This window comes from Diadema setosum, chromosome 2, assembly GCF_964275005.1.
Source record: "Diadema setosum chromosome 2, eeDiaSeto1, whole genome shotgun sequence".
NCBI classification, from domain to species: domain Eukaryota; kingdom Metazoa; phylum Echinodermata; class Echinoidea; order Diadematoida; family Diadematidae; genus Diadema; species Diadema setosum.
Genome location: NC_092686.1, coordinates 22,074,006 through 22,146,094, shown reverse-complemented (window position 1 = coordinate 22,146,094; position 72,089 = coordinate 22,074,006). Strand labels below are relative to the sequence as shown.

Below are 72,089 nucleotides of genomic sequence, written 5' to 3'. Positions count from 1 at the left end.
AAAAATAGATCAAGGGTTCCTTGTTGCCACATTTCAAGGAATATGATTCCATCCCCCCCCCCCCCGATGAAAGTTCAAAATTCCAGAATCATCATTTTGACCTTTTCAGTCAAATTGTTTTTGACTTATGCATATCCAAACCATTACCTGTTTAAATGTGAAAATGAAAAGAGAAAGTCTGACCGCTGTAAAAGAATAGTAGAAAATATAAAAATAAGAGGAAAAAAATCCTGATTTTCTCGAATTTAAGGCACTTCCCTCATTTCCCATTTAAAAAAAAAAGGAAAGTAATTTTCCAGGTTTTCCCTTACTATTAGGTTGGCTGGGAAGCCTATTGATATGGTATGAGGGACCATGATGGTATGTTGTCACGTGATCCATTTGATTAAAAAAAAAAGGTTAAATGATAGCTTGTCATTAAAATAAAATCTTACGTGGTTAAGTAGTATGCACGTATTTGAAGAGTGAATCTAAACTTCTTATTAAACGTTCCTTTTTTTCTTTGGAGAGGGGAGGAGAGAGTTTCAGTTGGGGAGGGATTGATTCCAAACTTCAGTCCACATTAAAGGGGATGGCTAGTACCTGATCAGCGGGAATCAGTAGGAGGAATGTTGGGGGATGATTGTTCCAATCCTTGTGGGATTCATTTAACAGTACATTATGTATCTATTGTTCTGTGAAAATTATTTGCGTCAGAACGGTCTCATATTCAAGTAATGTGCAGTTTAATGCCCCGTCACTGTACAGGCAAGCTAACCCGGAAACACTAAACTGCACATTACTTGAATATATAGCCATCCCCATTTAATGTGTGCATTCCTTTTGGTTTAAGGTACAATTTGTTTGCTATTTGGGGATACCGTATAAAATTAGGAACACAATAAGAGAATAGCAGCAATTATTTCAAACGTGACAATAAAATTTGTCTTTCATAAACAATGTTCACTTCCAAATTCAATTGAAACCCATTATGCAGAACAATTAAACTGACAAGCAGTTAAAAACAAATTTGACTTTCATTATCATATTAAAGGGAATGTATAGTTTTGGTTGGACCTAATTTCAGGTTTCGAACATTTTTTGGTGAGATAATGAGAAACCTCTTATGAAATATGAAAGAGCATGTAATTCCATGAGGAATTCAACATTCATTTGGTGAAAATTGGTTTTGAAATGGCTGAGATATCCAAAACAGAGCGATTCTAAGAAGTGTGGGACCCACACTTCATTACGATTGCTTTGTTTTACTTTGTTTCTGGATCTTCCTCTTAAAATGGTATGCTCTGTACTATTTCACAAGTGTTTTCTTGATACCTCGCAAAAAGTCAAAAGCCCAATTCTCATCTCCACAAATACTGTATCATTCCTTTAATGTTGTAACAAACATTTCTTTAATAGAAATAGCAAGAAAAATGACATGAAAAAAAAAATGTTTTAAAGAAATTTATATCAGACACTTCATGTCTATGAAAAAATGATGCCGTGCATAGAGCTCAAACAGATTCATGGAAATACTTTCATTTTTTATATCAATTTAATTTCTGCACACTAGTTAGGTAAATCTCTATCATTTCTACCATTCAACACGAATTGTATTCGTATTGAAAAAAAAAATAATATCACTTCCTTTTTCAATTTCAGCGACTAAAATTTAGGCCTGTGCAGTTCAACATGTAGGCCCTACAGATTTGATGTCACATTTTTTTTCTTCTTGAACAGCTGAAATCGAAATTTCGGAAAATCAGTTTGCCAATGCAATTAACACACATTTTAAAACTAAAAATTCTACATATATTATCTTCAATTTCAATGGAGTATATAGTAACTTTTGAAAATCGTGCATCACAGTCATGATTAGCATGAATATTGTAAACAATATGACTGAATAGGCAGAGATTATTTTTTTCTACCCTAATTAGAGGATACAGTTGAGGTTCAATAGCATAGTACTTCATACCTAGTGTTTTTAGTTGGTTTGGGGTTAAGCGAAAGAAACACTGAATGTAATTGATTAAAATTCTGAAATGGTGAAGTGAAATAGGTTGCCTGTCATGGCCATGCAGAATTATCTCTTGAATTGCAATGGAGGACAAATGTCTTTACGCGTAACGGCGTAACGACTTCATTTCAAAAAAAAAAAAAAAAAAAATCTGCCACTGACATGATGCAATTTACTCCATATTGCCCAGCAATGAAGATGATGATGAAAATGAATTGAAACCTGCTTTACACAAAAACCACACAAGAAACTAAAATTTTAGAGAACAAATGATATTATAATGTAAAGGCGTGACATATTACGGTGAAACTTTCTATTAGACATAATATTTCAAGAATATGGGATTTATAGTATTTCATAACATATATGATATTATTCCAATGCAATTAAAATGATAGAAGTCCCAATGTTTATATTTTCAAGCATATTTTTATATATATTTTGTGATTTAAAGCATATCACACACCTATGACTTTGAAATTTTCACCTGATGTCCCATTTGGTGTGGAATTGCCCATATACCTACATCAAACTGGCAACAAAGTGAATTCTTTACAAAATTAATATATCGAATTAATTCTCTTTACACCAATAACAATTAAATCTTAAATGTCAGAAACTAAAAAAAAGTATATATTTCCTTAATATAATGGACACGACAATCACTGTTTCAAACAGTCTCTATACCTGTCTATGTTTTTCGCAGTGAAAACCATGCAACTGGTATGCCAATATAAGACATCTGAATTTAAAAGCACCATGACATTATTGCTGTTCTACTTCAGCTTCATATATGTACATATATTAAGGTTTCAAACAATACGAAATTTGCGGTTTTAATGGAAAACTTTTTGCAATTAAAAACGTAGATATATAATCAGCTACTTTCTTGCCTTTTGTGATGTCATCAACCTTCACGTGAAATAAGTATGGCAATTGCTAATCTTATGCATCTTACCTTGATTTATGCAAAAACGTAGTTGAAACACGATAAGTTTGATACAAACTATGTAGAACTGCATTGTAACAAATCTGTCTTAATCAATTTGGTAAGATAGAGGAACCTTTATAGTTATGGTAACTCAAATTTTAATCACACAGTTCCTCAGCTTATGAAAATTCTATTCACTTCTAAGAAACAGTTCAGTCATCGTAGATTATATATTATAGCGATTTTTCATGAACGAATAGGGATGTATTCTTATGTCGTCAGTGTTTCATGTTTCTTTGGAACACAAAAAAATTGCATCACTGGAATCATATGATATATGTATATATGTATATATATATATATATATATATATATATATATATGTATATATATATATATATATATATATATACATATATACACACATACATATATTATTATTTTTATTATTATTAGTATTAATGCATGATGCCTGAATAATGATGACACAAGAACCATAATTGCTCACGACCTATAGAGGACTGAAGACGACGATGAGAAATTAGTACTGCCTTGCGAATTAAACAAAATCTAAGCAGAGAATCACTGACAAGGAGAATGAGAAGAGAAAGGAATACAAAGTAGGAGACACATAACCAAGGCCCCATTTCATGAAAGATGTTAGGATAGCAATTCTTGCTGTTATGGAATGGCAACTTCCAATAGCAACAGCCAATCAGGAAACTGGATTCTTGTCGTTACCATGACAATTGCTATTCCAGCAAGAGTTGCTATCATATCAACTTTTTATGATATGGGGCCCAGAAAAGGCATAGCACATCGCGATGCAGAGCAAAGGGGTAAAGGAATGCAGATGGTTTGTGGTCAAGGGATATTTCCATACCGTTGTCTGCCCGGGGAATTATTTCATAGTACTATATAGCTGTGAAATACTTTAAAGCCGCTTATTTATTTGCTTTATTGATTACATTATCAAGAGATTTATAAAGTTACATGGGAATAACAAGAGTGGGGAAATACAGTTGCTGGTATTGTACAAATTCATCTGCTAAGGAGAGGCCGTATATGAAATAACTTTAACCCGCTGAGGACAGACTGATTTTGCTACAACACGCATTTCCCATAGACACCTGCTCGAGTGATCTCGGGACTCGTCTTCACCGGGTTAAGTTATACAGTGCATGTGGAGAGATGCGTCGGCAAAATACAATTTGATACATAATGCTGCATATAATTTGATATAATATTCTGTATTGGGGACTAAACCGGAGCACATACTTTAAGTGCAAATAACTCGTCAAAATACCTTGGTTCATTATTATCAACATTGGTTGTTACAGCTGTAGAATTAAGAACATTAAAATAACTTACACACCAATAATCATTATCAAACGGAGCTCGCTCTTTCAAAAAGAACTGTAAACTCAGGTATATCGGGTGTTATTGGCGGTGTGCATTTTTGGCTGCTGCCCATGTGCTTAAAACTTGTGTGGAGCGTAAACTTTAATTCAATTCTTTGAGAGAAACCAAATGAAGCTTCGCTAATATTTCACAAAACAGTTCTTTTACGGTCAATATGAATCTGCAAATGAGTGAGTTGGTGATGTCATGGCCACGCAAGTTGCATATAGTTTGTACACAAAAGAAATTTCCAGGTTTTTGTTTAAATGCAGTGATGTCCCGGTCTGACTGATCATTCTTTTGTAATTCAACCTGGAATAACATAATAATAACAGAAACAAAAGCAAGGCAAGCATTATGTTGCACACATTTTATTTAGAAAAAAACCGAAACAGAGACATTTTTTTTCATCAGTTCACTCTTTACAAATTCATATCAATTGTTCGAGGACTGTTTTTGCCAAAAATTAGCACAAATCCATAATTCCACAGCTTGACTATATATATGTCTTATCCGATTTTGATCACATTTTCACTGTTGTGTTTTATTCTTTAGTCTTTCTTCTGAGACTATAACTTTTAACTAGCCCGGAATTTCCCTTTTAATTACCGACGTACCCTGCACACAGGTAGGAATCGTTTGATGGTCATACGACGTACACATGCTCCGACAATACCTTTGTCAGCCACAACCCTGTTGTAATTCACTAATGCTGTGATCCCAAGATAACACTGAATGCACTTATGAATGGGTGATGTTTGTTATATATTTTGAAGGTTCGTTATTCCGAAACACACAAATTCTTTAATTCCTAAATGTTCGTTACTTCCAACAAGGCAAGTGCCATAGTGTGTCTCGCCCATTCGCGTGCAAGAAATTGTACGTGAATGGGATGTAACAGATTAAAAAAAAGATATAACAGATAAAAAGAGATATCAAAGGGTAAAAATTTATGGCAAAAAAGAAACGTGCCATAAAAACTTAACATTGGACCCTTAAGGTTCGTTGATCTCTGCCTGTCACATTTGACCTTGTGGTGACCATCCACTCCCCAAGAGACATCTACCATCCAAGTTTGGTCACAATCGGACCTATGGATCAAAAGTTATGACCCATAATAGAAACACGCCATAAAAACTCGACGTTGGGCTCTAAAAGTTCGTTGACCCATGTTTGTGACCATTGACCTTGTGGTGACCATCCACTCCCCCAAGGGACATCTACCATCCAAGTTTAGTCACAATCGGACCTATGGATCAAAAGTTATGACCCATAATAGAAGCACACCATAAAAACTCGACATTGGGCTCTAAAAGTTTGTTGACCCATTTTTGTGACCATTGACCTTGTGGTGACCATCCACTCCCCAAGGGACATCTACCATCCAAGTTTGGTCACAAATGGAGTTATGGATCAAAAGTTATGACCCATGATAGAAACGCGCCATAAAAACTTAACATTGGGCAATAAAAGTTCGTTGACCCCTGCTTGTGACCTTTGAGCTTGTAGTGATCATCCACTCTCCAAGGGAAATCTGCAATCCAAGTTTGGTCACAAACGGACCTATGGATCAAAAGTTATGACCCATAATAGAAACGCACCATAAAAACTAAACATTGGGCTCTAAAAGTTCGATGACCCCTGCTTGTGACCTTTGACCTTGTAGTGATAATCCACTCCCCAAGGGACATCTACCATCCAAGTTTGGTCACAAACGGACCTATGGATCAAAAGTTATGTCCCATCATAGAAACACGCCATAAAAAACTTAACATTGGGCTCTAAAAGTTCGTTGACCCCTGCTTGTGACCTTTGACCTTGTGGTGATCATCCACTCCCCAAGGGGCATCTACCATCCAAGTTTGGTCACAAACGGACCTATGGATCAAAAGTTATGACCCATAATAGAAACACGCCATAAAAACTTAACATTGGGCCCTAAAAGTTCGTTGACCCATTCTTATGACCATTGACCTTGTGGTCACCAACCACTCCCTATGGGAAATCTACCATCCAAGTTTAGTCACAAATGGAGTTATGGATCAAAAGTTATGCCCATAATAGAAACGTGCCATAAAAACTTAATATTTGGCTCTAAAAGTTTGTTGACTCATGCTTGTGACCATTGACCTTATGGTGACCATCCACTCCCCAACGGACATCTACCATCCAAGTTTAGTCACAAACGGACCTATGGATCAAAAGTTATGCCCATAATAGAAACGTGCCATTAATATTGGGCTCTAAAAGTTTGTTGACCAATGCTTGTGACCACTGACCTTGTGGTGACCATCCACTCCCCCAAGGGATATCTACCGTCCAAGCTTGGTCACAAATGGAGTTATGGATCAAAAGTTATGACCCATAATAGAAACGCGCAATAAAAACTTAACATTGGGCTCTAAAAGTTCGTTGACCCCTGCCTGTGAGCTTTGACCTTGAGGTGACCTTCATATATGGTAAAAATGTGAAACTATGTATGACCCCTCTTCCCTCGAAGTTTGATTGCAATTGAAGCCCAGAGTAAAGAGTAATTGACGTTTTTGTAGCGGTACGGACAGACGACGGACGACGGACGGACAGACGCCGCAGGCGATTCCTTAGTCTCTCCCCTCACATCCGGTCGGCTCGACAAAAATGAAAAAGGTTTCGTTAATCCGAACGCTAGTGGCGCCGAGTTATTCTGAAAAATCCTTATTCCTGAGGTTCGTTATTCTTAAGGTTCCTTAATCCGAAAATGAAAAAAGGGCCCATTATTACGAAGGTTCGTTAGTCCAAGAATAAAATAAGGTTCGTTAATTCGAAAAGGAAAAAAAAAAGATGTATACTAAAACGAGCCTTTATTACATACCTTCGTTATTCCGAAACACACAAATTCCCGATACCTAGGTTCGAAAATGAAATATGGTTCGCTAATCACACAAAAATAACTAAATACCTAATTATGCGTACATGAAGGCTGCAGTGTACATGGCTACATGTGTAGAGCTCTTTGGTCTCCGCACAAGTCATGGAACCCTTTCATGATTAAAGATGCCTATCCAGACTGCACCACAGTGGCACAGTTGAGTGCATAAACACAGTGCATACATGAAAGCTGCAGTACGGCTGCTAATTAGCAATTAGAAAATGTACAAACCTTTGAATCCAAATAACTGATTTTCGTCCAAATTTCTGATTTACTAAACACACACACACACACACACACACACACACATGGGCCAGGAGAATTACAAAGCACAGACAATAAAGGTGACACAGATATACAAGAATGATAACCCAGAACAATACCAAAATATGACAAAACGGCACAAAATGGAAGGCCGCCACGCTCAGTCCAGTCAAAATAGTGTCTTCACCTACAACTAATTGCATCAGTAGGAAATCTACTGCAGTGCAATTTCTTACGGTTTCCCTAAAATACCATACTAAAAGGGTAAAAAAAAATCTAGTTGAGCAAAATGGATACATTTGCATGTAATTTAGTACGTTCCAACTATACATGTAGATAGAAATATTGTTTCCATCAAAATTGATCATCTAAAGGTTTCAGATTAGAGCACTGAAAGTGTCTAAGCCTGTTTTTACAAGGTCGGTGAGTACAATCCATGTAGATAACCCTATTCTTATTTGCAAAATATCCTCCTTTTCTTCTGTTGAAAGATAAATGAATAAATACATGTTTAATCGCTTCCAAATACCTGTTATAAACATGGCAAGTGCTCAAATTAGGATTTGAGTTTTACTTTACATGTTAGAAACTTTTCAAAATTGCTGTCATGAATTCATTATGCATAAAATGCAAATGAACTTTTGTTATCAGGTAGAAAATAACAGCTTGACCTTCACTTAGAGTCAATAAGACAAGCTTCATAAGAATACGAAAGGAGTTTCAACAATTTTTTTTTTGTACCAACAGGTTACACAATATTCACTCCAACAGAGCACACTTTAAGTTACACTATCCGGAAACAGAGTAGGCCCTATGTACCTTCACATCTTAGTGAGAACCACAAGACTGTCAGCCATTCGGGGAATTGTCCTGGCGGGATCATCACTACCTTAACCCCTCTCCAAGAAAGCAGACCAAAACTGCAAACAGTAGTCATCTGTCCGACAAAACCCGAACTTTCGGGACCGTTTACGATGAATAGGCCATGGTATTGTTCATGCTTCCTTTCCACTCGCACAACAATCAACACGTCATGAAACAATTTAAACATTATTCAGTGACAGAAATAAACGACAAAGCATTCATTTTGGTCACCTTTAATTACGCGAAAGAAGCAGGGGAGCTTCAGGTATAAAGAATGATAAAGAAACAATTGAAAAGTTCGACTAGGTTTCCTTTAAAAATTTTGCCATATAGGGTAGATTATCTGAATCTCAAGATGTATAGTCAACGCTTTAATCAATAGTAGACAATCAAATCAAGTAGAGCCTATCTCCACATGAGTTTTGATCAAAATAGAAGGATTATTATGCATTTTATGCGTTGCTGTTGTATGAAACGAACCGGTTTGGTAATCATGATGTTAATAATGAAAAAGTGTATATTAGAGCGAATTAAGACCAAGTTGCCAATAAGTTATTGTTTGGCACGCCTGAAGAACAAACGTTCTTAAAAACTAGGGAACAGAAAGAGATGTTTGCTGTAGGAATGTAATTTGCTCACTTATAGCAGTAAAGTATTACACATTCATGATTATAGCCACGATAATATTTCACAAATTTTTCAATTCCATGGAAAGTCAGTTTAAAAGGGGAAAAAATTAACAAATTGGGGGGAAAAATGTGTCACGGCAATATCACGACTGTTTCAAGAGGGTGTGCCGCTAATTTTTGCTCTCGACATGACCTGTTTGATAGGAGCGCCGTTTCAGTGGCGGTATATTACATGGTATAGGAGCTTACAATGGTTCCATCTTAATTCTGCTCAACATAATTCAATAAGGACAGACTTCAAGAGCGAAATAGAGCTTATTACCTATTCCTTACACTTAGGCAAAACAAAACAAAAATAACAGGCATCGACTTTTGCAACTTGAGTGTATCATTGTATAAATGTGTGTCTCATCAGACACTAGATCTTACCTGTCAGTGTATATGCAGGTGGGGAAAAAAAATCGATACTATGAACCAGAAATGATGAATTTCGAGACGGTCACCGCCACAAGTTGTCCTATTTTTCGCCTCTGAGTGGAATTGACCCTCGCTTCACAGTCTGCAGATGACGCAAAACACAGCTCAGATAGGGGTAATAAAGAATCCCTTGCTTGAAAGAGATATCATGAATGGAGAACCACTTGTACCGATAGCTCAGACAAGATGGCGCACAACAGTCGGATGCCAGTTCGGAGGAGGGCGTTTTAATATCGTGTGACACGCATGTACCGCAGTTATTAAGAGGGATGTAAAAACAAAGAAAACAAAACAAAACAAATCACACCGATGCAAGATAAGGCTTGCAATGTCAAGGCTTTTGTCTGAGCGCCGAATAATCGCATAAAGATATCAATGTATAGCCTAAATGATATCTTGTCTACAAGGGGTTCTTTGATCAAAGACTTTCCCCCAAAAGCCGTTACACTTTTCTTTTCTTCTTTTTTTTCTGGTTGTTATAATGTAGACCTATCGTTTATGACTTCGAGATAAGGTCTAACACACGAATGCCTTTACTTGAGTGTGATTTATTCACATATTGTTGCTGACGAAACATAATGTACACGCTAAAGGTCTATACGCATTAGATGAACAGTTTCCCTTTAGTCGCACTCGTCGTGATCCTCGACGTCGTCGCGACCGAAGACAACAATATCGTCAGAGATACCGGAACTCCTTCCGGAACAGTCCTGTAAAGACCATATGACGCGCGCAGTGGTTATGTCAATGGTGCATGGTGAAGAGACCAAATAAGATATCCATGATGCGATCGAACCACATGACGCCCTCTGTGCATGCTGTGTGACAAACGTTTTGATCTGTCGACATCTTTTAACTTCGTCCAGCTCCACCTGGTGATAATCCCGTTTGAGCGCAGAGAATTAATCGCTGCTCCTGGCAGCGATTAATGAAATAATACAATAGGTCATGCAGCTTTAGAGATGTTCCTAAATTGATCGATTGTGCTCATATACAAGAACCATGTCCAAATTCATGAAATTCTTCCGTCGAGATGTTTTCATTGCAACTGATTGGCAAATTGGTAGGTTCGAATCCTGCTCGAGTATGTACACCCACGATTTTTTTATCATGGCTACTACTAAAACACTGATCAATTCAGTGCTTATTTACGTCGATGTATCTATAGGGTAATTTGTCAATCAGTTGCAATGAAAACATCTCGACGGAAGAATTTCATGAATTTGAATAATCACGCAGTACCCGCTGCATGCTTAAAAGGATTAGAACCAACACTTGCTGTCGGGCGAAAGCTCGATGGCCTAGTGGAGATGACGCCTGTCCGGTGATCAGGGGGTCGTAGGTTCGAATCCTGCTCGAGTATGTACGCCCATGATTTTTTATCATGGCTACTACTGAAACACTGATCAATTCAGTGCTTATTTACGTCGATGTAGGGCAATTTGTCAATCAGTTGCAAAGAACCATGTCTCTGTGTTTTCAAAAGATTACGAGGTTTCAGGAGTTGCAGTCGACAATACACACGGTCAACTTGCACATTTGGAAGTAGGCTAAAGAACGGTTACACTAATAGCATACAAAGTTACTGTAAAATACAATCCTTCACTGTCAAGAACACTTACGTATGATTTGTCGAGTTGGTTTCCTACTGCAGAATTGCTTTTTTTTTTTTTGTCAATACTTCTGAGGTCTTCTCTTCCGGCGTTGAACGTTTGAATAATAAGCTTCCACTAACGATTTTCAGATTCAATACTCCATTCTTCTATGGTCCAACTGAGTTGATCCAACAGTTAATGAGTGACTTATTTCGTCCAAATGATAATACTTTTACACCTTTTAAACCGTTTTTTTCCCCTGTGTATATACCTATTAAGCACGGTCCTTTGACGGCAACATCGGCTTCCACACATTGCAAATTACAGGACGTATTGATTATCCAACTGTCGTTGCTATGTTTAACATTCACTATACAACATTCACATTGACCGGAGAGAGGATAAATTATTGAAGGTTCACAATGTCCACTATTACGTGAAAATCATTGATAGCAGAGACTCTGCGCTATGCCAGTACTTGACTCTTTGTGAGTATGAACATGCAGTTACTTCCCCTTCAAAAGGTTGACTGCACTATGCATCTGACACGTCCGCATAGCCTTATGTCACCTCAAGAAACTACCCCCCCTTTTTTTTAAGTCAGGCATGTAGATCAACCTGATATAGGGATGCATTCACCTATAGTAATCATTAATTCATACATGCGTCGGTTGAGTAGCTGTGATACCTCAATGATAGCAGGAAGCATAAAAACCATCATAAATGGGAGAGCAAGCATCGGTGACTCCCCGCCTGCGTTTTTTGTTTTGTTTTGTTTTTTTAACGCAGGATTTACGCCACCGACAAGGGAGGGCAATGTGTGTCCGCCCTCTCTCAATCGTAAATGATTCAAAAGTCTCGATCGGCGGTGCATCTCTTAAAGGGATGGTATAGTATTGGTTGAGGTGAGAATTGGGCTTTTAACTTTTTGTGAGATATCAAGAAACTACTTATGATTTAGTACAGAGCATACCAGTCTAAGAGGAATTCAAAGTGTAGTTGATGAAAATCAGTTTTGGGATGGCTGATACATCCATAAACAAAGTAAAACAAAACCATCATAATAAAATGTGGGTTCCACCTTTTATTCGGATCGCTCTGTTTTTGGTATCTCAGCCATTGTCAGAACCAGTTATCATTAAACAAACCTTGAATTCCTCTTGGAATTACAGGCTCTTTCATATTTCATGAGAGGTTTCTCATTATCTCACCCAAATTGTCAGAAAACTGAGGTAAGGTCTCAACCAAAACTATACGATCCCTTTAACGTCCATGCCTGACATTAGTGCAGGACGTAGCCAGGGAGATGGAAGGTGGTTATTGTGTGAAGGAAATGAACCTGAACGTGAAGTTCTGCTCTGTATATAGAGTGCTGTTGAGACTAGCAAAATGAATTTAAGTCACCATCCCTTTGCAAGTAATTTGAAAATTATCCAAGAGTTTATATATATATATATATATATATATATATATATATATATATATATATATATATATAAAACTTGTTCAGGAAGTAACTGAAAGCTCGTGTGACTGCAATACTCAGAATCCCTTTATTTCAAGAAACACAGCTATACTCCTGACACTATAAAACCTAATTTTCTGTTAATTGCTGTTATCATATTCATATTCATATATCTTTGTCATTTACTGTTATCGTTACTTAAAACCGTAGAACTCTATTTATAGTACCTGATTATGTGACAATGAATTTCAGCACATGATTCATTGTTCGATTATCGAATGCATTGTACCACCACAAAAGGGAGACGAGTCTTGGTTATCATCATCGTTTTCTCATACTAGACAACGCATAATTTATGTCTCACATGAACGATCAAAGAGATGGGCAAACATTAATAAAATATGCGTTACACCTCATTAATGAACAAGACTGGACCAAGGCTAAGTTTCAACGTACCACCAGTGGCACGAGGGTGCTAGAAATTAAGCGATCTATACTTATGAGATATTCATGAAGGGTTACGGCAAAATATTGCCCTCTCTCGCCGATAATGCAAGTTCAGAGAGTGTGTAGGGGGACTGTGAGAGAGAGAGGGCAAATAAAATCGCTCCAACGCCTCACTTTCACTTCGTCATTTTGCATGGCAGCTGCATGGTCCATGGTGCGGAAGGAAAACATTCACTAAGATCCCGTTTACAGTGCGGGGCCGGGCTCGGCCGCGGCTCGGCCGCGGCCGAGCCTGGCCTCAATTGCGCGGCCCAGCCTCGCAATTTTGTCCGTTTACACTGCTGGGCTCGGCCGCGCTTTTAATTCAAACCTTTCAATATTTTGTCGTAGTGGCGCTCTGCTTGTAAACAAACGCAATTTGGTATAGCCTGGTTTTCAGACCCTTTGCCAACTGGATTCCGTTGCGACGAATTCGCCGTTCGGGCAAAGGCCTTTGCCGAAGGAAAAATCCTTTGCAGGACAAAACCACCTTAAACTATACTAGTTTCCCATGGTCAGGGGGTTAATATCGTGAATAGCGAAATAGTACGGGCAGAGGGTCTGGAAGGCAGACTAAAATTGGCCGCGCATTTGGCCCAGTTTGCGTTTACACCAAGAAGAGGCCGGGCTCGGCCGCGGCCGAGCCGCGGCCGAGCCCACCTCCAGAGCGAGGCCAAATGGGAGGCCAATTTTGGCCTCGCATTTGGCCTTTTGCGCGTTTACACTGAAGCGGGGCTGGGCTCGGCCGAGCCGCGGCCGAGCCTCGCACTGTAAATGGGGTCTTGGTGTAAACGCAAACTGGTGAAGCTCAACAGTACTGAAGAGCGAGTAATCAATTCAGCTGAAAACTGAGCATTGTGTGCTGAAAGTCGCCCGATTTCCTAATATAGAAGCCTTTGTTACGTCATAAACCCTCAGCTGCACGGCGCGCCTCGCCCTGGCTATTGACAGTAATGACAGTAATGACAGTAATTTTATTCTCATGTCACCCCATTAGGGTATTGGAGAACGCAATTTCAACATAATTATTAACATGAAACATATTTACATTTTGATGCAGATTTTCTTAAACACTTTTACACTTTTACACTATTACACTATTACACATATATACACTTAATCCAGTTTGAAACTAATTTACACAGTATGATGAAACATATTTAAACTGAAGTATAAAACATATTTACACATAGAGGAAAAAATTATGTACAGTGTATATCGAAAATCAATTTGTATAACCTTAGATAAGAAATAATGTGAAATTATTTGGCATATTAATACATCTAAGATGAACTTTAAAAGTAAAACAATGATGCGTAACAGGGCACCAGCAGCAGCAGAAAACAAAAAATAACAATAATTGTAAAATTTTGTACATTATATACACGACAAAGTATTACAAAAAACAATTGCTTGATGATTAGTCAAACTATTTTGATTAATTACATGACTAAAGAAGATTAAAAACGAAGCATTATGGTATTGCAATATTTAGCCAGATTTAAAAGTGTGCCTAAGTTGGTTGTATTAAATAATTTTTCCATTTTGAAAGTATTTGACCTTTTTGTGAAGTTACTGTCTAGATACAATTTTCTCTCCGTGGAAAGAGCCGGACAAACAAATAAATAATGGAATTCATCTCCAATTAGTTGTGATTGACAAAGATTGCATACTCTTTTACTTCTCTTAACATTCTCATATCTCCCTGTAACTATAGGAAGACGATGATTTTGGCAGCGGAATCTACAAAAACGTATTCGATATTTTTTAGGAAGATCAGTAATAAATTTTTCTAATTGAAGAGACTTTTTAAAGATTCTGTAGTTAATGCATTGAGGATTATTATACATAGCAGAGTACCAGTTTTGAGACAAACAATCTTTCAAACGTTGATCAATTGAACATTTTATCCAAGTACTATTTGTCGTTTCGCATTTAAACCACAAATCTGACATTCCCAACTATATCAATGTTAGTTTTTATTTTTTTCAGCCACAAACACTGATATACATTTTCATTATACAAAACTTTCAAAACTCTGATCATTCCCGAAAGTTTGTTTTCTCCAGAGTGTTCTAAATTATTCCAAAAATTGATCATTCTATTGATAATATATTTGTCAAGACTGTATCTACCTAGTTCGCCTAACACCATACAATTTGCCGTTGACTTATGTAATTTCAAAATCTGTTTACAAAACTTGACATGAAATATTTCGAAGTCACGTATAACTTCAAAACCCCAGATTTCGCTGCCATAGAGAACTGGAATGACAAGTTGGTCAAATAATTCTAACAGTATATCAATAGGTAGATCCAATGATTGTGATTTTAATAACAAACTGTACATAGCTCTTTTGGCTTGATTCAACTGTTTCATCTGCGCTTTTTTAAATGTATTATTATAATTGAATGTTGTGCCTAAATATACGTAATCATCTACTACAGATAATTCGCTGTTGTTGAAATGAAAGGAAGGTAGTTTCCTAACTTTACCTCTAGAGAAGATAACAATTTTTGTCTTGTCTGAATTAACATGTAATGACCAGTTGTAACAATATTCAGATAGTGCATTTAACGCATTCTGCAAGTCACCCGGTGATTTAGCTAGAATCAAGGTGTCGTCTGCATAGAGTAACGTGAAAAGTTTAATGTACACTTGGATTTCATTTTGTCTTGCATGTGTGTTGAGCTTTTTTGGCATTAAATCCAAGCCATGACATTTGCATGTTAGAAAGTTACTGAAATCATTGAGAAAGAGGGCAAACAGCATGGGTGAAAGGTTTTCTCCTTGTCTAACCCCGATATTACATTGAAATAGGGAGGACTCTTCGTTATCTTTTATTACACATGATTTTGCCTGGCCATACATGTTATGTATAACTTAAAAAAAAATTTCCATTAATATTTGCATTAAAAAGTTTCATCCATAGAGCTGATCTATCTACTAAATCAAATGCTTTTTTATAGTCAATAAACGCACAGTATACTCTTTCACCTTCGGCTATAATACAAATCAATTATGGAATGTAAAACAAAAATATGGTCGAGAGTTGAATGGCCATTTCTAAAGCCAGCTTGTTCTTCTCCAAGTAAATTATTGTCCTCGAGATAAGACGTTAACCTTTTATTCAATATGCTTGTAAAGAGCTTCCCTAAACAACTGAGCAAAGTGATGCCTCGATAGTTATTGGGGTCTTTTGCGTCTCCTTTCTTTTTATACAAAGGTCTAATTAGTCCAATTGTCCAATCAGAAGGAACGACACCACTGTCTAAAACAATATTGAATAGTACAACAATGCAAGATAGCAAACGGCCAGAAGAGTTTTTCAGAAATTCGTTCAGAATTTGATCAACTCCACAAGCTTTACACCATTCTTCAAACGTTTAACTTGCGTGACTAATTCGTCAATATCAATAGGTTTGTTCAAATCTTCATTTATTGGACTAACTGGAATAGGAGTGTACAAAGGAGATTCTTCGGTGACCTTAGTCTGACTAAGATTTCTAAAATGCTCTTCAAGTACGTTAAGGTCTATATCAATTTCATTTCTTTTATCATTTAACGAGGTGAGCATATTCCAGTATTCCCTCGGTTGAGTTACTATAGCATTACGCAATTTTGAATGTAGGATACTATTGTATTGAGTTTTTGCCTTTCTTAACTCCTTCTTATAAATACGTTTTTGCTTTATCAACTCCTCTGAGATCTGTTTCCTGTTTAAAGTTTTCTCAGATTTAAGCAAACGTTTCAGGCGAAAATAATTTGAGCGTAACTTTTTACACCTACTATGAAACCATGGTTTAGAATGATTATTTTTGTATACTTTCTTCTCCTTATTACAATAAGTTTTAACCAAACTACAACTTTCCGCTGCGTCTAGATATAGTTGCTGGATAGACGACACTAAATCGTCTAATTGTTCTTGCGAAATTTCACAAGTAGACATGCTGGTCATTTTTATGTACAGTTTATCAACGCCATCTAAATTAATGTTGTTCTTAATTCCTTCGATAAACTTTCTGACCATTTCACTTTAGTCACTGGTTTTGTTTGACAATCTTTTGTTTCTGTAAATATCGTCCTAGAAGCCGAATTTGTTTACAACGATAATGTTAGCATAATAGGACTATGTTTGTCAGACAACAGTGGATCAAATATGTCAACAGCAAAGTCTTCAAACGTACGCAACAAATCAAATGAAGCCACACAATAATCAATAGTGCTCGAATTCGCACACGTATAATGCCCATGTCTATCAGACTTCGACCTTCCGTTGAGAATTACCATTCTAAAACGTTTGCACAATTCAATAAGTTGTTTTCCATGATTGTTGATTACTTTGTCCATGTTATTCCTATCTGGACATACAACTAGAGCACGAACTTTAGTGCGCGCATGCAAACCTCAATACCTACGCATACGCGCAGCCCGAAGTCCCAAGTTCATTGACCCTACCTGCCAAAATATCAAAAATCCTTCATAAATTCCCAAAAAATCTCGGATCACTACCAAAAGTTAATCGTTTGTTACTTGTGTCATTCTCAACCTTTCCTGCAAGTTTTATCCCAATCCGTTCACTACTTTTTGAGTTATTTTGCACACGGACAAACGAACTAACGAACTAACAAACAAACCAACGGTAACGAAAACATAACCTCCCCCCTTGGCGGAGGTACAGGGTACTAGTACTAGTAATCAACATGATCAAACTAGACTCTGCAGCAGAGCAACATACACACTGGCAGCGCAATTAGCAGAGTTCAATTAAATCTACTATGACGTCACAATACTATGAGAGTTCACTGCGTGCTTCTGCCACCTGTGATGTGGTGTGACGCGCAGTATTCCTCATACGCGAGAAAATTGTGAGCAATAGGCCCTATTTGTGTAGAGCTCAAAGATATTTTCCCCAGTGACTAGGAGAAAAATCTCTTTGGTAGAGCTGCGACTAGAATTCGATGACAGTTCAGTAGAAAACAGATAATTTACAGAAGTCAAATAGTTTACAGTCCTTAATGAATGATTCCAAATTGACGAGTCTCTTTAAAGATATGAAAATATGTCACATTTTACATACACCGTTATTGCATGTTTGACCATTTAGGTGAAAGGGCGCTTGCCTGCTGCACCAGACGTACGCACGATGTCCGTACATCAATTATGTACGCACAACACGTACGTACACGTACGTACGTACTATACTTTAGCTCTCCATAAAACCACCAAAGCAATGTTGGGCGAGAGATATAGGTCAAGCAAGAGGTCAAGGTAATAAGTAGGTCGGTCGTATTATCTAAAAGCTCCCTGCTGATGACCAAAGAGTGAGCTACGCTACTGACCCTATCCCTAGCGGTAGCTAGCTAGCTTCATACTCTCGGTCTTTCTTTGGTATTTGTACCTGTACCTACCACGTATCTCACAAAGCACATCCCAAGTGTGAATTTTGACTACATGGCAGGAGTGGACTGCTGGATCAAAAACTGAAACGAGGTGCACGAACATTCATTCCAGAACAAGATCATCATCATCATCCTCAACCAGGGAGTCAGGACGTTCCCTCCATACATAGGAATTGGGATAGCCATTAAAGGCCATGGCCCATGCTATGCAATCTTGGGAATGGACGCCGGTGGCTAGCAAACTGTACTAACGTTGTGGGTTAGTGAGTATTAACCGTTAACGTTTGAAATAGATCTAACGTTAGGCCTAGACCTAGATCTAGGCCTACTAGTAACTAACAATTTACGTAAATAACCTGTTAACAACGTTAGATGTCAGAGCTACGGTACTAACGGTGAGTCTATACGTGTTAGTCCTACTGTTACGTGTTAGCGTTAGTATCCTCCATCATGTTAAAGTTGATAACGTTCTCCATGTAACGTTAAATTTTGACGTTAGATGTTGGATGTCTAGGGCCTCTCACTTAGGAATTTCACTTTTTATGAGGTAGGGTCTATGCCTTAACGTTATGTCTAATAATAAACAACACGTTAGTTAATAGATCTAACGTTAGGCCTACCCTCATTACGTTCTAGTGATTACTAGACTAGATCTACTTAACGTTAACGTTAGACCTAATTAGTAGGCCCCTATTCAACAAGAAAAAGTGCTAGGGGCCTACTAATGATCATAACATTAGAGGCTGTCTAACGTTAGGCTCCTAGGTCTTTAACTTAAGAATCCCTCGAGAAAATATCCTTGATAATAGACCGAGACTAGGGTCCCGTTGCATAAAACTTTTTTAGCAACCTTAAAAAATTCAGGTTGGGATTTGCCCAACCTGAAATTTTTAAGGTTGCTAACCTAAGAATGTAAAATCCGTTGCATAAAAACTCTGGTTGGGAGCTTCCAACCGGAATTTTGTGATTTCAACCGGAAAAAAAATCCGGTTGGAGTTTTATGCAACGGGCCCTAGGTCTAGTACTGTGGTAGTAACGTTTGACTCTAACGTTAGGATAGTCTAACGTTAGACCTAGGTCCTACCTAGACTCTAGAGACTGGTAGAGTGTCTAGAAAAGTCCTAAAGGACCTACCTACCTTAAACGGTTAACACTAACAGAGGGTCTAAGTAGAACCCTAACTTGTTAAATCTAACGTTAGTCTACTGAATACTACCCTAAACTCAATGAAGAATGTCTTTTTCCTGGTTGGCGACAACAATCAATTTGGTTTCTTCGAATAGACCTAGGTTATTAAGTTTCAAGTTTCAAGTTTATTAAAAGTTTCCACAATACAAAAATTACATAAGAACAATAATATGTAACAAGGAATACATTGTTGAATACGTGATTAAAACAATTTGCAGAATTGAATATAAATTGACAATGCATGTAGATGCATATAGATGTAAAGTGGAGTGGTCTTAGAAAAGCAAGCTTGTATAATAAGAACCCCTGGAAAGGCAAGTTAAGACATGTAATATAACAACTCACTACTATATACAAACATTAAAGCCTTAGAATAATTCTAGTGGAATTCCTCAATCCCTCACACACACACACACACACACATTACCTATGGAATTTTAAAGCAAAACATAATTGGCATTAGACTATGTTACTCAAATGGAAAGCGATGAGATGATGTCATGTATGTAGAATTTAAAAGGAGCAGCATCAATGAGACTGAGAATATCGATGAAGCAAATACTTCCGAGCCAACACTTTAAATCTGGAAAAAGTGGTACTATCTTTAACATCTGAGGGCAACATGTTCCATTCTTTTATGCAAGACACATAAAAAGAATTTAGGGCAATACTGGTAGCTACACGAGGTAGATGTAGAAGGTTTTTCTGTCGTGTATTATGGGAATGAACAACTGAGTTTTTGACGAACAAATCTAGAAATAAGGAGGGAGAACTGGACATGTGAAGCTTGTACATGAATGCCAATGAGTTAAAACACACTAACTCGTTTAGAGGTAAACAACACAGCTGTAAGAATTGGGGGCACTTGGCCTAGTAAAGTGTGAGCTTGTTATTAGCCTGATAGCTCTCTTTTGTACAATAAACAATTTATGAAGATGGCTGTTATAAGTATTACCCCAGGCAACATTACAATACATCAAGTGAGGCATTATGATGCTATTATACAGTGTAGTCAAGACACTTTTAGGAACAATAAATTTTAGCTTATGCATCACACCAACACCCCGAGAAGCTTTGGAACATACATTTAGTATGTGTTGCTTCCATGACAGAAATTCATTGATAGTAATACCAAGGAATAATACATTTTCGCTTGTAGCTACCTGATGTCCACCAATAATGAGAGAAGGGGTGTTTACAGGTATCCTCTATTATGTTACTTAAAGGAGACCTCCGGATAATTTTCAGATTTTTACATTTGAACAACTATAAATTAGTTATACAGAGGACAGAGTTTCAGAATTTGTGATGATTGGGATGAAAAATAAGAATATTTTCAAAATTTAGAACAAATTGCAATGAACAAGGATGATGACATGGCAGAGTCACCATATAAGACTGCATGAGTTGGGGCTCAAGGAAGCACAACAAAAGAAGAAGGCATGCATAGATTATACACAGGTGAACTCGCAAGCAAGCGGTATTGTAATGGAATTACACTGCTACATTTCTGAAATATGTGAACCTCCTATGTCATCATCCTTGTTCAGTGTAATTTGTTTAAGGTTTTTCAAAGTATTGTTTCTCTGCTCAAGAACCACAATAAATTCCACAAATCTATACATGGAGTTGTCGATTTATGTACTACATGATGTGAAATTATGAAAATCGTCTGGAATGTCCCTTTAATCGTGGAGAGGTCAGAGACAGCGTTACACTTTGCACTTTAAAACTAAAAAACGAGGCTTTCAACTTCTGCTCTAGTCTAACGTTAGATGTTAATGTTAGCCAGTAGCACGGTAACGTTAGATCTTGACCGACAAGTATGTCTAATTCCGCGAAAAACTTCTCATTTATAGAGTGATAGTTCTGTCCCCCTGTCGTCACTGCCGTAAAGTCGCCAGACATTCACATCGGTCATCGCATGTAACGCGCGCCGCGATCGGAGATCAGCTTGGGCGACGGATTTTCATCACTCTCAAAATGCATTCGTAATTCACCTTTTTCCGCCGTAAAAACACAAATAATTGTAATCAAAATATATTTTACCATATGTAACAGGTGATAAAACCATTTTTAATGCGAGGATGTTTTTGATTTAGAATGGATTTCAGGTGGCAGATTAATACAGGTTTTCAAACGCGGTGACAGACAATGCAGCCTACTTTGAAGTGTGAAATGTGGCAGGCTAGGTATGGGCGGCGAACTAATTCAGTGCCCCTGTGCCTATCGTTAGTTCGCCAACCCGGAAGTGCATAGGAATTACACACACGTGGCGACTACGCTTCTACTAGGGACCTACTTAATTGCTGGGTCAGTCAAAAACTGACCCAGCAAATGTCATTACTATAAATGAGAAGTTTTTCGCGGAAATTAGACATGCTTGTCGGTCATTGTTAGATCTAACAACTATACGTTAGGGGGGCCTAATTGTTAGTGCAAAAAAAAAAAAAAAATAAATCAAAGTTGGGTGGCTAACGTTAGACCCTGAACGTTAGAACCCTAGGGCCCTAACTAGATAGTAGATACGTGTAGTAGGCCTATCTAACGTTATTTGGTCCAACATATGGTTTTGGTTACTGAAGATATCCGTAGAAAGGTTCTAGGATAGCTTCTAACATACTTTCTACGGATTACAGAATAGTCTAGGCCTAGCAGTTTTGTGTCACTAGAAGTAAAAGTATTAGAGTAGAGTCCTAACTGTTAGAGTTAGATAGAGTCTAGTTCTAGATGGATTGTCTACAGTTGTATGGTATTAGATCTAGATCTAGATCTAGTAGTTAGATCACCGTCTATTTATTTGAAAGTGAAACCTCTTGTAAATGAAACTGAAAGGATGGAACATCAAATGCCGAGGAAATTTAATTAGGGCATAGATCTACGTACGTTAGATATAAATTCAACGCCTCATGTTTCAGCACAGCCTCGATATTCTTCGCTGCTCTTCAAATACATTTAAAAATCCATGGCGACAAGATCCGTCTTTAAAGGTCAAGTTCAGCAAACCATGCCTATGTGACTATGTCTTAGGATTTAGGCCTAGATATAAAGGTATCGTTAACCATTGGGAACAGTGATTTAAAAATGTTCGAGTTGTCACATTTGATGCATATGTGTAGGTCAATTGTATCACAAAACATCCTATCATATAAAAGTCTCGAAATAAAGCCTTAGATATAAGGAGATATCACTATTTTCTCAATAAAACATTGTAACTGTAGATCTAGATGATTTATAGAAAGTTTTATCTAATATTATAACTATTGTTCACATTTTGCATGATTTAACAATGCTCAACATTGATTATACTGATTAACATTTTTAATTTTATACTTTTTGTTTCTATCCGTATTAAACTCACATTTTTAGAACTATTCATTTTGAAATACTAAAGCTGGGTCTTTGTTTAGTCTGCAAATGGTAAATAGAATGCCTGTACATGGCTGTAGCTCCGACACCCCATTGTACAATACAACCAGTACTGGGCAGTAGAGCATCTACTCAGTATTGCCAGTATCACTAGATTTTAAGAAGGTCTTTATAGGCTTTGGCTAGCTAGATCTCTGAGGGATGTAGATCTACGGCCACGGGTACTTACTAACGTTAGACGTGTAAGATATGCGCTTGATGCACCTTGACGTCAAGCTATTATGTATTTTATAGTGCCGAGCAGAATAAGGTTGATAGTACTTACAGTACATATGCCTCCTTGCTAGGCAGTTCACCCATCTCTCTTTATACAAACCCAAACCAGCTTCGTTGTCGATATCGTCTGCATACGTCTGATAAGTTCTGCTGCATCCAGCGGGTTTTATTTCTGTTTTTGTGTTCCCCCTTGCACATACATATTAGATCTACAATACGTTTTGTCTGTAATAAAGAAGAAATTAGGTCGGTCTTGGGTATAAGGGATTCATACGTATCGCGGAACAACGGATATTTCTTGTGTATCAGTGTCATTACCATGGAAAATGTCATGTACTCCATTAAAAGTAAAGGTATCATATTTCGACGCGAACAATTATATCACTACAGCACATACTCCTGAAACATTTCTTAGTATTCTAAGTGTAAAGTAGTCATTAGTAATCGTGAATGATAACAAAGAACCCTGCAGTGAACAATGCATATTTTATACTAAAAACTTCTCTCGTTCCTTCATCAGGCTACATACGGATAGACATTGCACAGCGCATGGGTACGATGCACAAGCCACAGAGGATTGGCAATTTCTTTTGTGACGCACAACCATTAGTACACGATGAAAAGGCAGAGGGCCTCATCGGAACTGGTCATCAGAACCATGAGACGCGGAGGACCTCTATCATGAAAGTCTCGCAGAGCAATGCGGAGCACCCAACCACTGAACCATTTCCCACTCCGAACGAGGATCCATTTCTAGCTGCAGATGGTGATTATCACCTTCTCCGTCGGATATCCTGCGCAAGTACAACCGGCGTTCGCTTTGCTCCGCCAGTGAATATTCTTTACGATGAAAATGAAGTTCGCAAGCATATTGCAGACACTGAATCTTCAAACCCGTCGTATGAGACCCTCGGAAAACGCCATCTCAATGCTTTCGCAGCGCAGATCGAAGACTTCAAGAAAGGTGAAGTGGCCAAGACTTGCGTCCGACGCGTACTGGGTCGCCTCTCGAGTGTCCTATGCTTTTTATCGATGCTTACTTGTATCTTCACAATAGCAGACTTGGAAATGAGCTATAAATGTGGAACGGCTTATAGTATTCGAACATTCAAACAATCTACAAATGTAACGGAAGGATCTTCAGCGTATCCAGTGATAATGAAGAGCTTCGTCACCTCAGGCTCTGTATTGATGTGCATAATTCTCATCATTCACTATCATTTTCAGTGTCGATATTTGATCATTGTTCACCAGCTACCCACGAACGCGACAGTAATCACATCACCTCTCCGGAACAGCTTCCTGCTCGAATTGTTGCTATGTTTTGTCCATGTTCCTCCCTACTTCGACGCACTTGTTCCATCAGAACTTCAGCTGTCCGTGTTCCTTCGCCTCTACTTGACAGCTCGCTACATGAAGGAACATAATGAGATGATGCGCACGAAATCGACACGCTTCCTAGCTTCAGTGCTGAAGACTGAACTCACTTCGGGCTATCTTATAAAGACTTTCTTTCTGAAGAGACCCTTTGTTATGATCACCATCTGTTACATCCTAAATCTTGTTGGATCAGGTTACCTAGTGTTCGCCATGGATCGTTATGACAACCCTTCTCACCACAATTCGTTTCTGGTAGGTGTATATTGATCAAGGGTTCCGATATTGATATCATTTGGACGAGATGTTGTCAACGGGCTTTATCTGGTCAGAGGTGTTTCACGAAGAACTGAAGTCAATCTTAAAAGTTAAGGTCGACTTAAAATTGTGGTGTGCTCTCTAGGTCTTCAATGATTTTCTAACTTCCCATTGCGGATGAAAATTTAGAAGTCTTTTTCGATGCAGCCATTAATTCACAAAATAAAATAAGTATAAAAGGGATTTTCAATAAATGTTGATAGCAATTTGAAGTGGATTTGAAAAGGCTGATACAACTGAACAGGGAAATCAGTGGAAAACCATGATGTGAATCTGACTTTAATTTTTAAGATAAAAAATTTGACTTAAATTATGTGTTTGCCATCACTTTGATGTCACATTTTTTTTTTCACTAATGATTGATCTACGTAAAAAGCGATTGAAAGAATTTTGATGGTAACATGGAAAGAATTGTTATTCCTGAGTAGAGACACCAGTTTTCATAACAGAAGTACAGTTTTCACCACATAATCGAGCTCTCGATAGTTGGGAACATCGGCTTTTTGTATGTCTAGCAGGGCAGTGTATACGAAGCATTAGTTTGCCTGTATAGCACTTGCGTAGTATGTAATATCGATGACATGAGTGTATGGTGCGTGCTCATCGCGAAATCGGGCACCCCGCTTAAAGGGGCCGGGTTTTTTGTTTTTTGTTTTTTGTTTTGTTTGTTTGTTGTTGTTTTTTTTTTTTGCTACTCTCAGCCTATCTAGATTATGCGGTTATTACTGTAAGAAATCGATGATACAGTATCAGCAACTGGCAACTCATTAAGTAAGCAGCATTATATTTTATCCGACTCTTGAATAGTGGTCGTTTTCATAACACTAAATCTTCGTGCTTTATTTTGCCTCTTGCCCTCTGTATACTTGCTGGAATGGTTCTGAAAGGACACAGTGTGGATGCAAGCTGTCACCATGACAACGCTTGGCTTTGGTGATGTGACGCCTGATTCCCTTCTCGGGAGAGCTTTTGTTAGCTTCTCTGCTGTCTGTGGCATCTTTCTCATGGCGTTACTTATTAGCGTGATTCACGAAGGACTTCAGTTAACACAGCAAGAAAAGAGGATAATAGCCTACGTCGAAAGAATAGGTAAAGTTATATAGGATTCAATATCACTCGTTCATTGTGTCTGATAGATAGGATTCAGCATGTGCAAGTTTTGAAAAATATACCTGTGTGATAACAGAAACTAATTACGTTATTACATCTTCGGAGTTATTTGTTAGCTCATATGAATACTGTACATGTATTTGATAAAGGCGAGGGCAGCTAGAGCATTTACCTATCATTATATTACAGTCTTCGATTTGACAGAGAGGGTACATGTTATGCTGGTATATAATGTGTACTACAGAGGTATAGCAAAGGTAGCTGCTTACATCAAACTGTCCAGTAAGAGGGTGAAGGGAAAGTTAAAAAGTCTTCATACGCTGGTATGAAACGGATGGATGGTGCTTGTGTTGGCCTACTGTCTGGGAATGACAAGCATGTTCGGCAACTTGGATAACAATATGATTCACTAGCACCAAGTGTGTCTAACATTCAATACTTTGTCTATGTAGGGTCCCTACATTTAATTTGTCATGTTACACAAAGGTAGCTCTAACAGTGTTTCTCTTTCCCCCAGATTTCAACAATCTTTACCGAGATCGCGCGGCGCGCTGCATTCAAGCAACTTGGCGTTTGCACCGTGTACTGAAGAATGGCAAATCCTCTCTGAACAAGTGGGAGTCGTGGCTCGCAAACTGGGGTCTAACTAATGCCGCTGAAGTTTACACGCGACGGCTATACAACGCCCTATATCACTGGAGGGGTATCAAAAAAAGTAGAACTCCAGGTATTACATGAACATGAATTTTTCTTCTCTGTCGTTTTAGCTCACGTGAGCCTTAAATTGAGCTCCTGCGCCCATTTATCGTCCGGCGTCCGTCGTGAATGCGTAGACCCCCCCCCCCCCACCACCACCCCACTCCCACCCCCCACCCCCCCCCCCCCCCGAAACCCAATGACGGCTTTTCACCAAACTTCCTTACGGGTGATAGAATCTCAGTTGTTTGGTTTGGCTGGATTTAATTTCACATTCCTGAATAACCTTAATTTCCTATGATGACGCCCAGTAAATCGAAAACTTGTAGAGGGCCATTTAACAGATCCATGCAATCCTGAGCCTGCATGAAGAGTACAATGTGATGTATCTGAGGGGTGGTCAATTTTTACAATCTGGATTAAATTATGCTTCTGTTTCTAGTTATCACTAAGCTTCGCCTTACCGGCGTTAACTGATGTTGCCTCGACAGTATCAGCACAAAAGTATCCCAAGTATTTACTGCTTTTTGGCTGAAAGAGTTTAGCTTCTTACTAGTGCGACACTTTCCCTTTGACCGCGTGTAACTTTTCATTGATAACAAAAAGAGCAATTGGATCAATGAAATACAAATTCATTACAAATTTCAAACACACAACAAAGAATAACAAATGAAATGATATAAAGCGATAACATTCAAATGTTTAAATTTGTTAATTTAAATTCAATTTAAATTCAATTAAAAAATCAAAATTTGTTTCAATTGGCACAATGTCCCCCCCCCCCCCCCGCGGCCCCATATGGGTACCAAAGCCCCGAAATTAAAGAGTTTCTAATAATCTTCTTCAGAAACAAAAGTGATAGTGGTTAGTTAGTGACAAGTTTAAGTGCATTGTTGACTGTAAAGGTTCAAGTTTGTAAATAAATCGGTTTGTTACTTCGATTAATCTATTCCACCGTAATACAGCTAAATTTTATTGTCTAGCACGTCTCAAACATCATCGTACCGACATACCTACACAGAACAAGGCAAAGAAATTTGACTTAAAATGATATCAAATAACACTTCCCAACGAATGATATTTCAATGATTTTTGTTTTCTTCCTCTGTGTGTATGTGTGTCAGATGACCAATGGGTGAAAGAGTTCGTAGCTGACAATACGGCGATCATGTTGACAGACGTACTACGCAAGATAGATAACCTTGAGCAGGTGCTTGGTGGTGAACAGACGGAGGAGGGTATGGCAGCTTCATTTGGGCGGCAAGAAAACAGAGATGAGAGATGTTCAAACCAGGTACTACCTGTAACAGCAGTGCAGATTTGATTTTGGCGAGTATGATTGCCAAGTGATGGACATCTCGGGGCCCGGATAAAAGTATATTGCTTGTAAATGATAAGGTGCTATAGCTGACAGATTATTCCGACAACCGTACGTGGGATATGTCATTCGAGCAAGCATACCCACCTTACAGTCAAATTGTACCTACATCTAACGTCACGAATCACCTGCCATGCAAGAATGTTATCCGTCAATCTTGAAACGTGCACAGATTCAGCGACACCCATGATGCCCATCACATCATGTGCATAAACACTTACGAAAGTGGAAGTTGTTGAAAATGTTATATTGTGCGTGAACAAGTTGTCGAAGCAATAGCAGCGGTAACGACGCTGTTCCACGTTTTGTTGCTTTAGCTTACCAAACATTTCGGAGTCATTCCTTTATGCGATATTCATCATAACTGCGCCATTGACACAGCGGACAAAATGAAACAATTATCGGACAACATATTACAAAAAAAAAGTTGGGTAATGGTTCGTACTGTCATTACAAAAAGGAAAATAAACTGCGTATAAAAGGTCAGTTTTAATGAGAAAGGAAAAAGCATGCATTTTGTTTTTCTTGCACACTGTCGGAAAAGCCTTTTTTTTTTTTTTTTTGAAGAGCACATGCTCTTACAAATGCCGAAGCTCCTTTGTGTGTGTGTGTGTGTGTGCGTGTGTGACATTTTCCACGCATGTGACACTGACTGTGGCATTCATATACTAGTAGGTCACTACATGTTAATGTACATAATTATGTGTACACCGGTAGTCTGTTTCTTCCCTGCCCTCTATGCACAATTGCCTATAACCGTACATCTTTCACTCGTATAATCCCTGTTGTTAAGAACACAACGTCCTACAGTGTGTTCACAATCACTTACTCTATAGTCGACAATGTGAAAAAGCTCGAATTTAGCAGAGTGAAGATAATTTCACACTGGTGCGGTTTTTCACAGAGAATTCACAGAGTAATACTTGTTTCACACTGTGAAATGCTTCACAATGTGTGCACAATGTTAAAACGCTTGAATTTAAGTGTGAGATTTTGCACTATGTTCACAGTGTGTTCACATTTGTTTCACACTCTGGGACGCTGTATTCTTTCCATCAGGGATGGGGGCATATATTTTTCTTTTCTTTTCTTGTGTTATTTTCTTTCTTTTTAGTGAAGGAGAGTTATGGAAATGATAGAGCATGAAATTTATGCAGGGAATGTAGGCACACGCCCACCCCTTGTCTTTTACAGAGTATCTTGCCACAGATAAAATTTTGGGTCTGGTCGTACAACATCGCATTATTTCCAAAATTGAATAATAGATGCGAAATTAAAGACGAAAAAAAAAATGGACAAATCCACAGGAAAACGAAAAGGTCGTGAAAACGTTCATCCCCTTCTCTTCGATGTCATACAGATCTACTGTATGAAAGTTGTGACTTTTGTGTTTTCTCTCTTTCCTCTTCCCCTCTGAATCCTTTCCCCGTCTCCCACCACTCAAAGACAGAGGAAAACGAAGAAATCGCCCAGAAACATCAGTCAATGCTTTCGCCTGAATGCACAGAGCAAAATCAATCGCGGGATAAAGTTATCACCGCGTGGGACTCAGAGGATAACGCACATGTAGATGGTGACAAAAACCAAGGTGTTCCTGTCATTCTTGTCCAAGATAATTTGAGCAAGCCAGGAGATGCTGCCACAAGTAATGCGGCTGAGCTTGTTGAGCATGTTGAGAACATGGAGCGCTCACTCGGTAGCTTCTATATGGCGATGAGAACTGAGCTTAGCATCATTAAGGCTCATTTGAAACACGCAGACTAACTGTTGACACGTTTTAGGAAGATATAGCATAATAATATGTAAAAACAAAAAATTAGTAAACGTTACGTGCATATCATTTTCACTTGTACCTTTGCTTTATCTATTTTGATGTAACAATTCAGCTCAAATGACCTTCAATCAGCACCAGTTTCATTTTGCTTGCATGCTGTCACGAGAAGCTGAAAATAACACTCATGATTAAAAAAAAAAATGAGTAAGAATGAGTTTACAAGTTAAAAAAACAAAAATATACAGAGGCTCTCTTTTATTTCTGTTTTACTATTGACAGTATTCTGATTTTTCTTATTTTTTTTTTCAAAATCAAAGCCTGATTGCAATATTTCCAGTGTTTCAGCATAATAAAACACTGTTCATCGCTATGCGCCAGTTGAAATGCACATAATCCACAGAGGGAACTTTACAGTACAATGCAATTTTCTACGAGGTGCATCCCTACAAGCAGAACCTAATTTTTGAAATTGTAATAATCGGCGAATTATCTGTAAAATCCATCTCAGTCATGAGAACTAAGCATTATTCTCTAAGCAATATGTACAAAAGAAATGTACAGTCTTTTCTGGCTGAAAAGGCTTTTAAAAGTGGATCTTCCTTTAAAAAATATGTGCAGAGATTCACGTCTCCCTGATTTTTCCCCTCTGTCACTTAAGTACATAATGATGTAAAGTCCAGTCCAAGTTCAATTTTTTTTTTTTATTTCACCAAAGCAAGGAACATATTAAAAACGATTACATATATCAATATTCGGATATTATTACAAACATTTCAGTAAGACAGTGAAAAGGAACAAAAATACATAAATAGATTGACAATTACACGTACATAGGTTAACAAATATGCTATGGTAGGTAGCAGCCAGAAAGGAGATGTCCCTTATTTATAGCTGACCTAGAATAATTCACTCATTCAATTTTTTATATAATGTGTTCCAATGAAAGTAAAAACGTTAGAACAGGACAAGACAAGACAAAGCAAAACATAAAATGACAATAATACAGGATGTCTCGAAACATAGGGGATAAAAAAACATACTCCTTACCTTAATAAATTTGGGTGTAATTATTGAGAAGAGCTTTTTTGTAACCAGATTTAAACGTATTCAAAGAGTTAGCATTACGAATTGCACAGGGGAGAGAATTCCACAGGGTAGGACCAATGTAAATTATAGATCTTTGATAAAAAGAAGTACGAGATAGAGGTAGGTGAAAATCATTGGCGGATCGCGTGCTATAATTATGAATTTGATTATTAAAAGTGAACAAATCTAAGAGAGTCTTTAGTAACAAACGATTTTTACACAAATACATAAAAATTCCAGCTTGATATTTGTACATATCATTCAACCCCAATATCTTCAGGGATAGGAACAGTGGTTGGGTGTGGGCAAGAAAAGAGGCATGGGAAATGATTCGTATTGCACGTTTTTGAAGCACTGAAAGTCTTTGAATATAACATTCGTGAGCATTGCCCCAGACAGTTATTCCATAGTACAAATGAGGTAGAATTATGGCATTATAAATTGATCTTAAAACAGACTTTGGAAGACAACTTAGTTTATTCATTACACCAATATTTTTTGATAATTTATTACAAACAAAATTAATATGATTCGACCAATTCAATTTATTATCTACATGCACTCCAAGGAATTTCAAAAAAAAAAAAAAAAAAACCACACATGTTAATGTATACAGTGTCGGTGTTACATTTTTTCTTTGTAAATATCATAAAATTAGTTTTTGATATGTTAATTGATAATTTGTTAGCTCGCAGCCAATTAGTAACATTTTGCAATTCCTTATTAAAAACCTCTTGCAGAGAATCAATATTATCATGAGACAAGAATATACTTGTATCGTCTGCAAATAAAATACATTGTAAAATACTAGAAACATTGGGTAAATCATTTATATACAAAAGAAATAAAATAGGCCCAAGGATCGATCCCTGGGGCACTCCACATCTTATGTTTTTGTAATCTGATATATTCTTATCAATGGATACGAACTGCTTACGATTGCTCAAATAACTTTTCAAAAGTTTGAAAGTGACACCACGAAATCCATATAGACTTAATTTAGCTAAAAGAATATTATGATCAAGTGTGTCAAATGCTTTGCTGAGGTCTAAAAATAAGCCAAGTAAAATTTTTCCGCTATCTATTGCACAGATCACCTTATGAATAAAATCAATCAAAGCAGAAGATGTGGAGTGCCCCGGTCTAAATCCATACTGATTTTTCTTAATGATATTGCACTTCGTAAGAAATTCAACAAGCCTAGTAGAAATACATTTTTCAAAAATTTTGGAAAAAACAGATAAAACTGATATTGGACGATAATTTGTCATTACATCAGAGGAACCATTCTTCAAAACTGGTACAACTCTGGCTATCTTCAATTTATCTGGAAATATACCAGATTCCATACACTGATTAAATATTGCACATAGGGGATTACATAACAAATGAATAGCTCTTTTAACAATACGAACATCAATATTATCATATCCAGCACTTACATCATTCTTAGAATTGTTTACAATATCAATTATTTCTTTACAAGTAATTGGTTTGAAAAATGCAGTTGACTCAACTTTTGTAACATATTGAAGATAATCATACACATGTGAATCATCAAAAGAAGAATTAATATCATTACCAATATTGACAAAAAATGTATTCAACAAATTGCAAATTTCTTTACTATTTACTACTGTTTCATTATTACACTTAATAGATTTGATAATTGTTTTCGTATTGCACTTTTTCCCCAAGGCAGTATTTATCACATCCCATGTCTTTTTACTATTTCCACTACTGTCAGCTAGCTTTTTCTCATAATATTTCTTTTTAGCTAATTTTACCATATTAGTCACTTTTTTTCGATATGTCTTATAAACAGCTTTACGATAATCACTCGGATTCTTCTTATACAATTTATACATTTTACATTTCTTCCTTATCAGTTTACGAATATCGTTTGTACACCATACATTATCATTTTTCCTGTGTTTAAAACAAGTTGAAATTAATGGAAAGGATTCATTGTATTTTTCAGTAACTAAATCAAAAAAATTGTTATAACTAATGTTACCATCATCTCTATCACATACCCATGATATAGATTCCAGTGATCTTAAAAAAACATATAATATTATTTTCATTTAAGTCCCTCTTTACTTGTCTTTGCTCACTTTTTGAAAATGAAATTACACTTTTACAAATGCAATAAACAGGAAAATGATCTGATATATCAGTAAGAATAACTCCGGACTGGATTTGGCAAGAATCATTGGTAAATATATTATCAAGTAATGAAGCGGATGAGTCAGATACACGTGTAGGATGACGAATCAGAGGTAGCATAGAATTCAGTAACAACAAATCCACAAATTCATTTACATATTGCACATGCCCTACTTTAAGCAAATCAATATTAAAATCTCCCATTAGATAAAATATTTTCTTTTCTTTTTTTACAATATCCAAAATATCAAACAAAAACTCACAAAATTCATTAACTGACTTATTGGGTGGTCTATATACAACACATATCAAAATAGAGAAATTGCAATTTGTTACTTCTATAAAAATACTCTCTAAAAAATCAGTATTGGTATCAAGATCACAACGGCGATTAAAAGATATGTCTTTGTGTACATATAATCCAACACCTCCTCCGCGTTTTGTTTTGCGATTGTTACCAACAAACTCATAATCATTCATATTGCACAGTGATAAAGGGGAATTATCATTTATCCATGTCTCGCTGATGCCAACAATTTTTGTTTGCATACACAAAGAAGATAGAAAAAGTGACAAATCATCAAAATTATGACACAAGCTTCTCACATTAATATGAATACATGACAAATATTTACTGAGATCATCATTAGAATATCTATTTTCAATAAAGTCATTAAACTCCTCCGGTGTACAATTTGTTTGAAGTGAATCAGTATTTATTTCAGATTCAGGTGGTGATAGAAATTCATTAAGAGTATCAAAGTCAATATCATCGAGACATCCTAGAAATCTACGCTTACATGACATTACACACGATTGCACACAAAATACAAATATACATATACATATAAGGTGAAGTTACGTAGAAACAATACATATATCATCATTGCTCCACATGATAGGGACTATCTTTTCTTTTGTTGTCCTTTGTAAGTACACGTACAATGTAAAAAAAAAAAAATTTCAATGTACAGCGTATACTGGATTTGCATAATTTTGACCAAGCCGTTATGGGCATTCTCATACAGGGCTGTTCTCATGATACAAGGTGGAAAACACTTAAAAGGGTAGTTTATTTGAAGTAGACATGCTGTAGAAATCGGTTATCACGAATTCTCGTAGCGCCCACACAACTCCCTATCTCTATCAACTGTATGTTTCCATGTTATCTTTTAACTATTTATTAACTCGTCATTTACTCGTCTGTTTCTCGTATTTTTTTTTATCATGTAAGTTTCTTAGTATGCACATCATACATGTACTATAATATCTATACTGTTCTAGGGTCGCATCAAGAGCGACTGTTTCTCCTTGTGTTGCAAGAATACGAAAGATGTAGTGGTCTGTAAATACCATCAAAGCTCACCTGAGCCAAAGGCTAAAGTGACCTGTTGAGATCATTCACCGTCCGGCGTCCGTCGTAGGTCGTCCGTCGTACATAAACCTTTCAGTCCCAAGCTTGGCAGGTATAAAGCATTCACAGGGTGATAGGATATAATACATTTGTTCACTCTACCATGCCTCGGAGCCCAAAGCCCCGAAAAAAAGAAGACTTCTTCCACTGCAGAAACAGATTTAATTGAGCTCTCTCCCCCCCCCCCCCTCCCTGCCCACCAAACAAAGTATTGTTTAGAGCATGCCTGTAGTCATTCCCTCCCTTGGAAAGGCGGCACCACTCACCTTCTCAACACTGCCAAATCTCTGACCACCCCCCCCCCCCATTGCGGGCTTCGCGGGAGTGTGTCGATGTGTGTGTGTGTGTGTGTTGGGGGGGGGGGGGGTAGGGTAAGTTAGTGCTACGAGTAAACTGCGTTTGCGACTGTAGTTTGAAGTTTAATCTGGGGGCCCTGTGGAAGGACCGAATTGGGAGTCCACTTACATACTGTATTTTGATCTTTTTTGAAAAGACAGGATCATTTTTTTTTTTTTTTTTTTTTTTAATGACAGGTATTATCGCCAGTGTGATAAATATGGAGACCATGCTCCCCTGGAGGCCCCAAAGCCATCCAAGTTTCCTTTGGTTCTTCTTACGTGTATTATGTAGTCTGCTAGAATGGGTGTGAAATGAACTGACGATACTCAGGTTGGCGCTATGGGTCTCTCTCATGGCATACATGTATTATTGTCGTTATCGTAATGTACATTCCTGATTGTACATGTATTTTCACGCTTTATTTTGTGTTGCATGCATAATTGATGTAAAATAATATAGCAATTTACTTGATTTTGTATGAGCTTTAAATGATTCGAAATGTGGGGAAATGCTTCAGGCGCTTGCGATTTGATTACAGACTTGTTGTACGTATGTCAAAAAGGCCTAACAATTAATTAATATAATTAATTAGTAATTAATAACTAAGTCCTCACAAATGTTGAGACGAAGAGCAAACATGTTTGTTCACCCGTAGTCAGTGTAACCCCCCAATTACAAGCTTTACAAATAAAAGTAAGAAATTGTGCTGGTCACTTTTCCCTGCATCATACCAGGTACCATGCTTATTGAATGTGTACACACATCCACGTGCACGCGCACAAACACACACACCTACACACACAACACATAGACGTACAGGCAAACACAGAGAAGGAAATCAATTGGGCAAGTTCACTCTTTATTTTAATACACCGTGTACTGTAAGATTGTATTCCGTTATCGACGTAACAATACGCCTACAGTAGGCTAGAAAACAAAATTTGATCTGTAAACCCTCACTTCTGTTCCTGTATTCTAACAGACTTATAGAAAGCAGCAAGGATGGCGTCTGTCCGTGGGTCGTCTTTTAGAAAGAAGGGTGATATTGTTGAACTGACGAAACCAAATCCAACCTGGTGGGTAGGGTCAGCGTACCCCATTTGGCCGCCAGCTCCGGGGTGTCCGTACATCATCTCACCCTCCTGTTACATTCACAGAAATTACTTGGATTAATACCACAATACATTCAAATGACCCTAAGAAATATGATGAGACGAAGAGAAAGTTAAGTTTCATCAAATTAGATATAGAATTTAGGAAGTTACGATATCAGAAACGAAACATATACATAACATACATTTTTTTTTTTATCATAGTATATATCACGTTACAGTAATCTTTCAATTTGAAATCTTTCCAACATAGAAAGTCACTGCATCACAGCGAAACTGATGTGAAGGATGTAGATCGTCCATTTCATATAAAGAGTAATTTTTGTGGAAATGTGTGTGTAGATATAAATGAAAAACTGTTGTTGGTTTGTTTGTTTGTGTTTGTGTTGTTTTTTTTTTGCAAGGCCATGGAATCACCACCTCATCTTACTTAAAAAAACATGCTTGTAATACAGTACCACTGTTTCATTAAAAAGTGAAATTTGAAATTTAAAAACTTTAATTCAGGTCAATCAAATTACTGTACTACAATCTATTATATCTCTTCCGTTTGGAATTGCACTTCATAACATCATTGCGTTCTAGATTTGTGACCAAGGAATAGCTTATTTTGATGAAATCAGTATTCCTGAAGTAATCCTTCTTTCTTTAAAAATTCCGAAGTAAAATCAAACCAAGCAGTGAAATAATCGATAGCATGTGGCAATCTTACCAGAAAGTCTTCAATTTTAGGATTGGTGCCCAAACTGAACGTGTTCTGTCATCGGAAAAAAAAAATTATCTGATTTGAGCAGTCCTTCCTATCCTGACCCGACCAAAACCTTGCAATGCTCGACGTAAATTTATGCTTGGTTGCTACAGTAAACGGTTTTACGACCATCCTGTTCCCAAACGAGACACCATCGTTTACATACAAGCACATCATATGGATTGTTTTTTGTTTTGTTTCTTTTTTTTTTTAAAGTAGGGAATCAGTAATCATTATCACCTGGAGATACTAAACTTACAATATTCAGTATGGGCACAAAGTAACGGCTTTTGATAAATACAAATTTGTAATATAGCCATTGTTACTGCGTCAAATATGAGTGCTGTTTATGTACTATGTATGAAGCGCGCTGCAATATACATACACCTGTTTTTCCTCTGGTCGCATTGGCTCTCCGTCATATAAGACAAACTGGTGGAAAGCATCCGTCAAATTGACGGTGCACTTGATGAATCCCATCTGCTGATCAGATGTCTGAAATCCATTTCTTAAATACAATTGAATTAAAATTGTCATTCGTCTGAAGTACTAATCTAATTGATATTTCATGTCACTTACCACGACATCAGAGGCAAAAAATCCGAGATTAAAAGCCATGGGAACGCCGAGACAGATGTCGAAGGTTGGCTCTTCGCTCTTCATTAGATCGTCTGCGGCTTTCTTTGAAAGGAGCGTCTTATTGGTTTCCGGGTCCGTGCCGCCCATTGCGACGATGCTAAATAGCTGCAGGAGAATAAGAGGAAATTCAAGCGTGTGATGTGCAGGTTTGCTGCACAGAAATGTCCTAAAGGATTTTATTGCAGTGACTGATTTACAAGTTAGAGTGGCGTCACACTGTCCCAAAATTGACACAAGATGGCCATACAAATATGGAATTGTCAATTTCGCACGAAGTTGGCCCCAAATGTGGTTAAAAGCCAATCAAGAGCCAAAGCAAACACGATGCCTACTGAAGGTCAAACGATGACACCCTAAGGCCACATGAAGATGAAAATCCTTATCATAAAATCAACTGTCGCAAGATCTTCGCGCTATTTTTGGGCCTGTCAAAGATTTTGCCGCCACTTACGAAGTTGCTGCTAGAGTCTCAGAAACTTGGTGGTCATACGCTGGCTTAAGATTCCCTAACGAACGAAAGGCAAGAAGTTTATAAGATCAAAGCCCAATTTGAAAATGTTCCCTATCGTGTGACGCCTGCGTCAGCTCGTACGTTTTCCTACATAATTGGTGCACCAGCTCTACATTTCTTTGATGGAGGTATAACCACGAAAAGGAACCACTGAGAGTCGTGTTTGTTGCGATTCATTATCAGCTGAAGGGAAAACTACCCTTCGTGGTCGGGATATCTCCAATAAAGAGAGTGCATTTGTACAGGACAGTGAAATGTAATAAGTTCATAACAGAATACCAAGTAATTACGGAAAGTCCATGAAAGACGTTGCTTTAACGAAGTAACAAAGTTTGGAAGAAGGGGTTTAGCAGGGGTTGATATAGAGCCTTGGAAACTCTTGGGAATTTCCTGCTCAATAAGGCCGAATAGGCAGGCGTATGAAGGACTTAATCTTAGTTCCTATGGCGACTCCTTTCACTGATGGTAGAAATCTTTAATCGAACTCGAAGGAGGGAAGTTTCAGCACTAACTCAGTAAGATGAAAGATGGTATATAGTGTCATCTGGATGATGAGATGAAAGGGACTTCTGCAGGAAGTAGGCCTACTTGACGCGCCTCGTCTAAACGTCTAAACGTCTAAACGGATATTAGTATATAGAGAAGAAACATCCATGGTGAACAGAAATCGGATGCATTGTGCTGAGAGCTCTACAGTTTCGAAGATTCGGAGGGCGTTTGAAGAGTTGTCCACGTCCTTCACGTGTGCAGGTTAAAAACGAGAGGGGAGAATATGCCGTCAAGGTGTTGACTGCTGAGCTCTGTCGAGCATCCAATGGACAAAACTATAAGTCTGCCGGGATTCCCTTCTTTGTGTATTTCAAGGAGAAGATAGAATGTTGAACCACGAGAGTCTTCTGACATAAGATTCGAGGCAGATGACGGGAGAGAGTTGCTCTTGACAAGATCCGTAACTATGTCTTCAATAATCTTTTGATAATCGCTGGTAGGACCGTTGCCTACTTAATCACATAACGCTAGATTGTTGAGTTGTCGCTGGGCCTCAGCAATACTCGAGTCATGTCGCAATACGACGACGGCTCCTCCTTTGTCAGCCGGTTTCATGATGTAGTTGGTATTCTTCCTTAGGGAATTGAGCTCTTTCTTCTTCTTTCTCAGTGATATTAGATCGAAAAGGTGAACAGGATGACTTGAGGTTGTTGACGATCAAGATTGGGGTTCTCACCTTCTCATGGAGTCCAAGTTTAGGCCTAAACGTTTCGGTTGCAGAGATTCAAATGACGGAGGTGACGGCTGTTGAGTCAAATCCGCCCAGTCACTTATTCCACTGGCACCCCGATCAGATTCACCGTTATTTCGGCATAGTGTACTTTCAGCCGTAGAGGACGTGCGAAACTCTCGAACTCGCGTCGAACCTCGAAATTTATATCCACCTCGCATTTCCGTAACAAATGTGTACAAATGTAATGTACATGTATTCCTTTTATATGTATATTATATATACGAAAAATGAAATTTTGAAGAATTCTCTGATGACATCATCAGCATCTATCTTCGTTTTCGCGTTGTGTTGTGACCAGTGTCATTTGAGTGGCGTCACACTGTCCCTTAGTTGACACAAGTTGGCAATACGAATATGGGGATTGACCCTGAACATGGCCAAGAGCCAATCCACAGACCAAGCACGTACAGAAGGTCACACGATGGCACCACATATCAATGCTACACGAAGATGTCGATCTTCATTAAGAAGTTTAGCCGAAAGACACATGAAGAAAACAATGGACACACGAAATTTTTGCTTCCACTCACGAAGTTGGTGCTGTAGCCCGAGAAACTCCATCTGAGGTCATACAATGGCTTATACGACGCCCTCATGAATAACTAAATGTCCATACGATCTAAGCTGACCTTAAGCATTAGGACCTACCATTATAATATCGTGTGTCCATCTCTGCTCAAGTCTGCTCAAGTGAAAACATTTCTTGGAAACCTTTGTGAATATTTCATATCTTTCTATCCCTATATAATTTCTGTGGGTTCGGTTGTTTGAAACTACAAACTTTGATTTTTCTTTTTCACTACGTGACCAATATAATAGTGGATGGTTAAAGTTTTTTATTCCCAAGGTTCGCAAGCCGAAAATGAAATAAGGTTCGTTATTCCAAAAGTTCGATAAGCCAGAAAAGAAATAAGGTTCGTTATTCCGAAGACATTCATTTATCCAAAACTTGAAAAAGGTGCGTTATTCTGACGGTTTGTTAATCCAAAAACGAAATAAGGTTCGAAATTCCGAAGTTTTGTTAATACGCACCTTCTTTTCATTTTCGGATTAACGAAGCTTCGGAATCCCGGTTCGGAACGAGTCGAACCGTTTTTCGATTTGAAATTAACGAACCTTTGGAATAACGCTACAAATGTGCGGATGAACTAACCCTATTTCATTTTCGGATTAACGGACGTCTTGATAAAGGGGGAATTGTGTGTCCGGAATAACGAGCCTCATTCATTGTTGGATTAATGTACCGTAGGATTAACAAACATCACCCTATAGGAGCCTGTCCTTCTTTATATGTAGATCCTACTGAAGAACTTGTAAGTACAACTATTTTGCAATCTTTTGCATTAATTCTACTGGAAAATCCCTGGCTCTACGGATTGTTTGAACTGTTACCTTTGCAACTGACCGAGCTGTTCCTATTCCACCTGCCGATGGTATCTCGATGGCACGGTTGTAAGGGTCGTTAAAGAATCCAGGCTGGTTTTCGACAAAGACAAAATAAACGAGACATGAAAACTCGTCACATTGAGGACGAGTTAGGTGATACGCTTGTGGTCATCAGATGGCGGTCATCTGTGATCGACAAGAAACGAATGTGATATAGGCACCTTGAAGTTATATTGAGCGTGCATGCGAAACTGTTTCTGTAACCACTCGGCCACGGGTCATCCACGGAAATGGTAAGACAAAAAACAACAACAATGTATAGATATAACAGGGGGAAAGTCAATGCCCACTCAACACAAAAAAGAGGGATATGGCGTGTGTGTGTGTGTCTGTGTGTGTGTATAGGTGCGTTTATATACGAACGTGATTTTTACATAGACGAATATGTAATACAAAATTGAAGAAAAAAAAAACAGTAAAATAGCTAAGTATATTGTTTCGTGATCTTGTGAGGTTGGAACCCGCAACCTCACGTCTCTGAGACGTCGCCTTTAACCACTCAGCCATACGTCTCGACAAGAAAATATGGGGAACGTTATGGACTTGAAAGACAGTTGTTTAATATATAACACATTTATCGTACGTTGTCAGTTTGCTATTGACATGACGATCTATCGCACGAATATGAGGCAGATATTAGTACCTGTATGACATTATTATAGGCATGGTTATCAAATTCCCCTAAAATTTCCTTATAATTGCCTTATTTTTACACACAGTTATGCTATCCCTTTAAACTCGTCACAGTTTAATTAGAATCATTAACATCATACATCAGTACCATATTCAGTTCCATAGCTGATCACGTTTGCTAATTAATTAAGATTATTTGTCTAGAATGTGTCATATGGCCAACCTGTATACACACGTATATACACACACAATGCTAAATGCATGTATCAAACATCTGTAACACAACTTTGAACTAACTGTAGGAATTATCGCTGCACTTATCATCCATACTTTTTATCACTATCTGAAACTCCACAAAAATGATATTCATTATTTTTCATAGGCACTGTATAGAGATGTATTCATGTTTATTATACTTCAGTGCTCCCATACTGCCATAGGCTGTAATGCCAAGTCATCACCTATGAATTATTTGTTCTGTTTTTAAATTCATGTCTATATGACTTGAATACATTAAGCCCATCAAGTGGTTTCTATGCGAGAAAGTCTGCTATACACATCAGACAAAATAGAGAGGGTTTTTCTTTTGTGCGTAATCTTATGCGAAAGGTATGAATCAATGCAATTTATATATCAGTAACCATGTAGGTCTCTTCGTGTTTATCTGATGTGACCCTTGACACATGACACAAAATCCTAGTAACCGCTTGTAGATTATGAGCCTTTCTTCGTGATCACATTTTTCAATATAATATTCCCTGTCGGTGTTGAGCTGAATGAAGTCCTACCCAATAGGATCTAGCTTTGCGCAACAATAATATCACATAAAGGATCATGAGCTCAATCTGCATTCAAAGGTGTAACTTCTATACCCGACTACATGTATTATCCTGACATCAGACTGAATGAAGAACCGTGTATTTTTCTTGTACGTTAATGTTTTGTTTGACATTTCACTTAGAGTCGGATGAAACTAAAAAAAAAAAACACTAAAAACGAACAAACAACAACAAAACGAATATCAGCAAAAAGATGAGCCAGAAACTGGAATTGAAAGATAACATCCTATAAATTCCTGCACATGGGTGTCTCCATAACTAATGTGACATGATCATTTTTTGAACGGGCAAGTTGCTATTTGTGAACATAACGCATACTGAAATAATGCAAATCGTATGACCGACAAAATGGTGTATCTACATGTACTTCATCACTCTGATCATCTCTTCATGCCGAGTTCCGAAATTACATGTCTGTATCGAATATACATATGTATTTATACAGAGAAAAAAAAAATCACTTATTCCTGTCATTGTATCCAAACCAAACCCTGTATAATACGACAACATGGCCGATAACAATCGTGAAATTCAACGTACGAGGCAAAATATAAAATTATGCAAAACACAACCCTTCTCAATAATCTACTTTAATTACGGTGGGTGGCTTGATATGTCTTGGAGAATTGTATGAGAACCACTGTCTTTTATGTTTAAGACTATATCTATTCCCCCCCCCCCCCAAAAAAAAAAAAAAAAAAATCACCATAATTCGCGTCAATTGATGAGGACTTTGGACGTAACATTCTCCGTGAACAAGGTATTACAGCTATGAAAACATGCATGGGTAATCATGCTTTCTTTATCATATACCGACCTGTTGGAGTCCCGAATTCGCCAATGCACGAGAAAAGAGATCGTGGCGCATGAAGTACCACATGGCCTGACGTGTGATACGGCTTGAAAAGCCTTGAGCTAAGAGTAGAAATATATTATTGCTCTGTACGGGAGTCCGAGCCACACGGTAGTTCTGCTCCAGTGGTAGACCGATGTGGAAATCAATGCCTTCATTATAAAAAATAGATGTTGATAAAATGAATGATTAAAATGCTAAAAATAATAATAATCAATAGTCTTTATCTTTATTTGATCATTTTCACGTAGACTCCAACCCCAAGCACCTTCTGATCTGGAGATTCTCCCGCCTGAAACCCCTAGCAAACTGGAGACTACAACTTGATGTGCGCGAAGCGCATATCATGAGCGCGAAGTTCCTTGCGGCAGGGGTCCAGGGCCCGCTTGGGCCCTGGAAGCTCCAATAATTAGGGTTCTTGATGCTCTCTCGTGCTATCTAAGGCTTATTTTTCAACATACAAAGACAAAAAGTAAGAAATGATTTCAAGCGGGAGACACAGAGCCAGGGCGGGAGAAATTAAATCTCAAACGGGAGATTTTGCAAAAATGGGCTTTCAGCGGGAGATCTCCCGTCGAAAGCGGGAGAGTTGGAGTCTCTGTACACTTGCATCCGTATCGTTATCATCCATTATACGTAACTCAAATTACAAATTTCCAAGTGACCACAATACACGTGACCGTGTAACAACCAAAACCATATGCTGATTAAAAACATAGTGATCGTTCACAAAAAAAAAAAAAAATATTTTACAGAAATACGTCGGAATAATGACTGGCTTCCACAAAACGTGTTCCCTATACATGTATCATGAGTAACTTGCTTTGAACCTATGTCGATCTTATCTTCACTGCACATGGACATTTGTCGACGTCCTGTTTTATATGCGTCTACTCGTCATGAATACAATATCGATATACAACACAACGTCTATACCGTAACTATACTGTGCCTACAACCTAATCAAAAACAGAAACAAACTAAAACACCATTTTAAAAAAAAAAGAGAGAGAAAGAAACGTCGATGGCTCAGTGTTTGTCAACGTTGCAGAGAACGCTTTTGATACGTCGGCATACGCCGAAAATAGTAGAAACATTTGCCTAGTTTTAGGAAACAGAATCGCACTTTTTGACACGCAGCAACTTCGTATTTTATTTATTTCTCTCTTTTTAACCCCATTTTGGGAGGTCTAGAGAGGAACCAAACTAGGACATGGCAAACTGCAGCTTCCAAACATGAGCGGTATCAGTTTAATAATAAAATAATCCAGATATTTACCGAAAGGCTCTCCTATCTCTTCGGCAAAGAATTTGCCCATTGTCCTGTGTTTCGGATCGACTCTGCGCAGTAACTCATTCGTGAGCGGGCCGAAGGTGACTGGATGGTACCCATGAGTCTTCCCGTCGAGTTCCAAGATGGGCTCAGTGAAAGCCATGAGCTCGCCTGCCTTTGGGACGTCCCTCAGAAGCTCAGCACTGAGTCCGGGCGGTCCTGCTAGCATCAAACCGGCCTAAGTGATTTTAAAAGTACCATAATCCGATGACATAGCTATAAGGGCATAATTACAGCATTCATTAACTTCTTGTGATGATGTCACACAGCGTTGTACTCTGTGGCACAGCAACTGCACTAAAAATTTTGTTTTCAGTGCATCATTTACAAATCATTATGTCGAATGCAAGCCGAATATGAAAACAATTACGATACATGTTTCCACATAAATGACAATCAATCTAAAAAGATCTCCGAAATTTGACTTCCTTTCAAAACATCTAATTTTCCTCAGAAATGAGAAATGCACTTTGAAAATGCATACCGTCATGAGCATGTAGATAGGCCTAGTTTGTAGATGTAGATGCCGTAGCTCTCCTTCCTCTTAGTAAAGCTTCACCGAATCCTCAAACGAAATAAAATTGTAGATACGATGCGATCACTAGAGTCTTGACTGTCAATATATATCACTACAGGTTACCCTAAAAGCTTGTCATTATAGCTAGGTACGCATCGTTCAACGCACCGTTCACACCATCAAGGTTTGTTGAACGACTGATATGACATACTTGCATTATATAACAAAATTCTGCATGGCATGTGCATATTTAATTTCTGCAGTCATTTAAAAATGTTAAGACAAAATTGTGTACAAGTCGGACAAGCGGTCCTTTGAAAATCACACGTCCTCGGGACGTTTTTATCATTATCATTATCATCATGTGAATTGCATGAGTTTCAAGTTACTCGCTTGTTGGGAATGGTATTATCTTTTGGACAAAATCCTGTCTGCGAAATTGAGCTTCTTACGACCACTGTCATGTGGTTCGTATTGTGTGATACTCGCATTTTATTTTGATTGCACACCCAACCGAAACGGGGAATACGGTCGTATCATCAAGGAGGTACTAGACGAGCCTTGTAACTCCTTAGCATATCAACAACCTTAATTTTCCCTGAGGTCACACACATATTGCGCCGACCATTCAACGACCTCTGAAATCACTGGTCGGCAGCTGGTTGCCACAGGTCGTACAACGTTTTTTTTTTGAAGCCAGCAAATGGTTTGTCAGCTTTCGGCAACCAGTCGGCGACCGGCTTTGGTCGACTAGAGGTTCTCCATGCTGCAAGCTCTTTAGGGCTGATTTTTTGTGATTTGTGGCCTTCAGCGTGAAGATTTTTGTTCGGCAACCAGCTGCCAATAGAGACAATTTTTAAAGTGGTCGCTGACGAAAATATAACGATTACAAGTACTACTAATTATTCTTGTAGAGTGTCTGCGTCCGCGTGCCGCGTCCATGTGCCAAAATATAGATCTGAATATTATGTTTGATGCAGTTCATATCAATTCATGTACCATTCCCTGACCTCACAAAGCGACCTCTATACTGTTGAAGATATGCCTAAAGGTGCGATCACACATCGCCGGTTTAGATGGCGGTTCATGACGGTTCTCAAACCGCCGTGAACCGTGTCCCAATGATGGCGGAAAGCACTTAAACGCGATGTGACTACGTTCTCAACACGTTTTGAACACGGAGCAAACACGGATTGACGCGGTAGTAACACGGATCTCCCCGGAAGGTGGAGGAGTCCATACCAAGCCCATGTAGTTGGATGCAATCAGAGCCCTTTCACTTGTCCTCAATGGCTTGCAACAAGGAGCGTTTTGCTTTGATAGTTAAACACAATTTTAAAGAAATTATGAAACGTTGTAGCCCCCTGTGTTTTACAGATTGATATAAGTAATGCAACAAGCAATTATCTTCAAGTTTCAACGTGCTTTTTCTCTCTTTTGATTTTTAAAATATCTGTATTAACTGTCATTAAATGACATACATATCAAAGCAGAATCCAACAAAGTTTCCAAAGAATCCTGTTCATTTGCAGGTTTATTTATCGAGTGATGTACAAGTACTTGCTTGTCTCAACATCTCTCTTTTTCTTTATTAAGTTTTCAAATAATTATTTCGCGTATTGCATTTAAGATCTTGTTGCTTGTTTATTCATGTTTTCACAAAATTGCTCCTTCTAACCTTTCAGAGCTCCTTGTGAAATATGAGCCTATGAGAGTTCCTAAATCGTAAGGGGAATCTATATGTGCATACCCTCGATCCATTACAACAAACTACTATGACAAACGTAGTTTATGCCGCCCCAAAACTGTGGAACAGCACCCCAAGTGATAAAACATGCAAGTTCCATCAATAAGTCCAAAATGTTTTTAAAAACTTATCTGTTAAAATAGTAACATAGTGATTGTAGATGATGATTAATGCAGCATGTTGCTGTTTCTGACATTACCTTTTCCTGTTTATCCTTTTGTTCCCCCTCTTAAGCGCATAGAGACCTTGCTAAAGGTATTATGCGCTTTATAAGAACGGCAATGATGATAATATAATAATAATATCTTTAACAATAGTCAATAAAAAGACATGTACATTACACATTATCAAAGAAGCATATACAGTATGTGTGCATAGTTTCCTCTTTACTTACATGTTCACGTAACACAATAATGGTGATTTTTTTTTTCAAGTTTCAACATTGCTTTTCCCTCTACTCTCTTAAGAGTCAACATATCTGTATCAACATAACATATTTACATAAGTCTTCTGTGTATAACTTATCAGGTTCACGTTGCTGGCCATCTTAAAAGCTGTTAAGCTTTAATACAAATTATGAACTTACCTTTTAAAGTAAATGATGGTTTTAATGTAAATAAGGTAATTCAACATACCTAACAACTTTTTGAACATTAAACTTTATTTCTTACTGTATGTGTTAAAGAAGTAAGGAAACTATAGCATTCAATATATTTACCCGATCTTGGATTATGGGTTCATCTTTGCTTTTTTTCTCCATTTTTTATTGCTCCGCCACGAAGCGTCGCCGGAGCCATTATTCTCTTTTAAGTTCATTGTTTCTTTTCGCTTGAAAATTATGGCGGTGTTAACACGGTATTATCACGGATCTTGCGGTGCAAACACGGAGATGGAGTTCTTTACACGATGAACGGCGATGTGAACACGGTCCATTTCAAACCGCCAAGACCGTCACGAAAAATTAAACATGTTTAATTTTTCTGGCGGTTCCCCGCGGTTCTCGGGGTTCATGGCGGATGAGTGACGGATGACCACGGTTTGTGTACGGTGTAAACACGGTCTTTGGCGGAGCACGGCGATTTGCTGAACCGCCATGAACCGCCATCTAAACCGGCAATGTGTGATTGCACATTAAGACGGTTTCATCAAAATCTTCCTACTTTCATACATGCAAACTTTGACCTGAAGCTATAAATTCTGGGACAACCGCTGCCTGCATTGCAGGCGACAAACCAGGGTTTAGAACACAATTCACATCCCTCCTCCTCCACTGAGGCGATCATTCATACACTACGTTTATTCCAGATTCTTAGAGATACCGCTTTTAAGGAAGGGAAGCCAGTAATTCAGTAGCCCCCTATCAAAGGTTTTTGGAAGGAAAACTACCAAAGCGGAGTGACCTACATGTCACGAAATGTCCTGCGAAAAAAAAAGGCAATCCCGGAATGCTTTGCACCAAGACATGCACTATGGGAATCAGGGTAAATATCAAGAAGCCGAACCTTTCCTCTTGCGGAATTTTTCGGGGGTTTGAAACTTACCTTATCCGGATCGAAGTTCAGGATTGTTTAGGAAAGATCTCGAAATTATACCTTATATTAAAATGTGTCGGGAAAATACTAACAGACCCCCTTTTTCACGATTATGGGGGACCCCCCCCCCCAAAAAAAAAAAAAATAAATAAATAAATAAAAAATAAATAAATAAATAAATAAATAAATAAATAAAATTGCGCCTCTAAATCATATACTCATTTCCCGAATAATTTGGAACGCGCATGTGATACAAAATAGGATGACCACTCGAGGTGGGGGGGGGGGGGGGGGGTTTACACCTCATTCACGTAGCAGAAGCAAAGGAGAAAGAATTTTATACCTTGTGTTCGATCAACTCACGGACGGTAACCCTTCCTTTGCCCTTCTGAGCGAACTCCGGCCAGTAGTGTGCCACGGGTTTGTCGTAATCGAGCAGTCCTCTATCAGCCAGCATTGCTAGGCAGATTGCAGCGACCCCTTTGTGGAAATTGATGGACAACATTTAAAGCTTATTCAAATTTATGAATTTCTTCCGTCGAGATGTTTTCATTGCAACTGATTGACAAATTGCCCTCCATCGACGTAAATAAGCACTGAATTGATCAGTGTTTTTTAGTAGTAGCCATGATAAAAAATCATGGGCGTACATACTCGAGCAGGATTCGAACCTACGACCTCCTGATCACCGGACAGGCGTCATCTCCACTAGACCACCGAGCTTTCACCCGACAGCAAGTGTTGGTTCTAATCCTTACAGCATGCAGCGGGTACTGCTTTGTTATTCAAATTTATGAATTTCTTCCGTCGAGATGTTTTCATTGCAACTGATTGACAAATTGCCCTCCATCGACGTAAATAAGCACTGAATTGATCAGTGTTTTTTAGTAGTAGCCATGATAAAAACTGCATGCAGCAGTACCCGCTGCATGCTGTAAGGATTAGAACCAACACTTGCTGTCGGGCGAAAGCTCGGTGGTCTAGTGGAGATGACGCCTGTCCGGTGATCAGGAGGTCGTAGGTTCGAATCCTGCTCGAGTATGTACGCCCATGATTTTTTATCATGGCTACTACTAAAAAACACTGATCAATTCAGTGCTTATTTACGTCGATGGAGGGCAATTTGTCAATCAGTTGCAATGAAAACATCTCGACGGAAGAAATTCATAAATTTGAATAACAAAGCAGTACCCGCTGCATGCTGTAAGGATTAGAACCAACACTTGCTGTCGGGCGAAAGCTCGGTGGTCTAGTGGAGATGACGCCTGTCCGGTGATCAGGAGGTCGTAGGTTCGAATCCTGCTCGAGTATGTACGCCCATGATTTTTTATCATGGCTACTACTAAAAAACACTGATCAATTCAGTGCTTATTTACGTCGATGGAGGGCAATTTGTCAATCAGTTGCAATGAAAACATCTCGACGGAAGAAATTCATAAATTTGAATAACAAAGCAGTACCCGCTGCATGCTGTAAGGATTAGAACCAACACTTGCTGTCGGGCGAAAGCTCGGTGGTCTAGTGGAGATGACGCCTGTCCGGTGATCAGGAGGTCGTAGGTTCGAATCCTGCTCGAGTATGTACGCCCATGATTTTTTATCATGGCTACTACTAAAAAACACTGATCAATTCAGTGCTTATTTACGTCGATGGAGGGCAATTTGTCAATCAGTTGCAATTTAAAGCTTAGTTTCATATTACAAACTTCGTTTTGAGCATTGTTATTCCTCACAAACAAAAGATATACTAGAAAAAGTAATCCCAGTAAAACGTAAAACAAGAGAAATTAGTCGCAATAGGAACCATGGTTTCGAGATATCTCTAGGTATAATGTGTCGATTTCATTGTTTAGAACAACTCGTGTCAGTTTGATTGAAGCAACATTAGAGCTCATGGTTACATGAAATCAGAATCAATTTGTTGCTACTGATGCACCGTCTCATGCAAGAAGTATGTGTATATTTTCTATCCCCCAAACAAAACAAAAAGTTAGAAGCACAGCTATTTTTTTTTTATGTAATCTGCAACAGCAAGAATGTTTTATTGGTAAGACAAATATTTGTTTTAGATCAACGATTAAAGACTCGTCATGTATACTGAAGTAATTATGGTGTTGATAATGTCATCAATTTATTATTGAGGACGCAAGGGCAATTTGATAAACCAAACGAGGTCAGCTATTTTTAATAAAAATATATAATACAAATATACGTTGGTTATTCGTTTTAGTTGCAAAAAACAAAAATAAACTAAATTCTATATTGTTACTTGATTTCTCATTAATAATAAAGTTACAGTGACTTTTAGGAAGAGGATTTGAACATTTCTGCATACGGCCTTGGGGCGGGGTAGGGCATATTTCGGAACATTTAAATCAATTTTGTTACTAAAGGTCGCAACAAGAACAGAAAAAGACGTATATCGGGAAATGGAGAAGACTTCAAAATAACGGTGATAAAAACGCGAGCAATCCCGAGTTCAGTATGGCCTAAACAATATAATTGTCTTCCTCTAGGTTTAACGTTGTACCTTTTGTCGTGGAGTAGAATACCGACATTGTATCCTCTCGCCATGGCTGTCTGATCTCTCCGTCGGCATACCCTCCCCAAACATCGACGACTTTCTCCCCTTTGTAGTAGGCGGAGAAAGCAGATCCACCGTAGCGAGAATCTCGACCAGTCTCGAAGTTTTCTCTGAGTCCATAACATATAATATAGAGCATGACATAAACCGTTGACCATTCAAGGCAAGTTAACACGAAAAAGAATGGAGGAGCACAGATGCATAGAATATTGTCATTGGATCGTAGTGGCGTGAAGCTGGGGAACCGTGAAGCTACAGGTGTTTATACGGCGGGCAGAGGTTAAAATGGTGTGTACAGTTCTGGTCGAGGTGAGGATTAGCTTTTAACATTTTGCGAGATATTCAGAAACCACTCTATGAGATGTCAAAGAGCATGCAATTCTAAGGGGTATCAAAAGTTTATTTGATGAAAACTGGTTTTGAAATGGCTGAGATATCCAAAAACAAGGTGAAATAAAGAGATCCTAATAAAAGCGGGGCCTGTCGCCTTTTATCATATCATCACTTTTTTTGGATATCTCGGCCATTTGAAAACCAATTTTCATCATATAAACGTTGAATCCTTCTTAAAGTTGTATGCTCTTTCATATCATATGAGGTTTCTCATTATCTCACTTAGGAATGTTCAAAACATGAATACCCGCCTCAACCAGTACTGTAGGCCCCCTATAGTCCCTTTTAATAACATCCTGCTATTAACCCCGGCGCGGTGTAGTTTGCAGGCACAAACCCTTGTTGGTCGTATTAGGAGTCTGCATGTGCCAAGACTAATACACGCACCACTACACTGCAGCCTCTCCTTGTTGGGAGAAGCTACAACACAGGGCCGAAGTGGTGCATATAGTAGTCTTGGCGCAGACTTCTTTACGACCTACAAGGGTTTGTGCCTGCAAACTAGGCGCGGTGCGCTACGGGTTGGGTCGCTGGTACGGTTACCTGACTGTAGCTGTGCATGTACGTGTATTTAACCAGCATGCATAGAGCTACTAACTCCAATAGCGTTACTGCCGAGTCAGAGCATGGGGCTACTTAGTAGCTCCATGGTCAGAGACAGCAGCTCTGTTAAATTTAATTCGAGCAAGAAAAAGACACAAAAATTCGTCTGACGTTGTATATAGAATACACCGGTCAGCTTTCATTGAGACAAGTAACTTAGGTACTTGTATATATAATCCCAATATGAACATGGCTGGTACCAACAGTGTATACACAACCGAACCTGTAATACATTGTTACAAACATGGACCATTTGAATGATCTGCACGTACGTGCACGTGTTGAGCTATTCAGTGGCATATAGGATAAGAAAAAGACGAACAACTGAACAACACGGCTACCTACCTGAACACTTCCAGCACATTTTCGAAACCGGGGGCGACGTACCCATGAGCAATTACTTGAGGTTGAGTCTCGAAGTATCTGGGTAGAAAGACCACCAAAATGGCAGTAACTGCAACAAGTGCAGCGCTATTGATGAACGTCATGTTGGATCATGTCCGACTGCATACTTGGCATAGTGAATACCATGGAGCTATGGGTCTCACTATGTATGGTTGAGGGGTCTAGATATCGCGCACGAAAATTTGAAATGCTCTTATAATAGAAGTTATTCCATAATCGTACCTGAATTTCTCAATGAATATCACGAAAATGCAGAAAAATCACCTCCCAGAATCTCCTGATGATACGATGACGGACTAGTGCGCTGTCGCCGTTTGTATGTCGGACTTAATTTTATGCGTTCAATTTCTCGGGGTATGTAAAGGTCGCGCAGCTGCCCTATGTAGTTTCATGCGTGAAAGTGTCTGCCCCTCTCTGCGGCTGTAACGTGCTTCGGCTTTCGTAGAATAGTATAAACGATCGATCGAACAAATTACGAATTCTATCGGCTACGATCATACGAGCGAGATTTATAAGCGAGACGACACGTCTAGGCTACAACATCCTTAAAAAAAAAGATTTTAAGCTAAGGTAGGTAAATTATAAGGTAAAAAATTGGAAATTTAGTGAAAATTTTGTTCCAAAAAATTGGAAATTCAGTGAAAAATTTGTTTGAAATCAAAATTTCTTACCTGCTTCCTTCTAATGTTTAGCGGTTGTCAGGTATGTTTATTCCATGGGCGTATCGGCAAATTTTGCGCTTAGTCCTACGCGTAATATTGCTTGCTATACGCAGTTACGCTATGCGCGATCATTTAGGTCCCTGCGCGAGACCTAGTGCCCTTACTATACGTACCAAGAAGACCGACCCCTGTACGGTCGCCCATAGTAAAGGTCACCATTAGGTTACTTTATTTCTCTTTCGCACAATATAAACATATCATGTTACCTAACTCCTAAGATCAAAAGTTTATAATGTCAGTAGGCCTATCATAGCGTAGATAGTCTGGCATGGTTAGTCACTATAAGAAAACAAACGTTAACCAAAGACGAGAGTATGTAATGGCTGCCTAAATTTTAATGTGTATGTATAGGCTATACATACCTTGTATTATCCCACAATAAGTAACATACATTGTAGGCCTACACGTGCATGCATAATTAAATGACGCAGCGACGACTAACATAGCAGAACAATTCAGTGAATTTTGTGGGAAAATTGGACATTCCCTTCAAAAGTTATGTTGTCAAGTGATCAGTGCCGTCATCAGTAGGCCTATAATGCCCCAGTCACATATAAACAGGGATGCTCAAGGATCTACACGGTGATCCGGGGACGTCCGGGGACATCCGGGGAGATCCGGGATTTTGGTATGACTGTACACACGGTATCAACACGGCAGCTACACGGATAAGGCCGGAAGAGCGCGGCGTCTACACGGACAAACACGGCATCTACACGGATCAACACGCGGCAGCTACACGGCAGCCATACGGACCACCCCGGATTGCTCTGCCAACACGGCAATCCCCGGATGACGCCGGATGTTTTTGACCTCCAAAAGTTGCCGTGTTGGCCTCCCGGCGTCAACACGGATCTCTCTCCGGATCAGATCCGGGGTGGTCCGGGGTGATCCGGGATGTCTATGTGACTGGGGCATTATGGATGAGAAAACTTATCAGTTAAATAAATATGACATCACCGCAGGACAACGATATTAATACAATGTGAAGAGAATTCCACAAAATTCCAATTTGTTTTCATAAAAGGTATGGCCTATATTCCCTCGACTTGGAATATCATTCCCCCTGCATGCTTAATTCTAAAGAGGCAATTCGGAGTCAAGTGTTCTTCCATTATGCCAGAAGAGTCAAAATGATAATGATCGAATTCTCAGCTTATAGCGTAGTGATGATGGTACACCTCTGTACCGATCAATTAACTTTTAAAAAAAATTGTTGTGAACAGAATGTTCGTTTTCTCAGACGTATCACTCAGTCCCCGTTCTTTGAATACTATACATTCTAATTCAGTCACCCATATCTATATAATTGGATTTCACTCTCCTTTATACCCTATCGCGTGACTTGTTTACGAAAATCTAAAGTTTACTTGTTATTAGTATAAAGACCGGCCCTCTCTTCACGCAAGGAGAGGTTTTTACAGCGCCGGCTTCATAGATCGAGCTATAAAGGTTGTAAAAGAATGTCAGAATTTGTAAATCCCATCATAGGTCCTTTACGTAGTTGTGTGAAAGAACCAAGCGTGAATGAATATAAAAAGCTTGCCATAGCAATTATATAGCGCATGTACAAAAAACTCCGTATGGGTCTCGGTTGCTTTGCGCATATCACCTGAGCTTTAATGTTTTAATTCTAGACCTGACCTAATATGTGCATCTTCGTAAAAGATAAACAGAAAAAAAACGCGAAAAGATGGCTTTGATGATGTTTGCTTTGATATGAGCTCTTTAGTTTTTTTTTTTTTTTTTGCTTTTTTTTTGCCACAAATTGAGAAAATATTCCTTTTTTTTGCGGGATATCTCAGACTGATCTAAGGTACTCAAGTTATGTTTGTTTGTTGTTTTTTTTTTTGGGGGGGGGGTGGGTGGGGGCGGAGGAGTAGAAAAATAGGAGAAAAACATAAAATGATGTAAAAACAACATTGGAAATACAACAAAATGGTCGATACCACCAACAAATCAATGTTTGTAACTTCCATGATAATTCAGTTAACCTATATTGTGAATACTGAAATTGATAAACCCTCAAATCCTCAACAAGGCAAGTGCCAAATTGTCAAATTTGGCACTTGTCAAAGTGCCAAATTGTGTCTCGCCCATTTGCGTAGAAGAAATTAATGTTTTTCTCCCGGAAGTTCATTAACCCGCCAATGACCTTTGACCCTGTCGTGACCTTCAACTCCCCATTTACCATCCAAGTTTGGTCAAAAAACGGACATAGGGATCAAAAGTTATGAGCCATAATCGAAACACGCCGTAAAAATTTAATATTGGGCCCTAAAGTTCGTTGACCCCTGTCTGTAACTTTTGACCTTGTGATGACCTTCAACTCCCCAAGGGACATCTACCATCCAAGTTTGGTCACAAACGGACATATACACCAAAAGTTATGAGCCATAATCGAAACTTGCCGTAAAAACTCAACATTAGGCCCTGAAGTTCATTGAACTCTGCCTGTGACCTTTGACCTTGAGGTGACCTTCATGTTTGGTAAAATGTGTAACTTTGTATAACCACTCTTCCCTCCATGTTCGATTGAAATTGAAGTTCTCAGTAGAGAGTTATTCAAGTTTTTGTAGTGTTACGGACAGACGACGGACGGACAGACACCACAGGCGATCCCCTAGTCTCCCCACACCTCAGTCCGGTGGGCTCGACAAAAATCAGTAGAGTGGGTCCTTAAATTGGCCTGAAGTACAAACTCATGATATTGTATTTTCCCTTATAAGGGTGTGTTTAATAAGAGACGGTAAAAATGTTAAGAAAATATTACAAATTTTTACAATCAATTCTTTCCTCTCATCCCATTATCATATATTTTATTCATATATATATATTATATATATACAGAATATATTATATATATATATATCTTATATATATATATATATATGTATATATGCTTTGTTTGTCTCCTTAATTTCAATAAGTTATTTCATTATTCAATTATATATTATATATATATATATATTATTATATATAATTGTTTTGACGAGTATGTTAACGCAATCACTTGGATCACATATTCGTAATATCTAATTAGACACTTGACATAATGACAAAGCGTGCCTCATCGGTAAATGCCAATAATTAATTTGGTAATGTATCATCTTAATAATGATGCTTGAAAATAATACCAGGCATACACAATGACGGAATGTTTAACTTGTAATCGAGTATGGGTGATGAAATGAAAATAAGACTTTCCAAAAACAAAATCAAAACAAATGTGTGGATTTCATCTGAAGCCTTACATCATACACACTTAAAACATGCTGACATAATAGCACACACGCACACACAAACACTCCACTACACATTAAAAAATTGTAAAGACACAAATAATTCCCTCACATCAATGTGCTCCCATGAATGAAATTTAGACTCCAAGGTGGTTCATTCAATTCATTTATTTTATTTCCAACAAATGGAAATACTGCAAAACATTCAAATATTTACACGTAGGTACATATGAGATATCAGTATTAATCAGTACGCATATAACTGCAAAACAATCAACAATAACATTGTTTCAAACAAAATCAGTATCAAACATGAATGTGATTGCACATTACTAAGCATACAATAGATAGAACGTTATTTGTCTTTTGCCATTCTTTCAATGAAATCATTGTCTGCCTAAAATACCGTTAAATACACAAGAATCATCACTATTTATGTTCCCATTGCCAAACAGGCTTGTACTTACATGTATATGGGCAAACATAAAACTGTGGTCCTAAAAACAAGAAACAACTTGAACAATGCCCCAAGTTTATCAACACCGAAATTTTGGTCAGGTTCTATAAAAGTGGCCGCTATAGACAGGTTGGTGGCCATTTTGAATGTCAATAATTGCATTTCATAATAGTAGAAAATACCGCATGTTATTCTTTTACAAAACGACAACCAGCAAATAAGTTTGCATGTGCAGCTATCATGGGGATTTTTGTTGTACAATTCACTTCATTTTATTTTTTTTCTTTGCCTGCTTCTGTTCATATGATTTTAAAAACAACATTTCGGGCCTGAGGAATTGCTCTGGTTCGTACTGGTTTGCATGAATGGGGTTTACAAGTGCCGAGTTCGATGAAGATGGATAATGTGTGAAGCTTACATAAACAACAAGCAATACCCAGAGAAATACCATATTGTCCTTATTCAAAGGGACTTAACACTAATTAGTCGGCATTTTAGTAATATTTTATTAAGATTTTAGTAAGATTTTATTAGGAGTTGTCTCTGCCTTTGTAGCATCTATTCAGGGCAGCATTACTGAAGCCTAGATCTAGTCTAGTCAAGTCAGCAGTAAGACTGCTTTTCGTAGCAAAGAGCTGCTTCAATTTTTGTCAGTCGTGTCTGTGTGATTGTGACTGAGCTAGGACTCGGCAGAATTCACACAATGAACGTGAAGACATTGTATTCATGGCCGATTTAACGGGTCAACTAAATTTTTGTGGCCGCTATACGCAGGTAGATATTCACCACAGGATACAAAATGAGTGGCCGCGTTAAGCAGGTAATGGGTCCATAATACAGCAATTTCGTGTGGGGGATTTTTCAGTGGCCACTATAAGCAGGTGGACTGATTAGCTATTCTCGGAGCTGCCAACTCTGAGCTCAATTCCAAGAAATGAGAAATGATTAGGCATGAACTCATTGCGGTGTTCAAGCCGCTTTTTTCCGCAGATCTACTCGGTTCAGCTCTTCATTGCTTCTCTTCAAAGATAATTAACCTCAACACTATAAGGAGCTGGTCTATTTGTTGGATTCAGGAACCCCCAAGGGGAAGGGCAAGAAGTTAAGTAACTATCCCCATGTAAGGATCCTGTCATAATCCACAAAAGGTACACCCCCTATCTATATCGAGTCATATACAAGAAAATGGTGTTTACCTTGAACCATGATAGGCTCAAGGGGTGTACAGATCTCAATAAGATCCCTGGTGCCTGCATCTGTATCACAAAGGCAGACAGCATGTCCATTGACAAGTATTTTTGCCCCTTCTGTAAAGCAGAATAGTGTTATTACATGAATGAGGGCAAATAACTATCATATACCTTTCATCTCGCAGGCCATATGGACAACCTCCTTGAAGTAATGGAAGACCTCCGCATATTTGACTCAGAAGACCCAACTACCACTGTGGAGGAGACGCAAGAGACAGCCAAAACGGAAATGGAAGAATCCGTGGAAGGACAACCTCTTCCACCTCCACCTCCAGCCCCGTCGGTACATTCTCGAGGGCTAGGAGGCAAACTCATAGGAGAGCTAGAAGAATCAGGCAAGGTCCAGCGGGACCCCAAGACCAGGCCCCCCAGCCTTCCCAAGCTGTGGCTTGGGTATGGGCAGGGAGGTGCCCAAGGGCTAGAAGCCCTCATTAGAGTGACCACAGCTCCAGCTGTAGGTCGGGGCAGGGGCCTGCTAAGGCTTGTCCCAGCACCCGAGCCTCTGCCAGGGTACTATTCTCATTTTCAAACTGTGCCCAAGGGCTAGAAGCCCTCATTAGAGTGCCCCGACCTACCGCTGGAGCAGGGGGCCTGCTAAGGCTTGTCCCAGCACCCGAGCCTCTGCCGTGGTACAATTCCCATTTTCAAACTGTTTGGTTGCATGATAGCATGTGGAATCAACCCAACTCCGGCAGGGGCCCTGACCATCCGGTACATTTAGTTGGGGGAGTTCTCAACTACTGTGATCCAGATACATATCTGGACCCTGACTTTGTGGACTGGGTGGTTGCGACACAGGACGGGGGCAATGCCTGGAAACTTGCCCTGGGCATTCATCCAAAGTGAGCCTCCACCTACATAGACCAGCACTGGAAGGCTCTACTCCACCACCTCAGCCATCCCTGGGTGATCAGGCTAAGCGAAATCGGCTTAGACTTCACTGTGCCCCTCTGGCAGGGGCCCCCGACCATCCGGTACATAGAGTTGGGGGAGTTCTCAACTACTGTGATCCAGATACATATCTGGACCCTGACTTTGTGGACTGGGTGGTTGCGACACAGGACGGGGGCAACGCCTGGAAACTTGCCCTGGGCATTCACCCAAAGCGAGCCTCCAGCTACTTAGACCAGCACTGGCAGGCTCTACTCCACCACCTCAGCCATCTCTGGGTGATCAGGGTAGGCAAAATCGGTTTGGACTTCACTGTGCCCCCCGGGCAGTGGTCAGAAGAGGAGAATCTGTTCAGGGCTCTCCTGGTGGCCCTGGGGACCTACATGTATAAGTCCATCTCCATTCTTTCAGCGGAGATGGTCTCCAGGTCAAGGCGTAGCTGGACAGCCCAATTCCCCCTCTGTTATTTTGGGGTGTCGGCGCTAGTCTGGTCCCTGCCGCATCTCCAGAGAGCGGCGGTGAGGGAGATCCCGCTAGACCACCTCTTCTTGGAGACAGATGCGCCCCACCTCGCCCCTCACTCAGGCATGCATTAAAACATGCGACGCTTCCTGGGTGATGTGGGCAGGCTGATGGCCGACATCCGGGGTCTCCCTCTGGCCTGGCTGATAGCAGTATCAACTGCAAATGCCCAATGGCTATATGGGTACTACTAAATCAAATGTTTTGTGATTCATAAGGGAAAACCACCCTTGGATATAGAGCATTGTATATAGAAGGATAGGGTTAACAAAAGGAAAGTCACTCTCAAGAAAATTATTATTAGTCAGGTTTTTGTAGTTTACAATAATACTTTTCTGGAGGGGGCATATTTCTGGGGGTACCTGCCATGGTCAGTTGGGGGTTTAGGCTAACAGACATTTCATAATATATCTCCCAAGGGTTTCTGGGTTGTGGGCTTCACTTGGGCTCAGCCGGAAGCCCTTTCATGTATTTGAGTGGACTAGCTCTGTTTCATACTGAGAAGTCTGCTCAACGAACTGAGCCGGACTGTCCAGATACTTGTAATACATTTTCTAAGTGGAAGGCCACTTCACGGTCGGCCCTGTGGACGACCCCCTAGATGACTATTAAAGGGCAGATATGGAGAATGTTGGCCTTTATTGTCTATATCGAATTACAAATTTGGTCAAAAGGTACCACTAGTGAAACTCACCAGCGACAGAATTTTGGGGCTTTGCCTGGGATGTTTACAAGATATTGGGTTCGGGTGAATTCAGTTTAGAATTATATAACCCAGGCAACATGCAATAAGGAATTATGTTGCACATTTATTGAACGTCAGACTTTCCAAGAGCTCTTTCAACTGACCTACATGTAATCGCACAATGCCTCGAAATTTTAGATCATGTACGCGCTCGCATCATACAGCTCCGTATCGATGGGCTATCGGTCTGGGACATTCAGAAGATGTTAGCAGAAGGTGGCGCCACATACAGGACCAACAAGTCAGCTCAAGTCTTTACAAGCTGCATTGCAGAGGTCAGATGACTTATGAAAATTCACCAACACATCTCTGTCCTTACAACCTTACAACCCCGTATATGTCGCTTCCCTCCTCAGTTCTCCTCTTTCTAGGTTCTAATTCTGCCAAAACATGATAGGATAATGACTACGTACACATGGTGTTACTGCAAACCTTTTTTTCTCCCTCATATACTTCACCATGCAAACTTTCAAGCAACACATCTATGTCACTTCATTTCTCCAGTGTGAAAACTGATACGCGCCTTTATATCTAGCAGTGAATCTCCAATAAAGTCAGTCTATAACTGTGTCATTTGGCCTGCAGTTCTTCATTGTGAAAACTGGGAATACAGTCTTTATATTTGGCAGTAAATCTCCAATGAATTTAATTTTCATGCAATCTCTCTTTTCATTTTCATATTGCTTTTTCAATCACAAGACAAATTTTTCACATCTTGTTCATGTGATCAGTTATAGGGTTTGACTTTCTCAGTCTTCATAATAAACTCTGAAAATAATGAGTGTATCTGTGTCATTCACAGTTCACTTCTCTATTAAGTGTGACAACTGATATTAGCCTTTATATTTGACATTGAATTTATGATAAATTCAAATTTTTACGCAATTTAACCCGTTTTCATTTTTTTAATTGCTTTTTTGACGGCAATGCCTGAAAGGATCTCAACGTTCACTTGAGAGGTGTGGGAGACCAGATTGGGGTTCAAGCCTACAGCCAGTACCTCCTACATATTTGCTCTGGGGACCAGAGGATCTACTTCCACACCTTGAGTGGATTATTGTTTTAATTATTATCATTATTATTATCATCATTATCATTGCTATTATTATTATTATTTTGTCATGAAGTTGTAAACGTTAATCATTTTTACATTCAGTTGTGCATGCACTGGTTTCTTTTCACTCAAATTGCCACAAATTGACTTCAATTTTTCCTTCTTCTTTACAGGCCAAAAAGAGAGCAAGATCAGAATCATGACTTTTTGCAATGATTCCAAAGTGTTTTTGATTCAAAACTAGTTCTATATATTACTGTTTCAAGACTGTTTGCGACCTCAAGGAATACATGTGCAATCCACAGAACCCTGTACTTCGAAGTGAAGTCGAAAAGGAAACCTGGATCAAAGGAGAGTCTAGTTTTGTTGTGCTTGATGTCTTGAATGTCTTGATTGGAGGTACAGCAGATGCACACATATTGACTCATATGGAAAACATGGATTGCTACGTAACCCAAAGTATTTGGTGCTGAGGCTGGTAGGAAAGGTCTACACCAACAAGGAGTTAGCACGAAGCAAATACGTGCTGCGGGAAGTGGACAGAAGAGAATGGTGAAGGAGAGGCTATGTACGAAGATCTCTTTCTGGGCAATTCTTGCTCAGACAGAAGTTGTGTATCCTGGTAGTACTTCGTACGTGAGGTTTCGGAAGCTGCTCAGACCAACCATCAACTCCACGTGTCGACGAGCACTGCTTGCATCAAGGCAATAATGATCTGTTCCTCTGTGGAAACTATGTTGACATTTGTGGTGCTGGTAACAGCTGGTAACTGTCGTACAATGTACTGTCGTACAACTGCTCAGCCTTATATTTTAAAACGGTTTGAAGTGGGGCTAGAACTTGTAAGAAGAATTGCACTTGAGACAAATTTATGTCAGATCTCAGTCTACACTGTACTACCATATCCTCAATTGGCAAATAAGCACCATCGTGTGACAGGTGTTTTAGTTTTAAGTTTATGTGATAAACTGATATGATGTGCATTAATGTTTATGATTACTCTAATTACTTTTGCTCTTGCTCTCACCCTCCAGACGTTCTGTTTTATTTCTCTCCCCCTTCCTATCTGAGTAGGCATCTACTGTAGAAGTTGAGATAGAATTCTCTTCCTACACAACTAGAGCAGCCACTTGGTTGTCATGGTGATTAAAGCAAATTTAAGTTTGATTCCACGCACTAACGTCTGATCTAAGGCACTTGTGTTTGACTTAAAAGACTTATGCTTGACTAATACTTTGATTTTGATCCATATATACACTTATGTTTAATTCATGGCACCCCTGTTTGATTTTTCAGACTTATGTTTGATACTTTGATACTTTGATACTATGATTCAGTTCTATGCAATAGGTCACTGGAGTATGTGCAAAATCTTTTGTGGTGAACTCATCATGCTTGATTTAAATGAACTTGAATTAAAAAAAACACAGAAAATAACTATAATATAACTTTGCATCACCTAAGAAAAGGAAGATATACCCCAAAAACATGTGAAGATTGTCAATCTTTCAATCTTTTCATTGTATCCAGGCAATTCAAATTCTTTCAGTTCTTGTCATTACAGTGAACTGCCTGTAGATCACCAGAAAGCGGACAATAATTTTCAGTGTAATTTCTATAACTGCCAACAATTTGAAACACATTTTCTAATGCTAATATATCAACTACTACAGAGCATAAAGTAAGATTGAAGGACTCCCTTCTTCCACAGTGACCTGGTGTATTGCGCAGTTCCAGCCAGGATTGATGAAGTTTGTAGGCATTCGTCACCGACAATACTGGCAGCGTTCATCGACTCTTGTCCAGTGTTGACCAGTAGATCATCCCTTGATTTCTGTGGATCACTTGACTCAGATTATCCCTCAGGAGTGAATGCTGGTCCAGTGTTGACCAGTAGATCAGTAGATCATCCCTTGATTTCTGTGGATCACTTGACTCAGATTATCCCTCAGGAGTGAATGCTGGTGCACAGACTGAAAGAAAAGCATACAGAAGGAAACTCCAGAAGGGCTGAAACGATTGGAATTGGCACATTCATACTCTGTTCAAATGTCACTACATGTACATCCCTTGACATGTGCGCCAGTGTGATACAAGTTTCTTCAACTAACTTACTACTTTCAATTCCTATTTCTCCCCTGGTCTTATTTTTCATAACCCCCCCCCCCCCAAAAAAAAAAAAAAAAGAAAAAAGAAAAAAAAAGTAATGATAAAGATAATGTATCATTACTTGGGTACTGATCAATACTTGATAAAGTGTTACTATAACAACAAAACTTCAGAGCATTAAAAAGATTATCATAAATCTCAACAAAATCTACAAATTTGGTTGCAATGAAATGCAGATCTACCCCCCCCCCCCCATATCAATTCTCCTGTATATAACATTTCATTGAAAACAGAGCATTTAAAGCATATCTGGAATCATAAGTACAATACACTGAGAGGTGACTCTCACCAAAAATCAAAGACAGCAGAAGTATTCCCATGGTTTGCATAGCAAATTGGACAGAAATCCAACAAGAACATGGCAATTGGAGCACATACAATAAGTGATATGGCAGCCTACAGCACTCAGATCAAGGGGGGGGGGGGGGGCAGCACCACCACAGCGTATACATAGGCAGAATGACTATCATACATCTCAGGGCCAATGAACATTTTCCAGGATAGGGGGGGGGGGGGGGGGGGGCTGGACGAGGGGGTTAAGGTCAAAAGTACTTTAAGGTCAAAAGTACTGCTTTAAATAGACAGGAATTATCTGAAGACAAAATCTTTGGAATTTTATGGGTGTTGTGATTTTATTTCCCCCTTTCTTTTTTCTTTTTTTCTTTTTTATTGGGGGGGGGGTCCAATTTTTTCCCTATTTTTCTTCAACAAGCTAAAAGCATGGTTCTGCAGCCCCTGCACCCCACTAGCAAGTTCTACTAGTCAATGAGTGACATCCATGTCATGGCACTCATAAGCATTTTCACAACGTTCATCTTGTCAGGATGCCCTTTGACCCTGCACAAAACTCCCACTGGTGTCTTGTTCTACCTACAATCACTAAACCAATCACAGATTATAATTGTAATGTCACGTCTCGCAGTCTCCTGTCCATAAAGATTGTTTGAACGTTGGTTTACATCACAAATTTGATCATGTAAATTCAAATCCTGATAAACTTATAAAAGAGGCAAATACGAACTTTTCAGCTTGAGAATGATTAACAACTATTTGCAAATTGATGTTTCAAGTGTCAACATTCAAATTACAGATCCCATGATGTATAACTAGTAGTGTTATGTAAAGCATTCATTAACATCAAGTATAAAGTTTTGAAAAGCTAGTAACTGTCAATTACCATGAAATTGCTTTAGTAATTTTCTGAATTTTCATGTTTGGTGATAAAAGATACTGTTCTGATATCTGATATAATAATGACCAAGGATACATCAGTATCACATAGCTCCACTCCCTGAAATTTCTGGCATCTACAGGTACATGTAGGATGTGAAAAAGAGAACCAAAAGGATTGCAACATTCATGTCAATTCCCTTTGCCCCAAAAAAAGTCTGATATCTCATCTGCTTACTTGTTGCCATAAGTTTCTTTCTTTCTTTCTTCTTTTTTTTTTTTTCTTTTTTTTTTTTGATTTTTCTATCTGTTTGGTGATTATGATACCAAAGGTCCACACCTGCTATGCACTGGAGATGCACACTGGTCCACTGGCAAGATTCCAGGCAAAATGTTTGAACTCGTCTGTCACAGAACAGGGTGTGAGTCTCACTCTGTGTCCCTGGAGCCCAAGTCTGCTATTAGTTTAAGGATGTCCTTCCTCTTCCTGGTCACAGCGGCCTGAGTGACTGCCTCCTGCAGCGAAACTTGGCAGCCCTGGAGGTTTTGTCTGCACAGGTGTTCTGCGGTGCAGATCACAAATAGTCCACAGTCATAGCCTGAATAGAACCACATAACAAACAAGAGCAGGTAACATAAAATTATTCAGTTGCTGTGTATCGAGACACATACAAGTGGGCTGATTTTTAGACATACATATATATTTGTAACCTCGCATGACTAATCTTACAAGTCACTACACATTTTTTTTTTCCAACACTGGGTCAGATTTTGAAACAAACAGTCTTAATGAAAGCTAGCTTACTGATATGTGGAAATGTGGATACAAATTCAAAAATTGACAAACAGCAAAACCTCTAGAGGTGTAACTTGTGAGGAAAAGAGGTCTCAAGGGTCTACTGACATATACTGACTCACTCCGTCTTGTGTGTGTGCGTGTGTGTGTAATGGGACTTCAAACTTAACATTATTTTGTGCCTATCATTGCCATTACACATTACAAACACCACATTTGTCATAAAAAGATACAGGAAAAATCTATCTTCAATGACTGCATGTACGTAACATAACACGTATAAAGCTTGAGCTTGTTAGTAATATCTAAGAGTACTAATTAAGCTTTAGTGTGATGTGACAGCCTACAACTGCCTATCAACATATGTATCAAAATTCATAAAGCATGCACACCACTCAATTTTGAACCTCTCTTCATTCAGTCCACAAATTCATCAGGCCAAAAATGTATTCCCTAGTCAGTCATCCACACCTAAGTGATACTGACTGTATTGTGTATGCAGCACAATTTACAAGAATGCACACAAGTGATGCACCATAATATACATTTTTTGAAAAGACACATAAACTGTATCAGCACACATAGCATAAATACTTTGACTCGATTTTACTATTGGAAGTAGATACCCTTTTCTTACTTCTCTCTCTCGCGACCTGAGAACTTCTGCCCCGACTGCATTTTTTTTTTTTTTTTTTGTCGTTGTGGGCTTTGTAAAGACAGGAACACAGTGAGATTACACAAAGCTGTTCTGCCTTGGGACTTGACACACTTAACAAGGCACACATTTGTCATGCATAAAAATAGGCTCTATGCTTTGAACCCATTGAGGACAGACTGATTTTGCTACAACAGGCATTTCCCATAGACACCTGCCCAAGTATACTCGCGACTCGTCCTCAACGGGTTAAAAGGTTATTGGTTTCTTGCATAGAGAGTACAACTTTACATTTTTTTTTTCTGTGTACTTTACATTAAGTATTACAGATTATGCGCTCGATCTGTACTAGTGTTCTAGGAACACCAAGTGAAAAAGGACGTAGCCTGGGATTTGCCCCTGCATCACATACTGCTTACCGGACAGCATCACAACTACTGACCTAAGCCAGTTTATGGCAGTGACATAATAATGTTGGAACAAATACCCAATGCCCCACCTCTTTTTCATTCTTTCTTGGTCTTATGGCATTATCGCGAAATAGATCCCCACTCCATTCAACGCCATTCATTTCGTCATAGCCGGAGACTTCTTTCAACCTCCATAGACTTTGCACATAGTGGAGACGTGCATGCAGAACGAGAGGAGACCGATATCACGATTTGGCCCTTAATTCACAAAAATTAGCCTCTAGAAAGAGGCACATAATACATGAATAAAGGGAATTGGTTTCTCACAGAGAGAGAGAGTACAATTATTGAGGTTTTTCTGTTGCTGTGTTTTTTGGGTTTTTTTTACTGTTACTCTCCGTAAATAAAGGCAAAGGCTCTATATTTTCTGATATCTTCACAATGCTTTGTTATTAGTAATAAAGTAGATTCCTACACGCTACAAACCATTTTGCTGCTGTGGTGACTGCTCATGAATGAAGCTTGCTTTCTTTCCAGGCGGTCCAATGTGTGGCTGCAATTTCCTGGCTACATCCCTTGCAACACGTTCATTGTATGACCCACAGGAGTCGTAATGTCTGAATGAATAATCACTTCTCCAAAAGACGAGTAAACTCCTGCAGATTCAAGAGTAGTATGACATGACATGGAAATGGACACACCTTATACATTGTAGCATAATAAATACAATGTAGACCCATTTGGTTTTAAAACACTGCAACTTATGCTGGCCATAACTGGGGGGCTTCCACATGAGAAAAGATGATTCAATGGGTTATGTAACGTGTCAGGTGTATTGCTATGTCACTGCATAAATCAACTATTGATAGGCACACAGACACTTCCCCAGTTACAGCTGAAACAGACATTAACATAAATAGCAGCACCAAAACCCAACAGGTCTGCAAATGAATACTTACATGTTTGAAGCAGACTATATAATTTATGGTGGCCTCAACCCCTAATATCAAAGGCACAAATATTAAATGCAACTATGGAATTTCTTCTGTGCATTCATAGAAAACTGACACCTGTTTGAATAATTCAATCCAGGTGGAACTCCAGGAATTGAACCTCCTTGCTATTACTATAAATTACATAATGTACAATGTATGAATGCATGAACAATGGTGAACTATGATGTGTCCATGTACCTAGTCACTGGCAGATCCAGGAATTCTGTAAAGAAGGGGCGTCTTTACAAAATTAAAGGGGGGGGCGCACACATCCCTCCCCATTTTTCTTTTTATTTCTTGGTTCAAAAAAAAATATATGTAAAGGGGGGGGGGGGGGGCACCCAGTGCACTCCCCCTGGATCCGCCACTGCTAGTGTAAAAACACTGGTTTTTAATTTTCTCCGCTAAGCAGGCAGCTGAAGATGCCAATGCCTGCCACATGCTTCACAGCAACCATTAAAATTTGAATTCTGAACTACACAATGTAAATGTACACCTAATCTTATCTTTTTAATGATATGCTCAAAACAGTATGTTTAGCTAATTTCACTTACGTAAAAAAGAAAAAAGAGCAAAATGTAATGAACGGGTACCAAAAATACAGACGAGATAACTTTGATGTTCCTACCAATGGGAGCCTCCCATGCTGACCGATGAATCATTGTCATTGATGGCAAGAAAAATGAGTTGCTTGTTGGGTAGGTCAAGTGCTTCAAGGAACATTCCAACTTCAGCATCTGCACACACAATAAAAAATCAACATGAAGTATTTCCACCACTGGTAACATACAGTGTATGTTGTAAATTTAGGATGGTTTTGACAACAATATATCAGTTTCATTATACGAGGTAAAATAAACAGTTGAGGTGCTAGAAATGAAATGCAATAGACCAGTTCTGTAATGTATTCAGAGTTTATGCATGCTTTGTTCACAAAGTTGCCCTAAAAGGGGCCTTGAAATCCAAATGCACGTTGATTTGTGTTGATTTATGATACCCTCAACATCAACTTTTGCGGTGAAACGAATATCTAAAAACATTCCATACATTTTTAATGATTTTTTTCTTCTATTTTTCTTCAGATTACTTAGGAACGCCCACAAAAAATCCTTCCAAACCAATCAATATCAATATTCTTGAGATGACCTCATCTGTCAAACATTGCTGAAGTACTGAAATGTTTAACAAAAGACATTGGAATGCAACTTCCCCTCGACTCAGCATAACTTGCATGTTCCCTCGCCATGTCTTTTGTTCACATTAATATGACAGAAACATGCAAGTTATGCTGAGTCGAGCGGAAGGTGCATTTTTATGTCTTTTGTTAAACATTTCAGCACTTTAGCAATGATTGACATATGAGGTCATCTCAAGAATATTAATATTGATTGGTTTGGTAGGATTTTTTTGTGGGCGTTCCCAAGTAATCTGATGAAAAATAGAAGAAAAAAAATTTAAAAATGAAATTAAAAATATATGAAATGTTTCTAGATATTTGTTTTACCGCAAAAGTGATGTTGAGGGTATCATAAATCAACACTAATCAACATGCATTTGGATTTCAGGGCCCCTTTAACAACCACAAAGCTTGCCTGGAGGTTGCCCTACCTAGCAACAACTGAATGAATTCCTGAATGTAGAACTTAATGGGGAGGGAGCAGGTAAATGAAATGCTTTGATACTAGGCTGTAGGAAAAGAAAGATTCATAAAATGTAATACATTACAGAATGCCACTGCATACTGATGAAGTCTATGAACTCAGGTGACTGGATCTTCTTTTGTTTCTATCCTATCCAAGGGAACCTTGACAAGGGAATCAAATGATCAAAATGGGGTATGATCATTTTATATAATTCTGAGGAATGGATTTATGGCTCCTGACAAGGATCACATAGAGTTCTGTCATCTAGGTTTACAGGACTGAGCGTCAGGCCTTTAACTTAAACCATCACCTATATGGTCCAGATCTATGATAATTTCTAGCAAATCCCGTACTTCAGAAGACTAATTCAAAATACACAATGGACATACGTGTACATCATAGCACACACATTAGCTGATGTGCAAATACACAACCAGCACAAAATGCAATCAAGTATAGTACATGTATTTTCTATAAAGTCCTTGGGTCACCTCAAACCATAATTTTGGCTCTCTTCTTGAATCTGTTGTGCTGTAACACAATACACTGGTACTTCAGTGAGAGAAAATTCACACAAACAAGCAAACTAGATACTTTTGAAACTACACTTGTATTACAGGAAATTTGGTAAGTTTACCTGTTGTCGACAGCTTGATAAACTGGGCTACATCAGGACTTATAAATGCCACGCAGGATGCAGAGTCTTTGAATAAATCATATTCACTATACCTGTGGAACAAAGAATTTTAAAAAAGGGAAAAAAAAAAGGAAATGTGAGCCCTAGTATCAACACTTATCAAGGGATATCCAGGGAAGTCTGGTGTACATAGCACTCCTACTTTAATGTGATACTGCTTGTTTGTGACATTACACACTTTCTGAACCAGAGGGCAGGAAACAGTAGAAATAACTTACTCTCACTATGGTACATATCATGTTCTTCAAAATGATGGAACTGTTAGAACACCCAAAGTTAATTTGCTTCTCTGTGATTTCTATTGTAAGTTGCCTTGTACATAAAAAATCTTCATTGAGAATGAACTGTTCACTTATAGTAAATAACCCACACCATGGTTTGACCTCTCGTGCCAAAATTCAACCGCTTTCAAAAGTGCCGTTTCTACATGTAGCAGGCTGTCGAATTTCGGACGGGGTTATGGTCGAATTATGGGTGGCTTGCATAAGTCAACAACTCTAATGCTAGTTCAACAGCATCAGCCTATTTCCTTGACCTTGGCATGCAGGATGTTAGGCTAACAATTCTGGGTCCACACACCTCCCCAGACAAGGAATGAATTCCCTCCATTTGAGCAGAGTGAAAAACAAAAACAAAACAAAACTCTGCACTTTTGACCACAGCACTCCAGAAATAGAATATAACAATGAAAACAATGTGAAATGTCACACATCCTAATCAAAAGTATAGACATAGAATTTTCAATATATTTATCAAATAGTGAAATGTGGTACCCTGTTCTGCATCTTGTAATTCTAAAGGATGAAAATGAACTGTGTATGAAAATAAAAATCTGCATTCAGTTCAGTCACAGAATTTCCATTAAAATTTGTAAATTGACCCAGAACTCGATGCAAGTTTGTTTTTGTTTTTGTAACATCATAACAAAAGTGCAGTCAGTATCAGTTTTGTCTTTTCACATCATTCAAATGGACCCTCGGAGTTGCAAATTTAAATCACCTTTCCGAGAGAGACTATAGTATACTGTAAAATATGATATATTCGCAGCATGAATTTTTTTGCGAATTGGAGCCGACGCGGGGGGCGACGCGGCCCTTTTTGCGGCATGAAATTTTCGCGAACTGCCACTGGCATTCAATACAATGCATATATAGTGTAGTCAAGAACTTTCGCATGCATTTCAATTTCGTAAATCTTGGCACTCGCGAAATTAAAATGCATACGAACATTCTTCATTTTACAGTACTTTTTCACGCTTTTGTACATTCATCTATGCATTAATTTTACTGTGGATTTTTTCTTTTCAGAAACCATAAATTCTAAATGTCTTCCTTGCCTTGAGAATTTATGTGAGAGGCATTGATTAACTTCAGAAACTATCAGTCAACCGGCCCAGCCGATACTGAATTTTAAAACAGAATTTACACACACTCTTGAGGTGTAGAACAGAAGTGGTTTCAGTATTTGTCTGTATTGTTTAGACAATAGCATTATGAAGCTGAGCTTTACTTCCAGCACAGCACATCCATTTCTTACTAGTCTATATCGCTTCCTACCTCATTTTCAACGACTGGGACTACACTAGTAAGTAGCTCGTACAGTCGCCGACAAAGGGGACCAATTTACATACATAAATTACTAGTGAATGTACAATCTCGAAAGTTCATACTCAAATGAAAATGCAATCAGTTGATCGTTTAACCAGCCACATCCCTGTAGTAAAATCTGGTCACTCCTCCGTAAAAGGCAATTATGATAGCTCAGTACGACGTCTCCCTCACTAGCCATTCTGTCTTCACAGGAAATGTGTGTAATGTATAGACACTGCTATGCTGGATATGGATATGGACGTAATGCAGCAGTGGTGCTAAGCTGCTGGTCGTCGCCCGCCCCGCCCCGCCCCGCGCCGCGCCGCGCCGCGCCGGTGTGAACGAGCTGAGCTGTTTTTGTGGTGCCACGGTACCCACGTGCGCATTCGTTCGATTCATATCGATATCGACTGAATGAAACGGTGCCGTGTTCCAGCCATTGGCCATAGAGCTGTATATTAATAGAGCTCTATGGTTCCAGCATATTCAGTCACAATAAATGCCCATGAAGAAGGGCTTGGGCACAGTCGAGAACAAAGCCAAGGATATATTCCAATGAAATTATCAAAGACTAACAACTTTCATGAAGCGGTAAGTCGTTTGGAGGTAAATAGTGTATTATCTGCTTGTGGCTGATTACATACTAGTAATCATCCCTGTCACATGATTCAACGGTTGATGTTCGTTATTCCGAAGCATCTGTTTTATATCCGAAAATGAAATTAGGTTCGTTATTCCGAAGGTTTGTTATTTTGAAACACACACTGAGATGTATCATAGACCTACATAGATGTTCCTTAATCTGAAAATTAGATAGGGTTCGCTAATCTTTTTTTTTCCGTTTTATTTTCGATTTATTATTATTTTTTTTTTTCCCCTGAGGTTTGTTAACAAGAAGAGAAGGTGCATACCCGGGGTGCGTACCCGGGGTGCGTACAGACAACGTGATTCTTTTTCGGATTAACGAACCTTCAGAATGACGAACTTTTTT

General features: G+C 38.7%; 3 protein-coding genes across 5 annotated transcripts; 1 reads left to right on the top strand and 2 right to left on the bottom strand.

The window, feature by feature from the left end:
* Nucleotides 1-18,332: 18,332 nt before the first annotated feature.
* Nucleotides 18,333-30,523, top strand: LOC140240816 (uncharacterized). 3 transcript variants are annotated; one of them, XM_072320590.1, is made up of 6 exons: nucleotides 18,336-18,680; nucleotides 23,775-24,886; nucleotides 25,837-26,038; nucleotides 26,577-26,786; nucleotides 27,880-28,049; nucleotides 29,580-30,523. In XM_072320590.1, exons 1-6 carry the CDS (start codon nucleotides 18,623-18,625, stop codon nucleotides 29,895-29,897), a joined length of 2,070 nt encoding a protein of 689 aa, XP_072176691.1. In that variant the 5' UTR covers nucleotides 18,336-18,622; the 3' UTR covers nucleotides 29,898-30,523. The 3 variants fall into 3 exon arrangements, with proteins under 3 accessions (XP_072176704.1, XP_072176691.1, XP_072176697.1); XM_072320596.1 differs by having other exon boundaries at nucleotides 18,640-18,684; XM_072320603.1 differs by lacking the exon at nucleotides 26,577-26,786 and having other exon boundaries at nucleotides 18,333-18,680.
* A 5,199-nt stretch (nucleotides 30,524-35,722) lies between these two features.
* LOC140240804 (beta-lactamase domain-containing protein 2-like) lies at nucleotides 35,723-52,243 on the bottom strand. The gene is made up of 8 exons (XM_072320581.1): nucleotides 52,032-52,243; nucleotides 50,637-50,800; nucleotides 48,451-48,587; nucleotides 44,258-44,489; nucleotides 42,943-43,130; nucleotides 40,600-40,683; nucleotides 37,355-37,519; nucleotides 35,723-36,057 (listed from the first exon to the last, which is right to left on the bottom strand). The coding sequence occupies exons 1-8, from the start codon at nucleotides 52,172-52,174 to the stop codon at nucleotides 35,872-35,874; spliced, it is 1,299 nt and encodes a 432-aa protein (XP_072176682.1). The 5' UTR covers nucleotides 52,175-52,243; the 3' UTR covers nucleotides 35,723-35,871.
* Nucleotides 52,244-64,343: 12,100 nt separating this feature from the next.
* Nucleotides 64,344-71,304, bottom strand: LOC140240794 (sentrin-specific protease 8-like). The gene is made up of 5 exons (XM_072320572.1): nucleotides 71,179-71,304; nucleotides 69,450-69,541; nucleotides 67,798-67,906; nucleotides 66,661-66,830; nucleotides 64,344-64,912 (listed from the first exon to the last, which is right to left on the bottom strand). Exons 1-5 carry the CDS (start codon nucleotides 71,295-71,297, stop codon nucleotides 64,743-64,745), a joined length of 660 nt encoding a protein of 219 aa, XP_072176673.1. The 5' UTR covers nucleotides 71,298-71,304; the 3' UTR covers nucleotides 64,344-64,742.
* Nucleotides 71,305-72,089: the final 785 nt, after the last annotated feature.

Bases quoted from the DNA above. Each gene is read 5' to 3' on its own strand.
- LOC140240804 (XM_072320581.1), bottom strand. From the start codon at position 52,174: ATGACGTTCATCAATAGCGCTGCACTTGTTGCAGTTACTGCCATTTTG. The intron at 37,520-40,599 runs GTAACAGTTCAA...ATTCTCCTGCAG, and splicing joins CAGCTCGGTCAGTTGCAAAG to CTATTTAGCATCGTCGCAAT. The intron at 36,058-37,354 runs GTAAGTGACATG...TGAATGTAACAG, and splicing joins TTTTTGCCTCTGATGTCGTG to GAGGGTGAGATGATGTACGG.
- LOC140240816 (XM_072320590.1), top strand. From the start codon at position 18,623: ATGCTATGCAATCTTGGGAATGGACGCCGGTGGCTAGCAAACTGTACT. The intron at 18,681-23,774 runs GTTAGTGAGTAT...TTCCTTCATCAG, and splicing joins AAACTGTACTAACGTTGTGG to GCTACATACGGATAGACATT. The intron at 26,039-26,576 runs GTAAAGTTATAT...TCTTTCCCCCAG, and splicing joins AGCCTACGTCGAAAGAATAG to ATTTCAACAATCTTTACCGA.
- LOC140240794 (XM_072320572.1), bottom strand. From the start codon at position 71,297: ATGGCTAGTGAGGGAGACGTCGTACTGAGCTATCATAATTGCCTTTTA. The intron at 69,542-71,178 runs GTATGAACTTTC...TTTGTTCCACAG, and splicing joins CTGATTGCATTTTCATTTGA to GTATAGTGAATATGATTTAT. The intron at 64,913-66,660 runs GTTTGTAGCGTG...GGTTCTATTCAG, and splicing joins GTCACCACAGCAGCAAAATG to GCTATGACTGTGGACTATTT.